This window comes from Ursus americanus, chromosome 20, assembly GCF_024610735.1.
Source record: "Ursus americanus isolate L20-20 chromosome 20, mUrsAme1.1.p, whole genome shotgun sequence".
Classification (NCBI taxonomy): domain Eukaryota; kingdom Metazoa; phylum Chordata; class Mammalia; order Carnivora; family Ursidae; genus Ursus; species Ursus americanus.
The window spans coordinates 50,813,592-50,885,680 of record NC_142146.1 but is presented as its reverse complement, the minus strand read 5'-3'; the positions used below and the strand labels follow the sequence as shown (position 1 = coordinate 50,885,680).

The window sequence follows — 72,089 nt, the reverse complement described above, 5'->3', positions numbered from 1 at the left end:
TGATTGGTTCCATAGTATCATTTGTTGTCATTTTGTGTATTTTCCGGGGCCTAGCGTCTAGTAAGTGAGTTACCAGGTTAAAGTATTCATTGTCCTTAAGGTGTGGATTGGAGCGCTTAGGGTCTGGGTTTCTTCCTACTCTGGAGATTACTTTTTGTGATAGTACTTTTCTGTCTATTGGCTTGTTACTTCGGGCTTCTAAGTGCATTGAAAATTTTTTATTCTTTTTACTGTTCTTTTTATTCTTTTTAATATAGGCTGTAACTCACTGGATTGGGTAATGGGCCAACATCTAGAGTTTATTTAGAAGTTTTGTCTAGACTAAGTCTCAATAGGTCTCCAGGGATCCTCAGAAGATAATTTATAATCCATTGTACCCCTAAACCGTCTCTTGGGCAATTTTGGTAGGGTTAGTGAGTGAGACACATTTGCAGCTGACGTCCTACCTTTCACAGTATTTTTCAAAATGTTTCTTATGGAGGCCTGATGATGGGGTCCATACAGTCCATGTGTGGGCCGGAGTGGTCAGAGTAGCCAGGGACCTGTTATAGGGAAAGTGTCAAGAGAAGCCTGGTCGCAGGAGTGGGTTTTGGGGGTACAAGGCATCTGCCTAATTCCAAGCTTTAACCTATTTCAATGTTCATATTCCGCCTAAAGGCAGGGCAGGAGGGATGTGGTCTGCCTTACCTGGACTAAATCGACTGAACTGGCTGAGATGCCCATCAGTAAGACACACATGGGAGCCTCGACAGGTACAGAAACCTAGGAACCCTACAAACAGTAAATACGATGGAGTACACATTTCAGCGGCTGCTTCAGTGATTTTGGGGCAGTGGGCTCCCTTTACCTTAAGAAATGTAGGTGGTTGGGGGGAGGCCCAAGCTGCCAAGTGTGGCTGACAGGGTGCACACTGCTCGTGCAGGGGAGCAAGGTCAGGGTAGCAAGGAATCCAGAACTCGGCAATGTCAGGCCAGCCTAGGTCACAGGAGCAGGCTATTGGTGGTACCTGGCCTTTGCCCAGTTCCAAGCCCTAACCTACCCCCATGCACATACTCCCCCTGAAGACAAACTGGAGGAAACTGGACCAGATTGCTAGAGTTGAGCCAGTCTGACTGGCATAGGATCCTCCAGTGAGATACAGCTGGGATCCCGGATGACTGGTGATGCCGGGGAGCTCATCAGGCGACCAGTCCAAATGTGGACTCAATAGCACTGGTTTAAAGCTGACACTTCAGGAATATTCTAAGTGGTGGCCTCCCCCTGAGCGGAAGGTGCTGCAGTGGGCAGGGGACAAGCCAGAGCTTCACGGGCCTGAGGGCCCTGGCTGCCCCCAGCCAGTTGACAGGGTGCATACTGGACATGCACAGGTCCTGGAGATCAGGGTAGCCAGAGATCTGGAACAGGGCGGCAGGAGAGTCTGGGTGTTTGGATTCATAGCATCTGCCTACAGGAATCTGGACTGTCTTGTGGGGGGGGGGGGGCGGGCCTTAGGATAGGCCTAGGAGCCTTGATCATTGGTTTAGAAAAGAAAATTTTTACTCTTCAAGGTTTTTCTAGCCCACATCTGGGCTCTTCCCACAAGCAGATGGGTGCAAACTTTGCCTGCACTGTGCATCCCACCCTGTATTCTCCTGCAGACTATCCCATCCAACCTACCCCACTAGGCAAGAGCCATCCAAAGTGGCACCACAAGCCTGGCAGTGTGCAAGCAGCCCTGATAGTGGCCAGCACCACTCCAAAGTGACTCCTGCGCTGGAGAAAGTGAAAGATAACCACACATGCTAGTTTGACGGCAGTCCCAGCTGTGGGTTTGGGGCAGACATCTGGTCTGACTGTAGGTCCCACCCATCAACAAAAGCCTCTCAGCGGACAATGCTGGGAGAGCACACTGCAGTTCAGTGCAGCCACAGTTCTGGCAAGTAAGCTGAGGGCAGGCATCTGGTCTGTCCCAACTCAAGCCCATGGTGGCCCCAGACTGGCCCCCTTCATAGGACAGGCACAGAGCCATTGCAGACAACTGGACTGAAGTCAAAACCATCTCAACCACAATAGTAGGGTACACACAATACACATAGCAGATAACCCTGAAGCAACAGCTTCTGCTACCCAGGATACATCACATTGCAGGGCTCCACAGGACCTCTTCTTCATAAGGCCACAAGTTTCAAAAGCAGGAGACATAGCTGACTTTGCTAACACACACAAAGACACAAAGTTAGACAAAATGAGGAGACAGAGGAATACGTTCCAAAGGAAAGCACAAGCTCACAGCAAGAGAACTAACAAAATGGAGATAAGCAATATGCCACCTAGTGAATTCAAAGTAATGGCCATACGGATGCCCACCGGACTTAAGAGTGGAGGGTCTCAGAAAGTATTAAAAAGAACCTCTCAGATGAGCTCAATAACTGCAATTAAAAATACACTAGATGGAATAAATAGTGGACCAAAGGAAGCAAAAGGAATGGATCAGTGACCTAGAGGACAGAGTAATGGAAAACTAAATGGAATGGGAAGAAGAAAAAATATTAGAAAATGAGAATAGGTTAAGGGAATACAGTGACACCATCAAGTATAATAGCATTCACATTATAGGGACCACAGAAGAGAGAGAAAGGGGGCAGAAAATTTATTTTAAGAAATAGCTGAAAACTTCCCTTATCTGGGGAAGAAAACAGAAATCCCAATCCAGGAGGCACAGAAAGCCCCCAACAAAATCAACCTAAGGAGGTCCACACCAAGACACATGATAGTTAAAACTACTGATAAAGAATTTCAAAAGTAGCAAGAGGGGCACCTGGGTGGCTCAATTGGTTAGGCGTCTGCCTTTGGCTTGGGTCATGATCTCAGGGTCCTGGGATCAAGCCCTGCTTCAGGCTTTCTGCTCAGCGGGGAGTCTGCTCTCTTTCTCCCTCTTCCCCTGCTCGTGCTCATGCTCTCTCTCTCATAAATGAATAAAATCTTCACAAAGATGTTCTCTATTTTAAAAAAGTAGCAAGAGAAAACAGTTACATACAAGGGAAAACCCACAAGACTATCAGCTGATTTTTGGCACGATATATTCGAAATGATGAAAGGGAAAAATCTGCAGCTAATAATACTCTATCCAGCAAAGCTATCATTAAGAATTGAAAGAGAGAAAAGGAGTTTCCCAGCCCTCACCACCGACCCCCCGCCAAAAAAATATAAATTCATGAACACTAAACCAGCCCTACAAGAAATGTTAAAGGGGATTCTTTGAGTGGAAAGGAAAGAACATTAAGTAGTAAGGAAAGTAGGAAAGGGAAAATTTTCACAGGTACATATCAACATGAAAAAAATAGTATATTAATCCCTTATAAAACCAATACAGAGGTTAAAGCACAACAGCAGTATAATCAAATATATCTATGAAAATCGGTCAAGGCATTCACAAAATAAAAGGATGTAAAGTATGAAAACATACCTAAAATGTGGGGTGGCGGGGATAAAAATTTAGTTCTTTTAGAATGAGTTCAGGGGAGGAGGGGAAAGATGGTAGAGGAGCAGGGGACCCTATCTCAACTGGTCCCCTGAGTCGAGCTGGATATCTACCAGACCATCCTGAACACCCATGAAATCAGCCTGAGACGTAAGAACATACACCTGGATCTCTACAAACAGAACATCTTGGCGTTGGGTCTCAAGGTATGAAGCGGGGAGCTGAGAGTCTGCGCGCAGATATTGGAAGATACACGGAAGGGGGAGGGAGCCACCGGCTCAGGTGTCAGGAAGGCAGAAGCCTCCCGCACTGGGGAGCGGCCGCACTAGCAGACCAGTAGCCACCGGGGAACCAGACTGAGACCGGGAGCTTGGGTGCGCACGCGGGAACCAGGGGGAGCTGGCAGTGTTAGAAGCACAAAGGGCAGAGACGACCCAGCCCGGGGAGCGAGGACTGGGAGAACGGCTGTGGGGCGCACAACACAGGATGCTGCGGGGTTTTTAGCAGCACTGACAGAAACAGAGTTAGAGTGGCCAGGAGAGCTCAGTGAAGAGCAGACTGCGATCTCTCTGTTCTGAAACAGAGGTTTGGATACGGTCACCGCTTCTCTGACTCTCAGAAGAGACACAGAAAGCTGCCAGAGAACAAAAGCCCCAAAAAACCGGTTTGTACTGTGCCCCCCCCCCCAAGGGACAAGGCAACTCTCCCCAAACAGGGTTGCCTGAGTATCAGCGCGGCAGGCCCCTCCCCCAGAAGGCAGGCTGAAAGAACAAACAGCCCACATCCCTAAGGTCCTTATAAAACATGTGCATCTTGCTTGGGTCCTGGTCAATAATTTGGACTCTGGACATCCTTGTCATCAGAATGACAAGGAGGAGGAACCCCCAGCAAAGGAAAGAAACAGACACTGTAGCCTCTGCCACAGAACTAATGGATATGGATATAACCAAACTGTCAGAAATAGATTTCAGAGTAACAATTATCAAGATGATGTGTAGGCTTGAGAAAAATATTAACGAAAATACAGAATCTCTACAGGCTGAAATGAGAATGAATCTGGTGGAAATTAATTCTATGAATGAAATGCAGTCTAAACTGGATGCTCTGATGGCCAGGGTAAATGAGGCAGAAGAACAAATTAGTGAGTTAGAGGACGAAATGATAGAAAAGAAGGAAAGAGAGGTAACATGGGGGAAAAAAAAACACCTCCTTTTTCATGAAGAAAAGCTATGGGAGATTACTGACTCAATGAAACGTTCCAATGTCAGAATCATCGGCATCCCCAAGGGGGTGGAGAAAGAGAGAGGTCTAGAAGAGATATCTGAACAAATTGTAGCTGAGAACTTGCCTAATCTGGTAAAGGAAACAAGCATTCATGTCCAAGAGGCAGAGAGGACCCTTCCCAAGATCGAAGAGAACAGACTGACACCACGTCACACAATAATACAATTCGCAAATCTTAGATCCAAGGAAACAATCTTGAAAGTGGCAAGGGGGAAGAGATTCCTTATGTACAGAGGGAGGAACATCAGAATAATGTCAGACCTGTCTACAGAGACCTGGCAAGCCAGAAAGGGCTGACAAGACATATTCAGAGCACTAAGTGAAAAGAACATGCAGCCAAGGATACTTTATCCAGCAAGGCTTTCATTCAGAATGGATGGAGAGACAAGGAGCTTCCAAGACCAGCAGAAACTGAAAGAATATGTGACCACCAAGCCAGCCCTGCAGGAAATATTAAGGGCGGGTTCTATAAAACTACAAAGACCCCAAGATTGATAAAGAATAGAAATTTACAGAGACAATCTACAGAAACAAGGAATTCACAGGCAACATGATGACATTAAAATCATATCTCTCAATAATCACTCTCAATGTGAATGGCTTAAGTGTTCCCATAAAATGACACAGGGTTGCAGATTGGAAGAAAGACATGACCCACCCATATGCTGTCTACAAGAGACTCACTTTGAACCTAAAGATACAACCAGACTGAAAGTGAAGGGATGGAGAACCATTTTTCATGCCAATGGGCATCAAAAGAAAGCTGGGGTAGCAATTCTCATATCAGACAAATTAGATTATAAGCTAAAGACTGTAGTTAGAGAAGGACACTATATTATTCTTAAAGGATGTATCCAACAAGAGGATCTAACAATTATAAATATCTATGCCCCCAACAGGGGAGCAGCCAACTACATAAGCCAACTGTTAACCAGAATAAAGAGACATATAGATAATAATATGTTAATAGTAGGGGACCTCAACACTCCACTCTCAGCAATAGACAGATCATCTAAGCAGAAAATCAACAAAGAAACAAGAACTTTGAGGGGCGCCTGGGTGGCTCAGTCGTTGAGCGTCTGCCTTCAGCTCAGGGCGTGATCCCAGGGTCCTGGGATCTAGCCCCATGTTGGGCTCCTCCGCTGGGAGACTGCTTCTTCCTCTCCCACTGCCCCTGCTTGTGTTCCCTCTCTCACTGGCTGTCTCTCTCTCTGTCAATAAATAAATAAAATCTTAAAAAAAAAAAAAAAAAAGAAACAAGAACTTTGAATGACATACTGGACCAGATGGACCTCATAGATATATACAGAACACTCCACCCTAAAACAACAGAATACTCATTCTTTTCAAATGTACATGGAACTTTCTCCAGAATAGACCATATATTGGGTCATGAAACAGGTCTCAACCAATACCAAAAGACTGAGATTATTCCCTGCATATTCTCAGACCACAATGCTTTGAAACTGAAAATAACAAGAAAAAAATTGGAAGAAACTCAAACACTTGGAAACTAAGGACCTTAAGTTTGTTTGGGTAAACAAACACTTAAGAATGTTTGGGTAAACCAGGAAATTAAAGAACTTAAGCAATTTATGGAAACCAATGAAAATGAAAACATATCAGTCCAAAACCTATGGGACACTGCAAAGGCGGTCCTAAGGGGGAAATACATAGCCATCCAAGCCTCACTCAAAAGAATAGAAAAATCTAAAATGCAGTCTTTATACTCACACCTTAAACAGCTGGAGATGGAACAACAACAACAACAAAAGGCCTAAGTCATGCATGAAAAGACAACTGATTAAGATTAGAGTAGAGATCAATGAATTAGAAACCAGAAATACAGTAGAGCAGATCAACAAAACTAGAAGCTGGTTCTTTGAAAGAATAAGATCGATAAGCCACTAGCCAGACTTATTCAAAATAGAGAAAGGACCCAAATTAATAAAATTATGAATGAAAGGGGAGCAATCATGACTAACACCATGGAAAGAGAAACACCATGGAAAGAGAAACAATCATTAGAAACTACTATCAACAATTATACGCCAATAAATTAAGCAACCTGGAAGAAATGGATGCCTTCCTGGAATCCTATAAACTACCAAGACTGAAACAGGAAGAAATTGACAATCTAAATAGACCAATTAATAGTGAAGAGATTGAAGCAGTGGGATCAAAAACCTCCCAAAAAACAAGAGTCCAGGGCCTGATGGATTCCCTGTGGAATTCTACCAAACATTCAAAGAAAAAATAATACCTATTCTCCTGAACCTGTTTCAAAAAACAGAAACAGAAGGAAAACTAGCAAACTCATCCTATTAGTCCAGCATTACCTTGATCCCCCAACCAGGCAAAGACCCCATCAAAAAAGAGGATTACAGACCAATATCCCTGATGAATATGGATGCCAAAACAAGTTCCTACCTGGCCAATAAGATCCAACAGTACATTAAAAGGATTATCAACCATTACCAGATGGGATTTATTCCTGGGATGCAAGTGTGGGTCAACATTAGCAAATCAATCAATGTGATAGAACACATTAATAACAAAAGAGACAAGAACCATATGATCCTCTCAATTGATGCAGAAAAAGCATTTGACAAAATACAGCATCCTTTCCTGATTAAAACCCTTCAGAGTGTAGGGATAGAGGGTACATTCCTCAATTTCATAAAAACCATCTATGAAAAACCTACAGTGAATATCATTCTCAATGGGGAAAAGCTGAGAGCCTTTCCCTTCAGATCAGGAACACGACAAGGATGCCCACTCTTGCCATCATTGTTTAACATAGTACTAGAAGTGCTAGCAACAGCAAGCAGACAACAAAAAAGAATAAAAAGTATTCAAATTGGCAAAGAAGAAGCCAAACTCTCTCTCTTCACAGATGACAAGATACTTTATGCTGAAAACCCAAAAGACTCCACCCCCAAATTACTAGAACTCATACAAGAATTCAGTAATGTGGCAGGATATAAAATCAATGCACAGTAATCAGTTACATTGTATACACTAACAACGAGACTGAAGAAAGAGAAATTAGGGAATCCATTCCATTTACAATAGCACCAAAAACCATAAGATATCTCAGAATAAACTTAACCAGAGAGGTAAAGGATATATACTCTAGAAACTACTAGAAACTACAGAACACTGATGAAAGACACTGAAGACACATAAAGATGGAAAAACATTCCATGCTCATGGATTGGAAGAATGAACATAGTTAAAATGTCTATGCTACCCAGAGCAATCTACACTTTCAATGCCATCCCAATCAAAATTCCAATGACATTTTTCAAAGTGCTGGAACAAACCTTCCTAAAATTTGTGTGGAATCAGAACAGACCCAAATCACCAAGGAAATGTTGAAAAAGAAAAACAAAGCTGGGGGCATCACGTTGCCTGATTTCAAGCTATACTACAAAGCTGTGATCACCAAGACAGCATGGTACTGGCACAAAAACAGACACATAGACCAACAGAACAGAATACAGACTCTAGAAATGGACCCTCAACTCTATGGTCAACTAATCTTTAACAAAGCAGGAAAAAACATCCAGTGGAAAAAAGACAGTCTCTTCAATAAATGGTGCTGGGAAAATTGCACAGCTATATACAGAAGAATGAAACTTGACCGCTCTCTCACACCATACACAAAAATAAACTCCAAATGGATGAAAGACCTCGATATGAAACAGGAATCCATCAAAATCATAGAAAAGAACACAGGCAGCAACCTCTTTGACATCGGCCACAACAACTTTTTCATGATATGAGACGTATCATCCCAAAGGCAAGGGAAACAAAAGCAAAAATGAACTTTTGGGACTTCATCAAGATAAAAACTTCTGCACAGCAAAGGAAACAGTCAACAAAACAAAGAGGCAACCCACGGAATGGGAGAAGATATTTGCAAATGACACTACAGATAAAAGGCTGGTATCCAAGATCTATAAAGAACTCCTCAAACTCAATACCCAAGAAACAAATAATAAAAAAAATGGGCAGAAGATATGAACAGACACTTTTCCAATGAAGACATATGAATGGCTAACAGACACATGAAAAAATGTTCAACATCATTAGCCACCAGGGAAATTCACATCAAAACCACACTGAGATACCACCTTACACCAGTTAGAATGGCAAAAATAGACAAGGCAAGAAACAACAATTGTTGGAGAGGATGTGGAGAAAGGGGATCCCTCTTACACTGTTGGTGGGAATGCAAGTTGGTACAGCCACTCTGGAAAACAGTGTGGAGGTCCCTCAAAAAGTTAAAATAGAACTACCCTATGAGCCAGCAATTGCACTACCAGGTATTTATCCACAGGATACAAACATAGTGGTTCAAAGGGGCACCTGCAGTTAGAATGGCAAAAATAGACAAGGCAAGAAACAATAATTGTTGGAGAGGATGTGGAGAAAGGGGATCCCTCTTACACTGTTGGTGGGAATGCAAGTTGGTACAGCCACTTTGGGAAACAGTGTGGAAGTTCCTCAAAAAGTTAAAAATAGAGCTACTCTATGACCCAGCAATTGCACTACTGGGTATTTACCCCAAAGATACGGACATAGTGAAGAGAAGGGCCATATTAACCCCGATGTTCATAGCAGTATTGTCCGCAATAGCCAAACTGTGGAAGGAGCCAAGATGCCCTTCAACAGACAAATGGATAAAGAAGATGTGGTCCATATATATAATGGAATATTACCCAGCCATCAGAAAGAATGATTACCCAACATTTGCATCAACTGGATGGGACTGGAGAAGATTAAGCTAAGTGAAATAAGTCAAGCAGAGAAAGACAATTATATGGTTTCACTCATTTGTGGAACATAAGAAATAGCAGGGAGATCGTTAGGAGAAGGAAGGGAAAAATGAAGGGGGGTGGTAAGCAGAGGGGGAAATGAACCATGAGAGACTATGGACTCCAGGAAACAAACTGAGGGTTTTAGCGGGGGCGGGGGGGGGGGGGGTTAGCCTGGTGAAGGGTATTAAGGAGGGCACATACTGCATGGAGCACTGGATGTTATACGCAAATAATGAATCATGGAACACTACATCAAAAACTAATGATGTACGGTATGGTGACTAACATTAAATAAATACATAAATACGTAAATAAATAAATAAATAGAATGAGTTCAAACTTATTTCAAACCATCACCTTCAATTTCATATAGACCTCCATATGCATAGGATAAACCACAAATCAAACCACAGACCAATGGTAACCTGTCATAGATATGTAAAAACTAAAAAGAAAGGAATCCAAGCATATCACTAAAGAAAGCCATCAAACCACAAGAAAGCAAGAAAGGAACAGAGAAGAACAGAGAAGAACTACAAAACAATAAAACCATAAAACAAGTAACAAAATGGCCGTAAATACATACTTATTGATAATTACTTTGAATATAAATGGACTAAACTACCTAATCAAAAAACTGGGGTGACAAATGGATAAAATAGCAAGACACATCTACATGCTGCCTGTAAGAGGCTCATTTCAGACCTAAAGACACATGCAGATTGGAAGGGAAGGGATGGAAAAACATTTATCATGCAAATGGAAATGAAAAGAAAGCTGGGGTAACAATACTTATATTAAACAAAATAGCTTTATAACGAAGACTAGGAATAAGAGACAAAGAAGTACACTACATAATTATAAAAGGAACAATTCAACAAGAAGGTATAACAATTGTAGGGGTGCCTGGGTGGCTGTCATTGGGTGGCTGACTCGTGATCTCGGCTATGGTCATGATCTCAGGTTCCTGGGATGGAGCCCTGCATCAAGCTCTGCGCTCAACGGGGAGTCTGCTTGAGGATTCTCTTTCTCCCTCTGCCTCTCCCTCCCCCTCTCTAAAATAAATAAAATCTTAAAAAAAAAAAGTGTAACAATTGTAAATATTTATGCATCCAACATGGGAGCACCCAAGTACATAAAACAGCTAGTAAGAAACATAATGGAAGAAGTCAATAGCAACATAATAATAGTAGTGGGTTTTAACACCACACTTACATCAATGGACAGATCACCTATACAGAAAATTAACAAGGAAACAGTGGCTTTGAATGACACATTGGCCCGATGGATTTAACAGATATATTCAGAACATTCCACACCAGTGAGCAAAATACACATGCTTTTCAAGTGAACATGGAAAATTCTCCAGAACAGATCACATTAGGTGGCAAATCTAGTCTCAAATTCGAAAAGATTTAAATTACCACATTCATCTTTCCTGACCGCAATGCTATGAAACTAGGAATGAACCACGAGAAAAAAATCTAGAGAAAGCTCAAATACATGGAGATTAAATAACATGCTACTAAACAACAGATGGGTCAATGAAGAAATCAAAGAAGAATAAAAAAACATGGAGACAAATGAACATGAAAACACAATAGTCCAAAATCTTTGAGATGCAGCAAATGCTATTCTAAAAGGGAAGTCTATAGCAAAAGGCCTACCTCAAGAAACAAGAAAAAAACCTCAAACAACCTAACTTTAGACCTAAAGAAGTTAGAAAAAGGGGAACAAACAAAGCCCAAAACTAGCAGAAGGAAGGAAATAAGGATTAGAACAGAAACAAATGAAATCGAGATTTAAAAAACAATAGAACAGATCAATGAAACCAAAAGCTAGTTCTTTGAAAATATCAACAAAATTGATAAACCTTTAGCCAGACTCATTAAAAAAAAAAAAAAAAAAAAAAAAAAAAAGGAGAAGGGACGGACTACAAAAGATTATAAGAGAATGTCATGGAAAATGATGTGCTAACAAATTAGACATTCTAGAAGAAATGAGTAAATCCTAGAAACCTATAACCTCCCTAAACTGAATCAGAAAGAAATAGAACACTTGAACAGACTGATGACTAGCTATGAAATTGAATCAGTATCCAAAAACTCCCAATAAACAAAAATCCAGGATGAAATGGCTTCACATGTGAATTCTATCAAACATTTAAAAAAGAAAACTCTAACTCTTCCAGAAAATAGAAGAGGAAGGGACAGCTTCCAAATTCATTTTATGAGGTTAGTGATAACAAACCCTGATAACAAAACCAGATAAAGACACCAGAATAACAAAAAACAAATAACTACAGGCTAATATCTCTGATGAACATATATGGAAAATCCTCAACAAAATATTAGCAAACCAGATCTAATAATACTTTAAGAAAATCATTCCCCACGATCAAGTGGAATTTATTCCTGGGCTGCAAGGTAGTTCAATACTTACAAATCAATCTATGTGATACATCATGTTAACAAGAGGAAGGATAAAAAAAATGATATCATCATTTCAATAGATGAAGAGAATGCATTTGACAAAGCACAACATCCATTCATAATAAACTCTTAAAGTAGGTTTAAAGTGAACATACCTCGAAATAATAAAGGCCATCTATGAAAAAGTCACAGTGACACAGTGAACATCATACTCAATGGTGAAGCACTGAGAGCTTTTCCTCTAAGATCAGGACCGAGATAAGGATCTTTCACCATTTTTATTCAACATAGTCTTGCAAATCCCAACCACTAGTAATCAGACAAGAGAAAGGAATAAAAGGCATCCAAATCAGTAAGGAAGAAGTAAAACTTCCACTGTTTGCAGATGACATACTATTTTTGGAAACCCTAAAGACTCCACCAAAAAACTACAGAACTGATAAATTAATTCAGTAAGATTGCAGGATACAAAATCAATGTGCAGAAATCTGTTGCATTTCTATATACCAATCATGAAGTAGCAGAAAGAGAAATTAAGAAAATAATTCCATTTACAATTGCACCAATACACCACCCCCCAAGGAATACACTTAAAAGGGTGAAAGACCTGTACTGTGAAAACTATAAGACACTGACGAAAGAAATTGAAGATGACACAACAAATGGAGATTTTCCATGCTCATGTTCTGAAGGAATATTGTTAATATGTCCAGACTACCCAAAATAATCTATAGATTTGAGGCAATCCTTATCAAAATACCAACAGCATTTTTCACAGAGCTAGAACAAATAATCCTAAAATTTGTACGGAATCACAAAAGACCCCAAATATCCAAAACTACCTTGAAAAAGGAAAACAAAACTGGAAGTTCAGAATTCCAGACTTCAAGTTATATTACAAAACTATAGTAATTAAAACACTATGGTACTGGCACAAAAATAGACACATAGATCAATAGAACAGAATAGAAAATCCAGAAATAAACCCACAAGTATATGAACCCACAAGTATCTTTATCTTTGATAAAAGAGGCAAGGATATGCAATGGGAAAAAGCCTCTTCAACAAATGGTGTTGGGAAAACTGGACCACTTTCTTACACCATACACAAAAATAATCTCACAATGGATTAAGACCTACATGTGAGACCTGAAACCATAAAAATCCTAGAACAGAACACAGGAAGTAATGTCTCTGTCATCAGCCATAACAATATCTTTCTAGATATGTCTCCTGAGGCAAGAGAAACAAAAGCGAAAATAAACTACTGGGACTTCATCAAAATAAAAAGCTTCTGCACAGCAAAACAATCAACAAAACTAAAAGACACTCTACTAACGGGAGAAGATATTTGCAAATGACATATCTGATAAAGGGTTAGTATCCAAAATATATAAAGAATTTATACAACTCAATACCAAAAAAAAATGCAATAAAAAAATGGGCAGAAGCCATAAACAGACACTTCTCCAAAGAAAACCCATGAACGGCAAACAGACCCATAAAAAGGTGCTCAATATCATCACCAGGGAAATGCAAATCAAAGCTACAATGAGATATCCCTCACACCTGTCAGAATGGCTAAAATCAACAACAGAAGAAACAACAGGTGTTGGCAAGAATGTGGAGAGAAAGGAACCCTCCTGCACTGTTGGTGGGAATGCAAACTGGTGCAGCCACTCTGGAAAACAGTATGGAAGTTCCTCAAAAAGTTAAAAATAGAACTACCTCATGATTCATTAATCTCACTACTGCGTATTTACCCAAAGAATCCAAGAACACTAATTCAAATGGATACACGCACCCCTATCTTTATAGCTACATTATTTTCAATAGCCAAGACACAGAAGCATACCAAGTGTCCATCAATTGGTGAATGGATAAAGCAGAGGTGGTTATATATATATATAGAGAGAGAGAGAGAGAGAGAATATGGAATATTACTCAGCTGTAAAAAATAATGAAATCTTGCATTTTACAACAACATAGAGGGAGCTAGAGTATAATGCTAAGTGAAATAAGTCAAAGAAAGACAAATATCATGATTTCATTCATATGTGGAATTTAAAAAATAAACAAGCAAAGTGAAAAATAAGAGAAGGGAGAGACAAATCAAGAAACAGACAAACTATAGAGAACAAAGAGATGGTTACTGGAAGGGAGGTGGGGGCATGGATTAAACAGGTGATAGGGATTAAGGTGGGCACTTGTGATGAGCACTGAGTAATATATGGAAGTGTTGAATCACTATATTGTACACCTGAAACTCATACCGTATGTTAGCTGGAATTAAAAACTTAAAGAATTAAAAGAATTTTAAGAATTTAAAATTTTAAGAATTTAAAAGAAAATAAGAAAAAAATATAATTTTGTCTCAAGTTTTGGGGATTTGCTATTTAATTTTTTACTGTTTTTTTCTTTTCCCCAAAGTACAGGATAATTTTTATCCTATATCATGATCTTCTGTAATATCTAGAAACATTTGAAAGGATTAGGCACGGGACGCCTGGGTGCCTCAGTCAGCTAAGCATCTGCCTTTGGCTCAGGTCATGATCCCCGAGTCCTGGGATCGAGTCCCACATCGGGCTCCCTGCTCAGTGTGGGAGTCTGCTTCACCCTCTCCCTGCCCCTCCCCGTGCTTGTGCTCGCTCTCTCTCACACACAAATATATAAAATCTTAAAAAAAAAAAAAAAAAAGATAAGAAAAGAGAAGAAAGAATAGGCAAGCTTTGGAGATTGTTAAAGGTAGTGGGCTTTGGTTTCTAGAGTCGCATTTCTGATTTGTAAGGATTTGCAAGACAAAGGTCATTGTTTCTAATTTCCCCAAGGAACTGGATTACATTCTGAAGATCAAGGGACTGACCCATTTTCTAATTTAGTTAGCTACTTTATATCTGGAAATTTTTAACTAAAATTGGAATCAAAAGATTTATGTCTTGGCAAAGCCTGTATAAAGCGTTTTAACAAAAGCCTTCTGAGTATAAAATTCAACCACGCTTCTATCAGCCCCTGAATATTGGTCTTTACCTGATTAGTGTAGGAGGGCCTAGGAGAAATTTTGTTTCCTTTGTGAGGGAGGGGCTGTGAATACGGTTAGTAATCTAATTTCTCTCTAAATTTGGTAGGATCTTCTTAAAGTGGAGGTAAAATGGTCTTATAATTTTAAAGATCTGTTGCTGTCCAGGGCATAATTTTTGTTTTTCAGTGAGGGGTACAGGATACATCTACTAAACACATTGCATAAAAATGTCTGAAGCTGGGGCAGCTGGGTGATTTAGTAGGTTAAGTGTCTGCCTTGGGCTCAGGTCATGAGCCCGGGGCCCTGGGCTAGAGTCCCACATAGGGCTCCCTGCTGGGCAGGGATTTTGCTTCTTCTTCTCCCACTCCCTCTGCCCCTTTGCCCCACCCCTCATGCTCACTCTCTCAAATATAAATAAATAAATAAATAAATAAATAAATAAATAAATAAATAAAATCTTAAAAAAAAAAAAAAAGTCTGAATCTGACAGAACCTGACTACAGAGCCCTGAAAAGTAGGGGCAAAATGTGAGGACCAGGTTCTGCTCAATTTTCTTCCTGGCTTTTAAGCATTTACAGGAGTAACCTGTGTATTTAGGGCCTATAGATTAGGCCAGACCGCTCTCTGTGAGGAAACGCAAGTTAAAACAGGCAGTAGGGAGCCAGATTTTGAGGAGGAGAATTTAGTCTGGATGTGGACATTAATTTTTGTCTAAGTCCATCTAATTTCTGTTTTTGCATCTTGTCAAGAAAGTCCCTAAGGCTAGCCATTATAGTAATAATAAGACTGGTAACCAAGGAGTTAACCAGGCAGATAAGCAAAGATCTGCTTGTTCTTGGAATGCTGTCTGTCCTTAGTATTCTTACCGGATGCCATGACAACTGTGTTAATTTAGTTGTTTTGCAGGAACTCAAGCCAGAACCCGTCAGGACCACTGACCTCCTCTTTGAGCACAACAAAATGAAATTAACCCTCCTTGACTTGGTTACTTTATCTGATTTTGACTTGCATAGCTCCTCTCCTGTTTGCCCAGACTCTTTTTTGCTTTCCTTTAAAAAAAAAAAAAAAAAATCCCCGAGTCTTCGTCTCAGAGAGGTGGTTTTGAAGCTATTCTCCCATCTTCTCATTTGGCAGCCTTTCAAATAAACTGTTGCTGCATGCTCAAGGCCTCAGTGATCAACTTTGATGCACATCGGGCACATGAACTTGAGTTTGGTTACAATAAGACAATTAAGAACTCTCCATAAAGAGGGGCACCTGGGTGGCTCAATCAACTAAGCGTCTGCCTTCGGCCCAGGTCATGATCTCAGGGATCATGATCCTGGGGTCCCGGGATCAAGTCCTGTGTAGGTCTCCCTGCTCAGAGGGGAGTCTGCTTCTCCCTCTGCCCTTCCCCCCTGCTTATGCTCACACTCTCTCTTGCTCTCTCAAATAAATAAACAAAATCTTAAAAAAAAAAAAAAACAACTCTCCATAAAGAATTTTTTCCTTCAAATATAGCTAATTTAAAGGACCCATCATTTGGCCATTCATGAATAGAATCTTAAGTCTCAGTAGCAACTCAAATAAGCCTTTTATGGAAAGACCCAGTGGAAACTTTCCAGACTTAGACCATGGACACAAGGTGTTTCTGGAGAGGACACAGATGATCAGCCCTCAAGATCCAAAATTTTTCTCCCCAAAATAATCTAAGACAGCAAAAGCCCTCATTGCATGGGTTATAAGGATAGGGTAATGAAGCGTATCTCTGGTCTCCCGTAAATACGGGAGATGCCTCCAGTCTCCCATTCACTGATCTGTGACACCAGGCAGGCACCGCTGCAGCAATGAAGGCTGGGACCACAAAGTTCCCTTTTGTGCTGGGACCTCTTATGAGAAACTCCCCTGAGCACAGCTGGACAAAGATGGTGCTGCTTGTACCTTCAGGCCCAGAAAACGTCTCTTTGGCCACCACGGCACACCACAGCGAGGGCACCCTCCAGACGGCAGTGACTGGAGAGAGCACTCCACCAAATTTACCAGAGTCATGACACCTAAAGAAATAGCTAATACAAATTCAGAAGACAAAAAGGGCTCTCACTCCTATAGACTCCGCGGACAGAGACCCGGAACGCTCATCAACGAGCAGTGTGCCACCAGGCAAGCTGGTCACTACATAGACTGTTGGTAAAGAAAAAGATTCCCCCGCCTCCTGGTGCAGGAAAGGTACCTTTCACACAGCACAGTGATGTATTTATTTCTTGCTTTCTGGAGACAGAGGAGTGTAGGTGTGTTCTTACTGCACTGGCCATTTCTTAAGTAACTTTAATTCAAAATAATGAATACGCCATTGTGGAAACATGCGGAGCAGCCCTCCCCGGGCCCCTATACTGGTAAACCTGGAACTCTGTCAGGCAGCTAGACCAAATGGGGATTGACTGTCACCAGTTTCAAGCTGCTGCCGCACAAAGATTTTCAAGGGGTTGGCGTCGCACCCTGGAGGCTGTGCAGGCATATGCGGATGGCCGAAGCCCCCTAACCCTGGAGGGCATGTACTGCGCGTGCATTGGCCATGCAGTTCAAGGGGACCAAGGACCTACCAGAGAGCAAGTGTTGGGACAGCCCAGGTCACAGGACTGGGCTTTTGGGGGTATAACTCATCTGCCTAATCCCAAGCCTAACCTACACAAATGCACATAACCTTCCTGAAGGTAAAGCTGCAGGAGAATGGACTGCCTTGCTGTGACTGGGCTGGGCCGGGTGTGTTGGCCTAGATGTTCTCCACCAAGAGACACCTCAGAGGGCGCCTGGGTGGCTCAGTTGTTAAGTGTCTGCCTTCGGCTCAGGTCATGATCCCAGGGTCCTGGGATCGAGCCCCGCATCGGGCTCCCTGCTCTGCAGGAAGCCTGCTTCTCCTTCTCCCACTCCCCCTGCTTGTGTTCCCTCTCTAGCTGTGTCTCTAATAAATAAAATCTTAAATAAATAAATAAATAAATAAATAAATCTAAAAAAAAAAGAGAGAGAGAGACACCTCAGAGCCTCCAATACTGGTAATCCTGGGACCCCATCAGGCAGCCGGTTCAAACGTTGCCTCAGAAAGATTTTGGGGGATGAGTTCTCACTGCCCTGGAGTCTATGCAGTTCTTTTCAAACAACCCGAGCTTATAAGCCTGGAGGTCCTTGGCTGCCCAAGGGCATCTGAAAGGGTGCATATGCTGGGGGCAAAGCTCAGGGTAGCCAGAGACCTGTTAAAGCACAAGCGTCGAGAGAGGCTGGAGCACAGGAACAGGCCCTTAGGGGTATAAGGATTCTAGCTCAATCCAAAATTTAACACACATAAATGTATATGTCAGAGATAGGAAAAACTGGACTACCTACCAGGGTGGGGCCTGGCAGACTGATAAGGCATCGTCTAATTAGAAACACCTGGGCCCTTGATTACTGGCTCTGTTCTAGAAGGCAGTCCAGTTCTCTCCAGTGATGCCTTCAAGGTTATTATGCTCATTTGTTTAAGTAAGGGCTTGGAATTAGGCAGATGCTATGGACCCCTAAGAGCCCACTCCTGAGACCTGTATTCACCTGACATTGCCCAGTTCCAGGTCCCTGGTTTCCCGGACATGCATGGCTGGTACGTGCCCAGCACACACCTGCTCAGCCAGGCTGGGGGAGCCAAGGCCCTCCGGGGCTGTGGAGCTAGGCTAGTCCCCAACCACTTGCATAGCCTCTAGAAAAAAGGAAACCTACTCCTGAAAATCCTTCTGTGGCAGCAACTTTAAGCTGGTGGCAGTCCCATTTGGACTGGGTGCCGGTGGGGTCCTGGGCTTCCCAGCAATCAAGACCCCCACGTGTCTCTTAATGAAGGATACCCTGGCCAGCCAGACTAGACCCATCCTGGCAAGACAGTCCAGATCCCTCCAGGTTTGCCTGTGTTGTGTATTAGTTTGATCTAATTTTAAGTGTACTTGTTTATGAAAAAGAAAAAAAACATATTTTTCAAAGTAGAGTTACCTTCATATAAGAATGAAGTAAGTTGGTCAGGAATCATCTCATCCATTCTCACAACTAGTAGCTCAGCTGCTGAGGGGCCCCCTTCATTGCTGAAGAAGCAGCTGTGGCAAGGAGACACGTAGATTGTAAATACTGAGAGGGCGTGAGGACTAATCCAGAGTGTTTGGTCTGGACAAGGCTTCACTTTGCCGATCTAAAATAGCTCTCTGGAGACCCTGGGATAATTAGCTCTTGCAAAGGTAAAGGCCGCCGTTTCACCAGCCGTGTTGATAGCCATGCAGTAGCTTGCTCATCACTGTCAGCACCGGTGTTCCCTAGCGCTGGGCGCGAGCTACAAGGGACTTCTTTCCCCTGGCAGCTGGACGTCAGCTCTCAATTGGCTAAGTCACCTCTCCCAAGTACCATCTCCTACAAAGGTACAGCTCAACTAAATTTGGACTGTATTCCTTTCATCTCCCCTTGCCTGGAACAATAGTTTGATTCATCTATCGTTGGAGTCTGTAATTTCCTCATTGGTTTATTGAAAGACATTATCTTGTATGCGTTTAGCTTGTGAAATTCCACAGTGAACCTGTGTTAAATAAATTGTTGGCAAAGACAAACTCAGTCTCTGAGCATCAGTTAGCCTACCAAAACAAAATAACAGAATTGGCAACCCACTCCCCAAAATAACAATTAACACTGGTTGGTACTCTAGGCCAGATCCTACTCTGTGCCAAATTTGAAATACAGGTTGACAAATTACACTAAATGTATAATTGACCAAAATATGGTACAGCCCAAACCGGATTGACAAACTTTTAATACACTGTTCAATACCTATGGCAATCTACTGAAATTACAAATAGCCATTGAATAGACAAAATTTATGGAACTGTTGTAGTTTGGATCCTAATACTGGCCACAACAACTAATACTGCTTTACCACATTATAAACCACTTGGAATGCTCTATGATGTCTCTCTATAATAAAATGTTATTGACCACTAAACAGAAATACAGGAGGGCAGTAGCAAATGTGCCTCACTCACTAACCCTACCAAAATTACTCAAAAGGTGGTTTAGGGGTACAATGGATTTTAAATTATCTTCTGAGGATCCCTGGAGACCTATTGAAGACTTAGTCCAGACAAAACGTATAATTAAGGAAACTCCAGATGTTGGCCTGATCACCAGTGCAGTGAGTTATATCCTATCCTGTATTCTAAAAAAGCAATAATTTTTTTCAGTGTGCTTATTAGAAGCCCGAAGTAACAAGCCAATAGACAGAAAAGTACTATCACAAAAAGTAATCTCCAGAGTAGGAAGAAACCCAGACCCTAAGAGCTCCAATCCACACCTTAAGGACAATGAATACTTTAACCCTTCTCACCCTGGTAACTCACTTACTAGACGCTAGGCCCCGGAAAATACACAAAATGACAACAAATGATACTATGGAACCAATCAGAAGGGAGAGACTGTAACAGGTAAGAAATGACAAACACTAAAATGGAACTCCAGTAAACAGATCTGGACCCAGAAATCCAGTGGCTAGGCAAGTTAGGGTCCAAAGGAAGACAAAACCTAATCCTTACAGGAGCAGAGATTGTGCAACTTGGGCCCATTACTACTGATGGTAAATTTAATCAAAACCTTCAAGCATTTGGAGAAAATATTGCTAATTTACAAGGATTTTTGTTTGCCTGGGTAGCAGCCACCGAAAGATTAAGATGGCCTACAGGTAAGGTATTATTCCTTCAAACATCTCTTTGGAAAACAGCATGGGAAGCTAAGACAATAATGAAATAGGGTCATTAACTATGGTTTATAATAGAGGACAGACACCCTCACTGCTCCATGCAGAAGCAACAGAACGAATTTAGAAAGTCATCCTAAAAGCTGCACCCTCACAGGCCAGAAAGCGTTATTTACAGTATTTGCAGGTGCCAGAAACACTGGAGAACTGATTGACTTGCTAAGAACAGCTGAGGAACTAAGTCAAGATAAAAGCTGTATCTTTAACACTCATGTATAGAGACAAAACAGGCCTACACCAAATATAAACAGACCCCATCAAAATAGACCATAAAGACCTAAATCTCCAAGGCCCTTTTGGCCACATAAACCATTTAGACCACCCCACTGTAACAAAATTATAAAGACAGAAACCCAAATAGACACCCCAGAAACCACAACAGTGGCAGAGAAATGGAAACAACTAACATTTTAAATAGACCTACAGAAAAGAAACACATAGATCCATTAACCCATTTACTATCAATACCAACCCCTTTATAAAACCTAATCCCATTGCTAGACAAGTCATTGAGAGCTAAAGCATATCACACCCCTGAGCCCTCCTGGCCCATCCTGGAGACAGTGGTGCATAGGTTATGTTGGCCATATCACTAGAAACCCCTCTGTAAATCAAAATACTACATACACTGCCCTCTTGTTAGATGTAGGGTTCATAACAACGATACAAGGCTAGCCCACTAATCTACAAAAAACGTAACCACCAGAAGGGACTAATGGAAGGATTAGGAGGAAAATTAACCCCAGGGACATGGATACGGAGATTCTAACAAGAGATGACAGACCACCCATTGAGGTTAAATGCCTTATAGTTTCCCGCTACAGAGAACACGCCTGGCAAGGATGTAATAGAACATCCTCAGTCAGGAAAACCTTCAGGAATTCCTAAAGGAACAAATGAACGTGCCTACTATTTTGTCACATAGTGACCCAATCTGGTCTGTTACACAGCCAGACACACCACACCGTTTTACAGTGGATTACAGGAACTTAAGCACGCTCCCCCAACTGAGGGAGCACTCCGGGTTATAGGCACCGTCATAACCAATATCACCACTGGATCCAGACTTCATGACATGGTGAGACTTCTGTGACATGTTCTTTGCTATTCCAGTTGATGAGGAGAGCCAACCCCGGACTGCATTTCCATGGGAAGGCAGAGGAGAGCAGTTTGCTGGGCTACACAAGGACACCTTTGCACCTCAGTAACAGCCCACAACCTTCCCACATAAGACATCTAGGCCTTTGATGAAAACACACAGAAAATCCAGTATTCCCTATATATTGAGGACATCCTAATTTATGGTGATAACTAGGGAAAACTGAGTAGGGTCAAAATAGAGTTAACTGAATTCCTTACACTCAGAAAATGGAAAATTGACCAGGTGAGGTCCAAAGACCCCAGGCTACAGTAAAAGTTCTAGGCGAATTTGGTTCTCTGAAGGCATAAAAACACCACGCCCAGTCATGAACAATACAGATCGTGTATCAACTCCTACCACAGAAGCAGCAGCTCAAACTGCTAGGACTATTTGGATATTGGCTACACCCCCTACCACCTAATGGGGATAATATTAAAACACGTTTATGAAATAAAGAGGAAGAGCAGGGAATTCAGATGGATAGAAAGACCAAGATGCAGCCTTTATTTATCTGAAAAATGCTGTCAGAATGTTTAAACGTGGGCCCCAGCTAAGGAGGACTCTAAATATAAACCGGAGCGCCTATACTCAAGAGAGTTTGCAGCAGCAGTGTGGACTGAAACACCACAGAACCCCAAGTTTTACCGGAGTGGGCTCTACACTATGGAGTTCCCATTGTCTGAGAACATGCACCAACCAATGGAAAGGCTCGCCTAAACATTTTATGAGGCCCTAGAAAATATACCTCTCCAAATCAGCTCCTGCCAGACCACACCTGGCAGGTAGCTGTGGCTGGGCCCAGGGCCCCTCCACAGGGACTTCTACTCTGAGGCAGAAGAGATAACCCCACACACCAGCGCACTCGCAGTTCCAGGAGCTGGGCCTCTTTGTTGACTGTGCTGGGATGAAGCCCTGCCCATTGCTATACCTGCAGCTGTTGTAGAGGCTAATTACAGACAGGCTGAGTACGAGCCCCACCAGACAGTTCCCACAGTGGCTTCAGCTGGGTCTCTCTCAGCACAGGGAGCAAACCCTACCCACGGTACCTGAAGTAAGTAAATTGAGTCATTATAGCTAGCCGGGCTGAAGGCAAGCCCCACCCACTAGCATGCCCACAGCACTCACAGCACAGCCACAGAGAAGGGTGCATGCAGTCCAAGCAGGGAATACCCCTGGGGCACCTGATTCTGGTGAGCAGGGGAACTGCACTACAGGGCACCACAGAAACTTCTCTACACATGGTCATCACTGTCAAGACCAGGAGACACAGCTATTCTGCCTAATCAATAAAAACAAACACAGACAAAATGAGGAAACAAAGATCTCTCAAATGAAAGAACAAAACAATACTATAGAAAAAGAGCGAAACAAAATGAGATAACAATACATCTGATAAAGAGACTGAAGTCATGGTCATAAAGATACTCCCTGGACTGAGAAAAGAGTGGATGAACTCTGAGAACTTCAACAAAGAGATAAAAAATATTTTAAAAGGACCAGTTAGAGCTAAAGAATAAATGAAATAAAATTTAACTAGAGGGAATCAAATACAGATTAGAAGATGCAGAAGAATGGATCATTAATCTGGAAATCAGGGTAATGGAAACAACCAAGCTGAACAGCAAAAAGAGAAATTATAATAAATGAAACTAGGTTGAGGGACCTCTTTAACATTATTAAGCATAATAACACTTATGTTATAGGGATCCCAAAAGGAGAAGAAAAAAGTGGGCAGAAAACCTATGAAGAAGTCATAACTGAAAACATTCCTAATCTGGGAAAGGAAACACACATCCAGATCCAGAAAGCAGAGAAAGCCCTGAACAAGATGAACCCAAAGAAGTCCACAGCAAGATGCATAATTAAAGTGGCAAAAACTAATGACAAAGAGAGAATCTTAAAAGCAGCAAGAGAGAAGCAAACATTAACATACAAGTGATACGAGTGAAACCTCATAGGGCTATTTTTCAGCATAAACTTTGTAGGCCAGAAAGGAGTGGCATGATATATTCAAAATGCTGAAAGGAAAATAAAAACAAACTACAACTAAGAATACTCTATCCCCAAAGTTATCACTCAGAATTGAAGGAAAGATAAGGTGTTTCTCAAACAAAAGTTAAAGGCATTCATCACCACTAAACAAGGCTTATAAGAAATGTTAAAAGGAATTCTTGAAGTGGAAAGAAAAGGCCATAGTAGAAGAATGAGAATTATGAAAGGAAAAAAAAAATCACTGGTAAAAACAAACATATAGTAAAGGTGGTAGGTTACTTATAAAGCCAGAATGGAGGTTAAAACACAAAAGTAGTAAAATCAATTACATGTACTAAAATTAGATAAGGGATACACAAAATAAAAGGATGTAAAATATGATCTCATTTACATGAAATGTTGAGGGGATAGTCAAAATTTAGTGCTTTTTGTTTGTGTTTGAACTTAAGCAACATCAACTTAATATAGACTGCTATATACCTGCAATGTTATTTATGGTAACCACAAATCAAAAGGCTATAACAGATACACAGGAAAATAAAAAGAAAGGAATCAAAGCATAACACTAAAGCCATCAAACCACAAAAAGGAGAGCAAGAAAAGGAACAGAAAAGAACTACAAAAACAATTTAGAAAATAATTCCCGAAATGGCAATAAATACATACATATCCATAATTACATTAAAAATAAATGGACTAAATGTTCCAATCAAAAGAAATAGGGTAACTGAATGGATAAAAAAAAAAAAAAAACAAAAACAAGACCCATCTATATGCTGTCTACACGGGACTCATTTCCAACCTAAAACACATACAGTATGAAAGTGAAGGCATGGAAAACAATATTTCATGCAAACAGAAGAAAAAAATCTAGGGTAACAATACTTTATTGGACAAAATAGACATTAAAACAAAGACAATAACAAAAGACAAAGAAAGGTATTGCATAACGATAAAATGATCAATAAAACAAGGGAACATAAAAATTGTAAATATATATGTACCCAACATACTTTCATCAAGCTATTAAAACAACAGCAGCAACAACAACAACAAAACCAGAAGAGGAAGCAAAATTTTAAATTCATTCTGCAAGGTGAACATTGCCCTAATACCTGAACAAGACAAACACACTGTAGAAAAAGAGAACCTCCGGCTAATACCCCTAATGACCACAGATGTAAATATATTACCAAGCAAATATTATTACCAAACTGAATTCAAAACCGTATTAAAGAAATGATTCACCATGATCAAATGATATAAATTACCAGGACACAAAAGAGATTCAATATTCCAAATCAACCAATCTAATACAACACCTTAACACAAAAGCAGGGATAAAAACTGTATGGTCATCTCACAAAATGCACAAAAATATTTGACAAAATTCAACATTTGTTCAAGATAAAAATTTTCAAAAAAATGGGTATAAAGAAACATAACTCAATAAAGACCATGTAAGAAAAACACAAAACTAACATAATACTGAATGAAGAAAAGCTGAAAAGTTTTTCTCTGTAATCAGAAACAAGACAAGTATATCCACACTCACCATTTTAATTCAGTAGAGTACTGGAATGCTTACCCACAACAATCATACAATAAATTAAAAAAAAAAAAAAACCTAGACTTGTAAGAAAGAAGTAAAGCTGTCATATTTGCAATAGACACAATAATTTATATATATTATATATTATATATAATATATATATAAAACACTAAAGACTCCACCAAAAAACTGAGAATGAACAAATGCATAAGTAAAGTTGCAGGATACAAAATTCATATACATAAATCAATTGTATTTCAAAATACACTAAGAACAAAGCAGGGAAAACAGAAATTGCATACACACAAAGATTACAATTGCACCAAAAAGACAAAAATACCTAGAAAAGAACTTAATCACAGAAGTTTCTACTCTGAAAACTATAAAACACTGATGAAAGAAATTCAAGAGAGCACAACAAATGGAGATATCTATAACATGCCCATAGTTGACAAGTACAAACAATTTTAAAATTCCACACTACAAAAAGCAAACTACAGATTCAATGCAATCTCTATCAAAATTACAATAGTATTTTTCGAAGAACTAGAATAAATGAATTACAAATGTGTGTGGAAATTGCAAAACACTCTGAAGAGCCAAAGCAATTTTAAGCAAACAGAGCTGGAAGTGACACAATCACTGACTTCAAAATGTATGACAAATGTAGAGCCATCAAAAGTGTGTGGTACTGGAACAAGACACATAGAACAATGGAACAGGGGAGGAAGCACAGAAGTAAACCCACAACTATAAGATCAGTTAACCTACGACAAAGGAGGTATGAATAGCCAATGGGAAAAAGATAGTCTCTTCAATAAATTGTGCAAGGAAGACTAGAAAGCTATAGGCAAAAAAAAAAAAAAAAAAAAAAAAAAAAAAAATCAAATGGAACCATTTTTTATATCATAAACAAATATAAGCACAAAATGGATTAAAGACCTAGATATGAGACCTGGAGTCATTAAACTCCTAAAAGAAAACATAGATAGTAATTCTGTGGACACTGGCCTTAGCAACATTTTCTACATGTCTCTTTAGGCAGAAGAAACAAAAGAAAAAGAAAAAAAAAAAAAAAACAACAAAAACGATTGGGAGTCTGCTCAAAAAAAGAAAGACCAAACCACCTTTTACACAGCAAATGATACCATCAACAATACAAAAGGCAACTTACTGAATGACAAAACATATTTGCAAATGATATATCAGAGAATCTTAGTATTCTTAATCTGTAAAGAAATTATACAACTCAACACAAAACACTAAACACTAAAATTAAAAAATGGCCAAAGACCTGAATAGGCATTATTCCAAGGAACTTATCCAACTGGCCAACAGAAACATGCAAAGATACTCAACATCATTAATCATCAAGGGAATGCAAAATGAAACCAAAATCAGGTGTAATCACACACCAGTCACACTAGCTAGGATCAAAAAGAAATAACAAATGCCAACCAGGATGTGTAAAAAGGGAAGCCTCATACACAGTTAATAGGAATGTACATTATGAAACTCTGTGAAAAATGTATGGTGGTTCTCCCAAAATCTTAAAAAGAGAAATACCATGTTTTAGCAACTCCACTCCTAGGTATTCACACAAAGAAAACAAAAACATACATTCAAAAAGATATAGGCATGGGACTATGTTTATCACCACCTTGCTTACAATAGCTAACATATGGAAGCTATATAAGTGTCCATCCATAGACAAATGGATGAGGAAGATATTTTATGTATATGTATACACACACACACACACACACACACACACACACACACACAGAGGAATGTAACTTAGCCATAAAAGAGAATGAGAATGTCCCATTTGTTACAATATGGATGGAACTAGAGGGTATTAGGCTTAGGCTAAGTGAAATAAATCAAAGACTAATACCATACGATTTTACCTATATGTGGAATCTCAACATCAAAACAAATGGACAAGAAGGCAAACAAAAAGAAGGAAACCCATAAACACAAAGAACTGGTGGTGGACGGAGATGAGGAGAGTGAGAAGGCAACAATGGGTGAAGAAAATGTGAGGTAAAAACTTCCATTATGATATAAAAAGTCATGAAAATTAAAACATAGGCAATATAGTCAATGGTACTGAAATAGCTTTCTGTGATGACAGATGCATTTGTTGTGAGCCCTGTATAAGGTCAAGAGTTACATCACTGTGTTGTTCACTTGAAGCTAATTTAACATTAATGTTAACCAAATGCTAATTTAAAAAATTAAATTAAAAAAGATCAATACCTAACTCTTAAATCAGTATATAACATAGAAGCCAAAGGACACCTCCCAAATTTACTCCAGAGATCAAAATCACCTTGACCAAAATTAGACCAAAATTTTGTTTACAAAGACCAAAAAAACACACACAGTTTTTCTTTCTTTTTTTTTTTTTTTTAAAGATTTTATTTATTCGACAGAGATAGAGACAGCCAGCGAGAGAGGGAACACAAGCAGGGGGAGTGGGAGAGGAAGAGGCAGGCTCATAGCGGAAGAGCCTGATGTGGGGCTCGATCCCACAACACCAGGATCACGTCCTGAGCCAAAGGCAGACGCTCAACTGCTGTGCCACCCAGGCGCCCCCACACAAAGTTTTTCTATTTCTATACTACAGAAACAGAAAACTTCAGACCAATATCCCTGATGAACAGAGATGGAAAAATCCCCACCAAAACAAACTCGACAATACATTCGAAGAATCATTAGAAAGAACAAGGGGGATTTATTAAAGGGATGCAAAGAGAGTACAATATTGCAAATCATTCAATGTGATGCAAAACATAAAGGTGGAAGGATAAAATGCACAGGATCACTACAACTGATACAAAAAAAACCCATTTAACAACATTCAACACCTGGCTCATGATAAAAACTCTAAACAAAGTGAGTTTAGAAGAAACACACCTTACCATACTGAAGGAAACATGCAAAACCACACATGATATTGCTTTCAGTAGAACAGAACTGAAATAATCAGAAATAGACAAAGATGTTCACACTCATCAATTTTTTTCTCAACAGATGGCTGGAAGTTCTGGCAATGGCAATCAGACAAGAAATAAAAGACATAGAAAGTAAAAATGAGAAGAGTTATATTTAAAAAGACATGATATTATATACAGAAAATCTGAAGACTTCACCAAAACACTCTTTAAACTGATATGTGAATTCAATAAAAATGCAGAATACAAAATTAACACACACAAATTCATTGCATTTCTACACAAGAATAAGGAGGTAGGAAAAAGAGAAAGAAAACCATCCCATTTACATTAGAACCAAAAAAACCCAAAACACCAAAAAAGGCAGAAGTGTAACCAAGAAAGTGAAAGAACTCTACTCTGAAAACCATAAAACACAGATGAAAGAAATTGAAGATAGCACAAATCGATGGAGAGAGACAGAACACCCACGGTGGAAGAACCAACAGTGTCAAAATGTCTGCTCTACCCAAAGCAATTGACAGATTTAATGTGATCCCTATTAAAAGAACAATCGTGTTTTCTGCAGAACTAGAATAAATAATCCTAAAATGAGCATGAAATCACCAAAGTCCCCAGAAAGCCAAAGCAATCTTGAGGAGGAAGAACACAGAGGGAGCTATCACAGTCCCTGATTTCCTGATATGCTAAAAATCTGTACATAACCAGAAGAGTGGTTCTGGCACTAACAAGTGGACATGTAGATACATGTAACCAACCACCTAGAAAGCCCAGAAATAAACCCACCGTTATATTGTCCATTAGTCTAGGACAAAATTGACAAGAACAGACAAGGGGGAAAGACAGCATGTTCAATATATGGTGCTGGGGCAACTGGACAGCTGCATGCACAAGGACAGTGGACAATGTCCTTACACCACGTGCAAGAACAAACCCAAAGTGGAAAGGAGACCTGAAGGTGACCCCTGAAACCATCAAACTCGCTCAAGTAGATGTAGGCAGTAATCTCTTGCACACAGTCAGAGCTATGGTTTTCTAGACAGGTCTCCCCAGACAAGAGAAACCAAAGCAAACATAAACTATCAAGAGCACACTGGCATGAAAAGCTTTTGACCAACAAAGGAAAACATCAATGAAATGAAAGGCACCCTGTTGAACGGCAGAAGTGGTTTACAACTGATATATGCCATAGGGAGTTAATATCCAAACTGTATAACATGCTAGTACAACTCAACACCAAAAAAAACCCCAAATACTTTGTGAATAATTGGGCATAGTACTCTTCCCTGCCCCCCCCCCAAAGGAGAGATTCGGCTAGCCAACAGACCTAGGAAGAGATGTTCAACATCAGATATCATTAAGACGACCCACTAGGAAACCCCAGGAAATACTACCTCACACCAGGCACACTGGATAGGATCAAACATACAACAAATAGAAAGTGTTTGCAATGATATCCACAAGGGAACCCTTGTTCTCTCCTGGCAGGTATGTAAACTGGTACAAGTGCAGTGGAAAAGACTATGGTGACTCTGCACAAAGTGAAAAGGTACATACCCCAGGATCCAGTGATTCCACTCCTGGGTATTAAGTCATAGGCATGGAAAACATGACATCAAGAAGATATATGCATTCCTAGGATTATTGCCACTTCATTTTCTTTAGCAATATCCAAGATATGGAAGCAATATAAGTATCCATCAATAAAGGAATAGATAGGAAAATGTGGTATATATTTACAATGGAATATTACTCTGCCACAAAAGAGAATAAGAGCTTGCCATTAAGGACGACATGATTGGTCAAGAGGCTGTTGGGCTAAGTAAGACTCACATGCGGCTCCACATAAGAAAAAAAAAAAAAAGAAAGAAAAAAGAAAAGAAAATTACAGAGCCCTTGAAAGTAGGAGCAAATCAAGCCTTACTGCCAGTCTTGGGTGCTTTCGTTAAATTTATTCCTTGCTTTTCAGCATTTACATGAGTACCCTATATACTTTGAACTTAGAGATTAGGTCAGAGTACTCTCTGTACAGTCTGTTGGGAAAGGGAAATTAAAATACACAAATGGGGCCAGATTTTGAGAAGGGGAATTTATATTGGATATAAACACTAATTTTTGTCTTCAGTCTTTTTTGGTTTTTTTATATCTCCAACAGAGTCCCAAAAGCTAGCAATTATATAAGACAATTGAAAACTTTCTATAAAGAATTTTTTTCCTTTCAAATATAGCCAATGTAAAGGACCCATCATCTGGCAATGATGAATAGGATTTTATTAATCTCAATAGTAACTCAAACCAATAAGCACTTTTATGGGAAGACACAGAGGCAACTTTGCAGGCTCAGACCATTGACACGAGAGGCATCCCTGTAGAGGGAACAAATGATGCGTCCCCCATGACCCAAAATTTTACTCCCCCAAATAATCTAAGACAGCAAAGGCCTTCTTTGCACAGGCAGTAAAGAAGGTGTAGAGAAAACAGTATGTTCAGTCTCCTGCAAAACTGTGAGACCTCTCTAGTCATAGTCCCACTAATCTGTGACATGGGGAAGACACTACTGTAATGAGATTTTTCCAGCACTAACGGAGGTTATGATGACAAACATCCCTTATGGGCTGGGACCTCTTAGAACACACTCCCTTGAGAGTTGGCATGGGCAGACAATGAGAGTACTGCTTGTGAGTCTCCAAACCCCACTCGACTTGACAGGACACCAAGATGCACCCCGATAACCCTTGGGGTATGGAGACCAGAGAGAATATTCTCACTAGCCACAAACCAAAGCTCTTAGGTTTAAAACAAGACAAAAGGAAAACTCTCCTCTGGCTTTTACACAAAGGCCCCACAGCAAAGGTTGTCTAACCAGATGCAGGTATGTTGATAATTTTGAACTCACCAGTCTGTGAGGCCAACTCAAACAGCAGGCTGATTGGACCCATGTCTGTGTTCTTATCTACGGTTATTCTTTTTATGACAAATGACACAAAAGACAAGGACAAAGAAAAACTGTGGCCATCTCTGGATGGAAATGGATCTCTCAAGCCAAGAGAATTCTACCAACGTCACCAGAGGCCTTAAAGCCGAGGAACTAGTTCCACAAATATTTTCTCCGCTAACCTGAATTTAGCCCGTGCAGGCTGAGTCCCAGTACGTGATGTGGTGGTGAGGATTCTTACCTTCTGCCAGCTTCTGTCAGATGTCCCATCATCTCTCAGCTGCAGCACCGTCCAGCCAGTGAGTGTTTATCCTGCCGATTCTGCCAGCTATTGAGGAAAAATTATGCTCTCCCTTTCAAGAGTCTTCCCCATGATCTAAGAATTAAATTGACAAGACACAGATTAACAGGAGAAAAAGTCTAACTCCATGCACAGAGAGGCCCGATATTAACATTGAGATCCAAGGAAACCACCAAGACGGGCAGCTTCAGGGCTTCCTTCAGACATAGAAATAATACATCTGTGATGAGTTGACAGTACAAAGAAAACTTATATTTGCAAGCTTCAATTTTAAAGAAATTCTAACAGAATTTCAGGTGGGTAGTAAAATTAGTAAAAGTAACAAGATGTTTACACAGACTTCTTAGCTCTGAACTCCATTATCTCTGGCGATACCAATGTCTCTCTACCAGCTGGTAAAGGGAAGGCACATTTTACGTGGGAGATTTATTTTTTGCTTTGTGGAGACAAAGCGAGTTCAGGGTATTATTCTTGCCCTGGCTGTTTTACAAGGACCTTTAATTCAAAATAATCAATATGCTGAGGTGGCATGTTTTGGGGTGGCCTGCCCTCGACCCCACATGGGCATTTGTGGAGGTTAGGGCTTGGATTTAGGCAGGTGCCTTGAACCTCCAGTAGCCCACACCCATGACTCAGCCTCTCCTGACTCTTGCCAAGCCCAGATTCCCAGCTACCCTGAACTGTGCTTTCAAGGCACCTGGAGTTGGAAGCCCTTCAGCCAGCCTCAAGAAGTCAGGGCCCAGCAGGCCAATGTAGCTGGGTCTTGATCCCAAATACCTGTGTAAGTTCAGAGTGGAAGGCACCGCCCCCAAACATCACCCTGGGACAGTAGCTGCAAATTGAAGACAGTCCCTTACCATTTGGACTTGCTGCCTATGGGATTCTAGTGTTTGCCAGAAGACAGGGCTCCCAGGAGTCTCTTACTAGAGGATACCCTGGCCAGCCCTCTCAGCCCTGCCCTGCCAAGGCGTCCAGTCACCTGGAGCTCTGCCTTCAAGGGGATAGTGCCCATGGGGTAGGCTTATTCCCTGTGAAACTGAGTAAAGGAAACCTGATTGAAAATGGAGTCAGGAAGCCCTGACAGGGGGAGCTCTCATGCACATACACTCCTTGCAGCCTGCATAACCAGAAGAAGAAGGAAGAGAATTCTTACCTTGACAAGGTAAGACATCTTCACAGGAATTTTATCTCCTGCTTTTAAGAAAAAGAAGGACGATCCCATTCAGCCCCAGCAATAAGAACTAACCATTGCTTGCAGCCAGTGAGAAAATGCCACAACCTCAAGGTCTTATTCTTCTTCAATGAACTTTTGTTCAAAATAGCCCTCCCTACTTTTCTCCTAAAACCTAATAAAAGCTGACCTTCCTTTTGTCTCTTTGGACTCGCCATTGGTTTGCCATAGTCTGCTTGTCCCAAATTGCCATTCTTCTGCCATTCCTGAATAAAGTCATTTTGGTAGTAAAATAACTGGCTGTTTTAAGGTTGACATTAAATGTGTCAAAGAAGGGGTCTGGTTGGTGACAAACCCACGAAACCTATTGAGCTTATTGCTTTCTTGCTGATCCCGGAGACTGAGGATGTATCTTTCCTGTATATTAAAATCCCCTGTTTGTATTGTGAGCTCTCTGGGTTTATTTGGGATCTCTTTTTGTTTTTATGAGGGCATCTCCCTGCCCAGTGAGTACTCTTTTTGTTTCTGACTTTTGAAGCTTCCTAGTAAGTCACCCATCCTGTTCAAAAGGTGGAAAAACACATGATTCCTGGTATTTTAGAACAGCTGTTGGAAAACAGGGCCCCTTAAAGAATCCAAAGGAAAGACAGGCTCTACCTGGTCCCTCTGGACGAGCATCTTGTGTGTTTCTTGAAAAATAGGTGAGGGGCACTTGGGTGGCTCAGTTGGTTAAGCATGTGACTCTTGATTTTGACTGAGTTCATGATCTCAGGATCCTGAGATTAGCCTCACCAGGGTTCAGAGCTCAGAGTCTGCTTTCTCTCTCTCCCTCTGCCCCTTCCCCAGGCATAGACACACTCTCAAATAAATCTTTAAAAAAAAGAAAAGAGAAGAAAAACAAAAGAGAAGAAAAAGAGATAAAAAAGAGAAAAGGAGAAAAAGAAAAAGAAACGTAGGTGAGCTTTTGGAGAATTTGAATTGTAATGTCCATTCTGGCAAAACTTTATTTTAGATAAGTCCACCTTAAGGGGCACCCTTAAAAAATAGGATTACAGATCTCTGGGAGATGAAGACATGCATTTGTTGATTGAGATGCAGAATCTTCTAAAGACAAAATGACTAGAAAAACAGTTCTGAAAGGATCCTTAGAGCAGGCAAATAAAACACATCTTTAGTAAAGGCTTTGGCCATCTGAGCAGGTAATATTAACTTAGCCCGTCTGCACAGTTTGGATCCCATCACAGTTGAGCCTTGAACAATGCAAGGATTAGGGATGCCACCCCCCCCCAGTCAAAAATCCACACATAAACTTCTGACTCCCCCAAAACGTAACTAATAGCCTACTGTTGACCTTACAGATAACATTAGTTAACACATATTTTGTATGTTATATGTACTAAATACTGTACTCTTACAAAAGAGCTTAAAAAATGTCAATGAATTCATAAGAGAATATATTCACAGTACTGTACTATATTTATCCATTTAAAAAATGTGCATATAAGTGAACTTGTAGGTCCAACCTGCATTGTTCACGGGTCAACTATATTTTCTCTTGAGTTTTGTCCCTGAAACATGGCTAAAATTTCTAAACAAGTGCTATAAAATCTCAGTATATCTAAATGGTATGTATGTCTATGTTACATGTTATAGTTATGTGATATCTTCCTACCTCCGGATGGTATTGTCAAAATTAATTTGAAAAGAGCTTGATTTAATTGGCTTAAGGGAAATTAAGCATTTATATAAGTCGAATAAGCTCTCAGAAATATGGAAATGTAAATGTTTTTCAAGTTATATGATTTGAGATAATCTCTGATAAATTAAATGCTAGTTTAAGTTTGTTGGTTTAATAATAAGACAGGTCTTCAGAGTTATAGCATTAAATATAACACAGATATACAATTTCTCTACATGGGTTTACTAATCAAATAGCTCATATCATCTTTATGTTACAAAATTATCAAGAGAAATACGTTAAGATGATTGGCTGTTTAATGTCTAATGCAAGAATAAGTATTTAAAGCAAACAGTGAAACAAATATAAACATAAGTAAAAGATTATACTAAGTTAAATTGAATAATGGATATTAGTTGAATACCTAAATCATTTTCAAATAAGATAAACATTAAATGGTAAACAAAAGTTTATCTACTTTGGCTTTTAAGTTTTTATAGAAATAGAAAATATTTGGCTCTATTAATAAATATTTTATGCCACACTGAAAAATAATTTGAAATGTATTTTTAAGTTCGTTAAACTACTTACTACAGGATGCTAATGTATAGTTTACAATTTTTTTTTAACAAAATTCCTAAAATCAAATTCTAAATATCAAAGTTACATTTAGGTCAAAAAGACGAATTTCTAGAGGGCCCTGGAAGTTTTCAAAAGACTTATTTCCTCTCCTTGTAAAAAGGGACCCATTAATTAGGATTAGTTGATATGTGTAAAAGTGTTGACAATACTGACTCCATCTTTAGCCCTCCATCTTGTTCAAGTCTGCTTGATGACCTCTCTTGGGGCTATATGTTCCAGGACCCTTAGAGATTAATATACAAAACTTAGAAATGCCCACCTCAGCTGGGACGGCAGAGGTTTGCATTGGTCTCCCATGAATCTGTTAGATCTAATAGTCTTTCCCCTTCCCGATGTATAGTCGGCACCACAAGATCTAATTAAATGTTAGCTGTCAGATGCATGTGAATCCTTTGATCTTGTTCATTGCCCTTCTGCCCATCCAGTCTATAAAATCTGTAGACTAAAGTCTGCACTTGGAGAATAGCTGCACAGCTTCAGTTCATTCTCTGTCCCATCCTTTCTATCAGTAACTTCCCCTGAATAAAACTCTATGTAAACTACATGGAGTCACATGCTTCATTTTTTCTGTATCAAAGTGCCTTATTAGTTTGGAGAATATTTTACAGCCCTTCCTCCACCTTCTAATAATGTTAAATTACATGGGAAGTACTGTCAAATGAGAAGTAATACAAAGCCTTGTTTATGTTTTACTTATATAAGTGTTCTAGAAATTGTAAAAAAAAAAAAAATCCCTAAAGTTCTGATATGTCTCGGTATAATGTAATCAGTCATAATTCTAATTATCTTGAAACGTTGCATGTCACAGAAATAACCAAATTTCTTTCTCAATTTCTTCATAATGAACTCTCATCAGTTCTCTAACCATTGCTATTTTTAAGTCTTTTGTCACTTATGCACAGTTATCATCTTAAGTGCTTCATTTTCAAAGACATTCATGAGAAAGACCTTGACAAATACTCTAGGACACAGGTTTTGATAAATTTAAGATCATGACACTGAACAGAATGAGTTCCTAAAACTTTAATGAAAACTGATTGCTTTAATGTTTCATTTTCCAGACTCCCAAAAACCCTTTTTTCTCCTCTCCTTCAAGCTATCTATAATTTACAGCAATTTGGTAAACTAGGTCTTTACCACAAAGGTTGAAGCATTTATCTTCTTCTCCTTATCCCTTCAGAATTCTGAAACTTTCATTTTTATTTTTCATGACAATGTATATACTTGCATAAAATCAGTAAGAATCTGATTCCTAACAAAACTCTCCTAACAAAACTCTCAATGCACCTAGCCCCTGCCTCTTTGACCCACAGCTGATAGAAGGAGATATACTTCAATACTAAAAAGGCCTAATTGCTTCTATTAAAATACCCATGCTTGTGGTAGAGCATTCTCTCCAGAGTACTCCCTGGAAATGAACACCATAAACATCACACCTTGCAACCTGGGGACTTCATCTATTCAAAAAGACATGTCCAGAAAGACTCTCTTCCACCCATTTGAAAGATCCCATCAGGTATTGTTAACTAACTCTTGTGCAGCCAAACACCAATAGGCATTTGGATTCACGTGTTATAACTAAAGAAAGTACCGAACCCATTCTGGACCTGCACACCAACTGGTGACCTGAAAGTAAAGATTTCCAAGATTTGAAACACATGACAGCTGAAAGAGATAGCTTTCCTAGGATGACAAGACCAGGCATACCCTTTTCGTGCTGCTGCTCCTTTGTTTTTCCTCCCCTTTTTCTCTTGGAGAGGTAATGGTCGTGTCCACATCTCTTAGTGTATTGCAAAAGTGGGTGTTGGATCTGTCACCAGAGACTCTAATCTGTTCACAATGTCAGAGACCACTTCTCTTATTTGTAACTAATTTCTCTTTAGTCCCAAATACCACTGCTGATTTTATGCACAAGCCTATGGATAGTACCCATGTGGTTAGGCTGTTACAACTAGGTGTTTCTATTCCTTGTTTCAACCTTTCCCCCCATCATAACCATACTAGCTCAACCGAACATTTCCATCTTTGTCAGTTGTACGACACTTGCTCCCCCACATGCTTTGCCTTACCTCAATACAATCTGTTCCCCAGCAACCTAAGGGAATACAAAGAGGTCTACACCTCTTTGAGAGGTGTTTAGAAAAGACCCCTTTAGGAGGGGATAACCTCTCACAGAATGCCATCCCAACTATTCTGACCCATGGCTTCAAAAGGTCAGTCAGGAAATTCCAGCTAATAAATCAATAACCAGACCTTAGCTGGCATCCTCTATGCTCCACTTGGGTTTATTTTTGTTTGTAGTGGACAGCATTTCCCAGGGAAACATGAATGCTTGGATAGCTGGTAAATTGGAAGTCAATGTGTATTGGGGCATTTAACTCTCCCTGGTAACATCTATAACAAATCAGAGGCCTCCCATTTGTCCACCCCATTGAGCGTCCCTGTCTGCCATAAATGGGAATGTCAAGGAGGCACACATGGATTCTGGGTTTGTCTCCCTAAGGAGAGCCTTTCTTCCATGGATCACAGTAAGTGCCAATGGATGCATAATCAGAAATCTTCCTAGGGGTGCCTGGGTGGCTCAGCCATTAAGCGTCTGCTTCAGCCCAGGTCATGATCCCAGGGTCCTGGGATCCAGCCCTGCATCAGGCTCCCTGCTTGGCAGGAAGCCTGCTTCTCCCTCTCACACTCCCCTTGCTTGTGTTCCCTCTCTCGCTGTCTCTGTCAAATAAATAAAATAAAATCTTTAAAAAAAAAATAGAAAAGAAAGAAAGAAAAAAAGAAATCTCTTCCTAAATTTAGGAGACCTAGCTGACTCCACAACCAAAGCAATAATAGCCCAACGAGGATCACTTGACTCACTGGCTAAAGTAATTTTGTATAATCACATAGTCTTTGATTATCTACTTGCTCAACAAGGTGGTGTTTGTGCAATAGTGAGTACCTTTTGCACACAGATAAATTCTCCTGAGAAGTAGAAACCCAACTGCACAAAATTAGGTAATGAGTACACTGGCTGCAACAAATTCCACCTAATGATCTATGGTCCTTTAATCTATTTAGCGGGTTGCCTTCAGGCTTGGGTTCCCGATTTTGGACTATTACACAAACTGGAGTCATTATTCTCTTCTCCTCTTACTCTGTATAATTTTAAACTTTGTCCCTATTGCCTGTCACATCTCTGCAGAAGCAATGCGCCAAACAGGGTGATGCTCAGTGCTTTGAGAGGACCTCCAGTGTTTATACCCTTGAGAAGATACAGAATTTAGATGAAATATGCCAAAAAGTTCTCCCTCTTCTCCTTCCAAATGTGGCCTTGATGGTTTCTAATCAGTGCACTTTTCCTCCAACAGCGGAGGTTACAACCAGGGAAGGTTGTTCTTGGCACCAGGGGGCAAAACCACTAAATGCAGAGAACTTGACTCGATCAGCAACGCTTTTAAGGAACGGTCTGAATCACAAAGGGAAAATGTGAAAATGAGTAAAGGAAAGCTCATTTAAAATAGAGTCAGGAAGCCCTGAAAGAGGAACTCTCATGCACATATCACTTATTGCAGCCTCTATCACCAGCAGGAAGTAAAAAGATAATTCTCATCTTGACAAGGGAGGACACTTTTCACAGAAGAATTTATCTTCTGCTTTTAAGAAGAAGGAAGATCTCTCCCTGCCCCAGCAACAATACACTAACTGCTGCCTTGCGGCCAAGGAGAAGCCACCACAACCTCAAACTCTTGTTCTCCCATGAACATTCTTTCAAGACAACCCTCCCCCATTTTCTCCTACAACCCCATAAAGGCTGACCTTCATTCTATCTCTTCGGTCTTTCATGTGGTTTGCCATATTGCTTTTCCTGAATAGCAATTCCTCTGCTGTTCCCAAATAAATTCATTTTGCTAGTAAAATAATTGGCTATGTTGTTTTAAGTTTAACATCCATAAGAGCCATTCCTCTGACCCTGCCTCTCATTACCAATGCCCTTGTCCAGGTGCTTTGTTACCATGAACTGTGCTAAGCACACATGAACAAGTTTGTCTCTTCAGCCAGCCTGAAATAGCCCAGGCAGTCCAAAGGGATGGAGCCAGAGCCAGGCACCAACACCTGCATAGGCTCCAGCATGGAGAGGGCCCAGCCCTGAAAATCACCCTGAAACAGAAGCTGCAAACTGGCCATCAGTTCAGATTTGGACATTTTTCCTGAAGGGGTCCTGGGCTTCTCCAGCAACCAAGACTTCTAGGTGTCTCTTATTAGATGATACATGTCCCAGACAGCTTGCCTGGCCCCACCATGAGGTCAGGGGACTAGTATCCAACAACTCTGTCTTCAGAAGGAATGTGTACATTTGCGTTTGTTAGGTTTAGAACAAGGCAGATGCCCAGTGTCCCCAAGATCTTCCTCCCATAACCTAGCCTCTCCTTACACTTGCTCTGTTCCAGGTCCCTGGACTCCCTGATCTATGGGACTTGTACAAGTGCAGTATGTACCCCATCAGCTGGCCTTGGGCAGCCTGGCCCGCCAGGCCTGTGGAGCTCCTGCTGGTCCCCACTGCCTGCATATCACCTCCTGCATAGTGGGAAGCTACCCCCTGAAAAACTTTGAGGTGTCGGCTTTTGGACTGGTCACCTTATGAGTTCTCTGGCTTCTCCAAAATCCAGGCTCAAAGGTGCCTCTCATTGGAGGATATCCAGACCAACTGACCTGGCCCCACCTTCAAAGGACAGTAGAGCTCTGCCTTAAGGGCAATATGTGCCTTTGTGTAGGTTAGGGCTTGGAATTAGGTAGATGCTTTAGACTCCCAAAAGCTAATTCCATGGCCAGGCTTCTCCTGACACTTTCCCCGTAATAGATCCCTTACTACTCTGACCAGGACAGCTTACACATGCACTGTATGCACCCCATCATCAAGCCTCTATAATAAACCGTGACAAACTTGTAAAAGTCAGGAGAACAACAGCAAATGTGCCTGACTCACTAACCCTCCCAAAATTACCTAAGAGGTAGTTTTGGGGTAAAGCGGATTATATATAAACTTCCTGAGGATCCCGAGAGACATATGGAAGACTTAGCCTGGACAAAACTTAACATTAAGGAAACTCCAGATGTTGGCCTGATCACCAAATCCAGTGAGTTATATCCTGTATTAAAAAGAGCAACTAGGGAGATTAGGAAGAGGGCAGAGTAGGATAACTAACCCTGAGCTTGCCTCATCCCATGGATTCAACAAGACAACATTCACATCAGTGTAAATAACCCAGAAAACAACCCAAAGACTAGTAGAGCAAACTCCACAACTAAAGGTAGAGAAGAGGCCACATCTAAGAAGGTAGGAAGGACAAAGACACAGTTTGGGAGTGAAATGGACCATGACCATCTGCCGTCCAGAGGGAGCTCAGAGAAGGGCAAGAAATAGACTGTCACAACAGGGAGCCCACATGGGGGAAGACAAATCACCACAACACTTGGCTCTGAAAGCGAAAGGGGCTGAATTTCATGAGTTCTTACAACCAGCAAGTCTTAAAGCCTGGAATTTTGAAAATCCAAGCACTTGGCTCTGGGAGAGCCCAGAGGGCTTTAGGAAGCTGAGTCCCAACCCTTAAAGAGATAGCATGATAAACAGCTGAGATACAGAGTAGAAGCAGTAGTTTGAAAAACATCTTGGGCATACAGGAGAGGGAGTTATTTATTCATCTCAGAGTGTGTCCTAGAGAGGCAAGAATAGTAGGGAGACTCCTTCAGGAGCAAAGGAGCTGGTAAGCACCATTTCCCTCGCCTACCCCCCAACATAAACACATGGCCACCTGTTGGGAATCAGTACAGTACCCTTCACTCACCTCCTAACTTGTTTGTAAGCAAGCAAGCCCTGCTCCCTGCACTTCCTCAGATCTGCTTTTCCCAGTCACACTTGCCTCAATCTCCATGCTAGGAGTCCCTCCCCTAGAAGACTCGTGCAAACCCCACCAACACCTCCTCTCTTACCCACAGGTTGTGTAGGGCCTTCTGGCAGCAGCAGGTCTCATTTCGCAAGCAGACCAGCACACAACTTGTTAAAATGTACTCCACCCACCCCCGCTGGGGCCAAACACTGCCCACAACAAAGAGCCTCTGCAGATGATTGAAAGAAAAAGTGGCCAGGACGCAACAGCAAGGCATAGAAAACACACATAGGAGATATTCCCTGAAGCATCAGATCCTGGGAACAGGGGACACTACACTGCAGGGCATTATAAGATCTCTTATTCATAAGGTGATTACCTTCATGAGTGGGAGACATAGCTGACTTTGCTAACACACTAAATCAAAGACACAAAGACACAAAATGAAGAGACAGAGGAATATGTCCCAAATGAAAGAACAGGACAAAACCATAGCAAGAGACCTAAGTGAAATGGATAAAAAAGAAAAAAAGAACCAATCAAAGATAAAGATTAAAAATACACTTAATGGAAAAGCAGGCTAAAAGATGCAGAGAAATGAATTAATGACTTGGAAGACAGAGTAATGGAAATCAATCAAGTTGAGCAAATGGGAGGGGAAAAAATATGCAAGTTGAAAATAGACTTAGGGAATTCAGTGACTCCATCAAGCATAACAACATAGGCATGATAGGGATCCCAGGAGAAGAAGAGAAAGGAAGGGGTGCCGAAAATTTGAAGAAATAACAGCTGAAAACTTCCCAAATCTGGAGAAGGAAACAGATATCCATATCCAGGAGGTATAGAAATCCTCCAACAAAATCAACCAAAGGAAGTCCATATCAAGACACACAGTAATTAAAATGGCAAAAAGTACTGATAAACAAAAAAATTTAATAGCAGCAAGAGAAAACCAGACCGTTATATACAAGGGAAAGCCCATAAGGCTATCAAGGGATTTTTCAGCAGAAACTTTGCAGGCCAGAAGGAAGCAGGATATATTCAAAGTGCTAAAAGAGAAAAATCTGCACCCAAAGAATACTCTATCTAGCAAGGCTATCATTTAGAATAGGAGAGAGAAAGAGTTTCTTAGACAAACAAAAACCTAAAGGAATTAATAACCACTAAGCTAGCCCTACAAGAAATACTAAAGGAGATTCTTCGAGTGGAAAGGAAAGGCCATAAGTGAGAGTATGAAAACTAGGAATAACAAAAGCAGTATTAGTTTTTACCTGTAAAAAAAAATCCATCAAGAGATTTACTGTATAAAAGGATGTAAAATATGTCACCATATACCTAAAACATGGGGGACAGAGGAGTAAAGAATGGGTTCAAACATAAACAACCATCAACTTAATATACACCGCTATATGCAGAAGATGTGTATGCAGACCTAACTGTAACCACAAATCAAAAACCAGCAATAACTATGCAAAGAATCAAAAGGGAACCCAAGCATATGACTAAAGAAAACCAGCAAACCATGAAAGAAAGCAAGAGAAAGAACAGAGAAAAACTACAAAAACAACCACAAAACAAGAAACAAAATGGCAATAAATACATATCTGTCAACAATTACTTTGAATGTAAATGGACTACATTCCAATCAAAAGACATAGATTGACAGAATGGATTAAAAAAAAAAAAAAACAAGACCCATTTATATTCTGCCTACAAGAGACTCATTTCAGACCTAAGATACATGCAGACTGAAATTGATGAGATGGGAAAATATTTATTATGCAAAAGGATGCCAAAAGAAAGCTGGAGTAGTAATATTATATCAGACAAAAAAGACTATATCTTAAAATTTTATTTATTTGTCAGAGAGAGAGTGAGAGAGCACACAAGCAGGGAGAACAGCAGGCAGAGGGAGAAGCAGGCTCCCCACTGAGTGAGGAGCCCAATGTGGGACCCAATCCCAGGACCCTGGGATCATGACCTGAGCAGAAGGCTGACACTTAACCAACTGAACCACACAGGCATCCCCAAAAAAGACTTAAGCAAAAAGGCTGTAACAAAGGGACAGAGAAGGATACTATATAATCATAAATGGTACAATTCAACAAGATATAACATTTGTAAACATTTATACACCCAATATGGGAGCACCCAAATACATAAAGCAGCTAATAACATAAAGGAAGTCAACAATAGTAATACAATAATAGTAGGGGACTTTAGCACCCCACTTATATCAATGGAGACATCATCCTAACAGAGAAACAAGGAAACAGTGGTTTTGAATGATGCACTGACCAGATGGATTTAACAGATATATTCAGAACATTCCATCCTAAAACAGAATACACATTCTTTTCAAGTGCATATGGAACAATCTCCAGAATACATCACATATTAGGCCATTCAATTCAAATTAGGCCAACAAATTCAAAAAGATCAAAGTCAAACCATGCAACTTTTTTTTTACCACAACGCTATGAAACTAGAAATAACTACAAGAAAAAATCCGGAAAAAAACCCACAAATACATGGAGGTTAAATACTACTAAACAACAAATGGGTCAATAAATAAGTAAATAGAGACAAATAGAATATGAAAACACAATGGTCCAAAATCTTTGGGATGTAGCAAAAGCTATTCTATGAGGGAAGTTTGTAGCAAAAAGGCCTATCTCAAGAAACAGGAAAAATGTCAAACAACCTAACTTTACACCTAAAGAAGCTAGAAAAAGAGGAACAAAGTCCAAAACTAGCAGAAGGAAGGAAAAAATAAGGATTAGAACAGAAATAAATGAAAGAGAAATTAAAAAAAAAATAGAACAGATCAAAGAAACCAAAAGCTAGTTCTTTGAAAATATCAACAAAATTTGATACACTTTTGACCAGACTCAGTAAAAAGAAAGAGAGAACTAGAGAGAGAGGGAGAGGGGACCCAAATAAATAAAATCAGAAATGAAGGAAGAAAAATAACACCTCAGAAATACAAAAGATTGTAAGAGAATGTTATGGAAAATGATATGTTAACAAATTGGACATCCTAGAAGAAACAAATTCCTAGAAACAGAACCTCCCTAAACTGAATCAGGAAGAAACAGAACACTTGAGCAGACTGATGACTAGCAATGAAATCAAATCAGTATCCAAAAACTCCCAATAAACAAAATTTCAGGATGAGATGCCTTCACAGGTCAATTCTACCAAACATTTAAAGAAGAGTTAATACCTATTCTTCTCAAACTACTCCGAAAATAGAAAAGGAAGGGAAAGCTTCCAAATTCATTCTAACAGCCAGCATTACCCTAATAACAAAACCAGATAAAGACACTACAAAGTAAACTATACAAATGTTTGTTGGATTTGGTTTGCTAATATTTTGAGCATTTTCCATATATGTTTATCATAGAATTATGGAAGCAACCAAGCATCCATCAAGAGATGAACCAATAAAAAAGTGGTATGTATACAGAATGGATTATCCAGTCATAAAAAAATGAAATCTTGCCATTTGCAACAGGGATGGAACTACAGAGTATATTGCTAAACAGATTAAGTCAGTCAGAGAAAGACAAGTACTGTATGATTTCCACACTCATGTGTGGAATTTAAGAAACAAAACAGAGGCACAAAAGAAAAAGAGACAAACCAAGAAACAGACCCTTAACTACAGAGAACAAACTGATGGTTACCAGAGGGGAGGAGGTGGGGGATGGGTGAAGTGGGGGATGGAGCACTGAGTAATGTATGGAACTGCTGAACCACTTTATTGTACACCTGCAACTAATATAACACTGTCTGTTAACTGTACTGGAATTAAAATAAAAAACTTTAAAAATCCACCAGGAGAGCTTGAGAAATCTGGATTAGCTGTGATGGTATCACAAACATAAAATCAGATCAGGGGACACATTTCACAGGAAAACCAATACAGGAATGGGCTAAGAAACAAGGCATCATGTGGAATTTCTAATGACCATACAACCCACCTGTCTCTGGATCAGTTCAAATGTGTATGAAAGTTTGGACTAAAATGATGCAGAAGGCAGCAAGATCTCTAAACCATAAATACAGAAAGGTGGGAAAACTTCCTATTGAATTAATATTGCAGACATCCACGGAGATAGGAATTAGCACTAACAACACCCAGAATCAAAACTAATCTAATTAAAAAACATAATCATATGGAGTACTGCAGAAATTATAGCATCTGCCCCCACACACACACGCACAAAGTCTACTGGTTGACCAAAGAAGAAAGAATATTACACCAAACTAAGGAAAATAACAAAGCCTCTATAAAAATTTCAGGCATGGAGAACACCATGTTTTACTGTATCAACACTAGATGCCTAATATTTAGCCTACCATGATGCAGGATGATTAAGCTCAGGGCAACACTGGCAATAATTATGGCCCAATATTGGCATAAACTATAAATCTCCTTGAGTGGCAAGAAAAATAGCTACAAAGAATTATAAATTTATAGGACACGATCTTAATTTTGCAGGCATGAATTATCTATGATTAACCCCATAAATTTTACTATGTGGGTCAGTGCAGCACGCTACCTACTGGCCATGCTATTTTGCTTACTGCTGACTATTGGATACCATACGCACTGTAGCTTTGGATACTTTCCTGACATCTCCAGCAATGGTGGCCATGCCCTCAGTACAAAATAGAATGCCACATTCTGCTCCGGAGACTATCCCAGGGTCTGTGACATCGCTTTCTCCTCCACAGATTACCACCCCACTCACACCTTATGGTAAATGAGGACTCAATGTCACCAGCATGACCAAATCAACCTTTCCACACTTCCCCTTTGCTACAAAGCACCATGTACTCACTGTGAAACCTTCAATCAATGGAGAAACTAAATACCTAGGGAAATTGATTTAAAAAAAAAAAAAAAACCAGTGGAAACTTCCACTTTAATCTCCACTAGAATCAATGAGGATCCCAAACAACATCCCCTATTAGAAGCTGACTTGAAGGAGAAAGATTGGCCTGAACCACTATCTCTTGGTATCATAAACCACTGTATGTAGGGGCCCCCTGGGTGGCTCAGTTGGTTAAAAATCTATCTTTGGCTCAGGACACCATCCCAGGACCCTGGGATCAAGCCCCACATCTTCTCTTAGGCTTCCTGCTCAGTGGGGAGTCTGCTTCTCTCTCTCCTTCTGCCCCTCCCTGTGTTTGTGCTTTCTCTCTGCTCTCTCTTAAATAAATAGATAAAATCTTGAAAAAAAAAAAAAGAAAGAAAGAAAGAAAAGAAAACCCAGCTCACAATGTATATACCAAGGCAACCAGGTACTGACTTTTGTAGTTTTTATCTTACTAAATTGAGTGTAGCACTGGACCCATGCCAGAGATTCTGAAAATACATCAATTTAATTCCTTGCTTACTTTGTGTAGTAACACTTTATTTTATAAAAGCAACTGCTGAATACCTAGAATAGGCAATTATACTTGTAAATATAAATTAGCCAAAAAATTGATCATTTACTATACTTTCAACTTATACTGTTTAAACCATAGTCACCTAATAGAAAACAAAGAATGCATTCATGCACGCTATGTCCAGACTTTAGAAGAACAGAGACCACCTTGTAAGGTCTACAGAGGACACATAGGGAACAGCATACAACATATCATTATCCTTGGTGGTACACATCAGGCTTCGCTCTCACCCCACAATTTCTACTCTAAGAATATGGGAACTTACGTTAAGAAAACCTCTCATGATCATAATGGAAGCTGTACTAGTGCCTACATTTTGCAATGTACAGAACTTTCAACTGAGATATGGATCCCCAAGTTGTGCTCAGTTTTATTGATCGTTGTTTATGCCCAATTTACAAACTATGCCATAAACAGATTTGCTAAGGAAGGAACCCCCCCTCCCCCAGTTCTTTGCTGGACCAGTAAGAGGCTTAGGTGAAAGAACAATGGCAGCTACTTTTCTCAGTTCCAAATTGATCAAATCACATTAAGCTTTAACGTTTTTGAAATCAAGCAATCCCAATTTAACACACATTAACGGCAGCTTTGTCATCCGTGGGTATATAGATGGATAAAATTAGCAATAGATTACAAAACACAAATGAATTTCACACAGAAGGAAATAGAGCAATAAGAATGTGACAGAAAGCAGTTTGAGAAAATGCTAAAAATAACAATACTAAAAATGACATAAAAGACGTTTATATGTACCTTGTCAATTTCTGGAGTTAAGATGGATTGTTATTTAGAAGACTCTTGGAACAGCTACAATCTTGAGGCAACACTAGTCATCTCACATAACAGAGAACCCAACCAGAAGTAGATACCAGATATCCCAATGTCTGATTTCTTGGGCAACTGTGAAATTCGAATACTGGCACATAAGGGGGGAGAAGGACACTGGATTACCTCACTTTCATGGTTTTCCATTGTCAAAAAGGAGAGTGGTGCCTCCAAGCCACAGAAGGCCTTTCCATGATTTAAAAAAAAAAAAAAAAAAAAAAAGAACAACAACAACAACAAAAGAACATGTTTTAGGACTTATTTATTTTAGAGAGAAAACATGAGCAGGGTTTGGGGCAGAGGGAGAGAGAGAGAATCCTCAGGTCGACTCCCTGCTAAGCATGGAGCTTGACACGGGGGTTGATCCCAGGCCCCTGAGATCATGATTTGAGCCAAAAATCAAGAGTCAGCTGCTTAAGTGACTGAGCCACCCTGGTGCCCTGAAGGAAAGCATGTTCTTAAGGAAGCATTGGTGGAATGGAACACAAATACCTTTATGACTGCTAGACCTTGGATAAACCAATAATGCAAGGACCTATGACTATGGCCTTGATGCCTTCTCAACCAGTTACAAATGAAAAATTGGACCAGGATACTATGTTCTAAGCCAATCCTCACCCTCACCTGTTGGAGTCAAGGGGAAAATAAGGAACACAACACGATGGGATGTGTAAAAATAGAACAGGCAATAAATATGACAAAAGCAAAAAGATATTATTTGAGGTCAACAGAAGATAAAGAACCTACTAAAATAACTAGAAATATTTCACATCGAACCTCCTAAAATTAATCCAACAAATTATATTGTATGTTATTGGCTTGTGAAGTTCACAACAGTGAACCAACGTTCAATGCATTGTTGGCAAAGACAAGTCAGTCTTTGAGCATTATGTGTTTTCCACAGCAAACCCGCTATCAGGTGGAATATGCACTTTGTGTAGGTTAGGTTTGGCATGAGGCAGATGGCAGGTACCCCAACAGCTTGCCCCTGTGACAAGGCCTCACTCGGCATTGGCCTGTTTCAGCTTCCCGGCTCCCCCGACAGCTCTGCCCAGCACTAGCAGTCTGCACTCTGTCCGCCACCCTGGGCAGCAGGCCACATCCACAGCCACCTGCATTACCTCAAGAGGAATGGGAGCCCACCCTTTCACGATCACCCTGAAGTTGTGGCTGAGATAGCCAAGGGAGTCCTCATGTGTCCTTACTGTTGGCTGGGGTCCCAGGCCTCTGTGACAGCCACGACTCCCAGGTGTCTCTTACAGGGGGGTACCTCAGCAGCCACCCCATCTGGCCCCGGGAAGGCAGGCCAGACTCCCCCAGCTCTGCCTTCAGGGGAAGCACACACACTTGTGCAGACCAGGGTTTGGTATCAGGCGGGCACCAGGAACTTCCAATAGCCCCCTCCTATGACCCGGCCTTGCCCGACACCACCCTGTTCCAGGTCCTGGCCACCCTGGCAGCTTGCACGTTCTGCGCCTTGTCAGCCAGTCCTGGGCGGCTGGGGCACTCCCGTCCTGTGGAACTCCTGCTACACCAACACCTTCTGAACGGCCTCAGGGTAGAGAGAACCCTCCCTCCAAAAATATTTCAGATGCCGCAGCAGTAATTCCCCATTTGGCCTGGATTCCCGATGAGGTCCAGAACAGCTTCAGCAATCGAGGCTCCCCAGGGTCTGTTCCTGAAGGACACCCTAGCTAGTCCTCCCAGCCCTGCCCCAGCAGCACAGTCCAGATCCCTCCAGTTTGACATTCTGGAGGAATATGTGCATTTGCGTATGTTGGCGTTTGGAATGGGGCACCTTCTTTGTACCTCCAATAGCCCCCTCGCATCACCCAGCTGCTCCAAAGACTTGCCCCGTTCCGGGTGCCTGCCTACCCTGACCCAGCCAGCTAGCCTTGCACCGCCGGGGCCTCCAGCGGTGAGGAGCGGGGGCCACCCGCAACCACTTGCTCCGATGTCAGGCTCGAAGCATCATCAAATACAGAGAGGGAAGGTAGTAGCAGTCAGAAAGATTTTCCTGGTTTGTAGTTTGAAGGTCTCTGCTGATCTTTTTGAATGGCCCATAGAGCAAAAGGCATGAAAATTACCTTGATGTGATCTACTGTGCCGGTTTTCCTGAAGGTGACATCGAGTCATTCATATCCAGTTTGCAGGGCTTCAAGGAAAAAAAAAAAACAGAATAAATGAGAATTAAAACAGACTAAGTCAAAAGGATGGGAGAAAATTGGAAACGTTGGTTAGAGAGTTGTAGTCAGTCATCAGAAGAATTCAGAATCTAGTCTAGTTTACAGGTAGAAAACAATACCTCAAAGACAATCAACAGAAGTAGAATCTGATATCCACAAAAGTGTTATTGAAACATTTTTCTCTCTCAAGTCCCCCTCATTTTCAAACTTAGCCAAACTAAGACTAACTTGTCTGTAAGTTTACTTTTAATAAATCTGACCCGGTGCTTTACGTAAAGGCAGCAAGTACAGTGACTGATTGTATAGGGTCTTCTAAATCTGCCTTGTTGGAACTTTTCTTTTCTCTTTAGACAGTCAGAGGGGGAGGGCAGAAGGCGAGGGAGAGAATCTTAAGCATGTCCCATGCCCAGCGCAGAGCCCAACAAAGGGCTTGATCTCATGACCCTGAGATGGTGACCTGAGCCAAAATCAAGAGTGGGATCCTTACGGGACAGAGCCACCCAGGTGCCCCTGCTGCAACTTTTCATAAGGAATCTTCGAATTGAACTTTCAATAGCTTCTCGAGGCTAAGAAGCCTGGAGAAACACTTACCATCAGACTTTGCCTGCAATACCAAGAAGTTTGGGTTACCTCCTCTTTTCTTGAGGTCCCCAAGATATCCTGGGGTTCTAGTACTGGCAATGAAGTTGACCTTCCTTACTTACCTGATAAGCAAAGTGTCAGGCTGATATTTCCAAGGGGCTTTACTGGCTCCATAAAGTCAACCTCAGTTCCTTAAAGCTGTCTCGTCCTATCTGAGTCTATGCATGTTTCCCTCACATATGACATTCCAGTCAAAGCCTTCGTAATATAACCAGTGTTTCCAACTGCATCCTGTTACAAGAACAGATTCTTATTGAATTGATGCAAATAAATATACTGCCATGAAAATATAAGAAGACCCACTGAGAGTTTCCACATTCTGAGGGGATCCGGTAGGGAAAAAGAACACAAAGGTTTCAATTCTGCTTACAGAAGCAGAATTTACCGAAATGCTATAAATCAATTAGCTTAAGAGAAAAAAAGTTTCTTTAAGTCTGGATATAAAACTTTTAAAAGTCAATGTTTCTAACCAAAAGTCATAATTATATTATTTCTCCTCCTCAGTTTACTCACTCACGTGTAATTCTTGTTTTGCTTGAATCCAGTTTTTCCATTAATTCTGGAGTTTTTACTTAAAGATCTTAAAGTTCTCAGAAATCTATATTCTAGAGTCCTTTTCATGAATTTCCTTGAAGATGAAGCATATTTGTAGTAACACTTTTATAAAAGCATCTGAATAAAAGTATAAAGCTGTCTGTAAATGATAAAAGAGTTAAAAATGGCAATGGTTAAAAATTTGATTAGAGTTCACACAATGCAATCAAGAAGGAAATTTGGTTATTTCTGTGACACACAGCCATTCAAGATATTAAGCAGAATTATAAGAGATAACACAATTACATATAAAATCTAAGCAACTTCATACAATTTCTGGATTATTTTAACACTTTAGAGAGTTGCAAGACAAAGATAGCTGTTTTTAATTTCCACAAAGTAGTGGATTACAACCTGAATAGCAAGGGACTCACCTGCCTTTGTAAATCAAACTTGCTTCTTTATATCAGGGAGATTTATAACTAAAATGGGAATCAATACTTATGCCTTTGAAAAGTCTGTACGAACCCTTTTTTTTTTTTTTTTTAAACACAAAGCCTCTTTCTGAGTACACAATTTAACCTTGGCTTCTATTAGCCCCTGAACATTGACCTCCTGCTGACCACTTGTAGGAGGGCCTAGGAAACATTGTGGTCATCAGTTTTATCTGTGTGGGTGCGGGGGGTGCGGGGGTGTTGTGGATGGCCGCTAATCTTCCTAATTCCTCTCTAAATTTGGTAGGAACTTCTGAAAGTGGAAGTAAAAGGACTTTTACAGTGTAAAGGATCTGCTGCTGTCCAGAGGACATAAAATTTGTTGTGTGGGTGGTGGGGGTGGGAGTGTCCAGGATACATCTGCAAAGGACACTGCATAGAAATGCCTGATGCTGGCAGGGCCCAATTACGAAGCCCTGGAAAGTCAAGCAAGCCCTACTGTCAGTCTTAGGTGCTTTTGTTCCATGTATTTCCTGGCTTTTGGCATTTACATGAGTAACCTGTGTTCTTTGAACCTAGAGATTAGGCTGCAGGGCTCTGTGTAAATCTTGTAGGGAAAAGGGAAATTAAAACAGGCAGACGGGGCTGGATTTCAAGGAGGAGGATTTACATTGGATGTGGGCAATAATTGTTATCTTAAGTCAAATTACTGTCCTTTCACCTTGACAAGAGAACTTCAAAGGCTAGCCATTATCCTAACAGAATTGAGAATGCTCTGTAAATATTTTTCTTTCAAATATAGCCAATGTAAAGGATTCATCGTCTGGCCACGATGACTAGAACCTTAATCGTCTCGATCGTGACTCAAACCCATAAGCCTTTTTATGGGAAGACCCAAAGGCCTAAGACAGCAAAAGCCTTCACTGCACAAGAAGTAAAGATGGTATAGAGACCCACAATTCCGTGACATGGGGCAGACACTACTCTAAGGAGACTTCTCCAGCAATAACAAAGGTTAAGATGACAAAGGTCCCTTATGGGCTGGGACCTCTTATAACAAATTCCCTTCAGAGTTGGCATGGGCAGACAATGAGAGTACTGCTTATAATAGTCTCAGAACCCCACTAGACTTGATGGGACACCAAGAGGCACTCTTGTAATTGCATCTTTTGGACGGTGGAGACCAGAGAGAATATTCTCACTAGCCACAAACCAAAGCTCTTAGGTTTAAAACAAGACAAAAGGAAAAACCTCCTCTAGCTTTTACACAGAGGCCCCACAGTAAAGGTTGTCTAAACAGACGCAGCTATGATGGTAATTGTGAACCCACCAGTCTGTGAGGTAAACTCAAACAGCAGGCTGATAGGTCCTATGCCTGTGTTCTTTTCTACAGTAATTCTTTTTTTTATGACAAATGACACAAAAGACAAGGACAAAGAAAAACCGGCCATTTCTGGATGGAAATGGATCTCTCAAGCCAAGAGAACTCTACCAACGTCACCAGAGTCCTTAAGGCCAAGGAACTAGTTCCACAGATATTTTCTCCTGCTAACTTAAATTTAGCCCGTGCAGGCTGAGCCCCAGTACGTGATGTGGAGATGACGATTCTTACCTTCTGCCAGCTTCTGTCAGATGTCCCATCGTCTCTCAGCTGCAGCACCGTCCAGCCAGTGAGTGTTTATCCTGCCGACTCTGCCAGCTGTTGCTGAGGAAAAATTATGCTCTCCCCTTCAAGAGTCTTCCAGGTGATCTAAGAATTAAATTGACAAGACACATGGGGCACCTGGGTGGCTCAGTCGGTTAAGCGTCTTCCTTCAGCTCAGGTCACGATCCTGGGGTCCTGGGATTGAATGCTGGATCGGGCTCTCTGCTCAGCAGAGAGTCTGCTTCTCTCTCTCCCTCTGCTGCTCTCCCTGCTTGTACTCTCTCTCTCTCTCTGTCAAATAAATAAATAAAATATAAAAAAATTAAACCGACAAGACACAGATTAACAGGAGAAAAACAAAGTCTAATTCCATGCACAGAGAGGCCTGATATTAACACTGAGATCCAAGGAAACCACCGAGGCGGCAGCCTCGAGGCTTTTTTAGACCTAGAAACAGTGTATCTGTGATGAATTGACAGTACAAAGAAAACTCATATTTGCAAGCTTCAATTTTAAAGAAATTCTATCAGAATTTGAGCTGGGGTAGTAAAATTAGTAAAAGTAACAAAGTGTTTACACAGCCTTCTTAGCTCTGAACTCCTTATCTGCCGATTAAAATTTATCTTACATCCTGGAACAGGGAGGGTACCTTTCACCTGAGAGATTTATTTCCTACTTTCTAGAGACAAAAGGGTCAGAGTGTTATTCTTGCACTGGCTGTGACTTTAATCCAAAATACTATGCTGAAGTGGCACATTTGCGGGCAGCCTGCCTTTTGCCCCCACGTGCATATTTGTGTTAGATTAGGGCTTGGAATTAAACAGATGACTTGGACCTACAATGGCGCACACCACTGACCTGGCCTCTCCAAACACTTGCCCCATTCCAGGTCCCTGGCTACTCTGACCTGCCTATCCCCACCCAGTCCCCACCTTGTCAGCTGGCCTTGGGCGGCAGGTGGCAGTCCAGGCTCCAGTGGTCCAGGAGGACGCCAACCACTGGAAAGGGTGGGAGAAGAATGCTCTGGGAAAATTTTTCTGAGGCCGCAGATTTAAATTGGCAACAGTCAGTCCCCATTTGGACTAGCTGCCAGCAATCAAGGCTCCCAGGTATCCGTAATTGAAGGGTTCCTAGACCATCCTGCCTCACCTGCCCTGGCAAGGCAGTCTGGATACCTCCACTCTGCCCCCAGGGCGAATATGCACATGTGTGTAATTAGCGCTTAGAGTTAGATGCCTTGGACACCCAACAATGCACTCCCATGATCCAGCCTCTGCACAGATTCCTGTTGCAGGTTCCTGCCTACCCTGACCTGAGCAGCTTGAGAATGTGCGGTACACTCACTCCCCGCCAGCCCGCTGAGGGCAGCCAGGGCCCTCCAGGCCAGCGGAGCTAGGGGGAGTCAGAACGACCTGCATCACCACCAGGGCAGAGGATGCCCCCCTCCCCAAAATCTGAGATGGCAGCTTTAAACTTGTGACAGTCCCCATTTGGACTGCTACTTGATGGGGGTCCTGAGCTTACCAGGCATCCAGGTATCCAAGGGTCTCATATTGGAGGAGACCCTGCCCAGGGGGTCCAGCCCCACCTTGGCAAGGAAGTCCACTCTCCTTCAGCTGGCCATAGGCTACAGAGCTGCAGTCCAGGTCTCTCAAGCTCTAGAAAAATCCCAGGCACCCACATGGCCTCATGGTGGAGGGAGTTCACACCAGGAAAGTCTTTCTGAGGTAGATTTAAACAGGTGACAGTCAGTCCCCATTTGGTCTGCCTCCCTGATGGGGTCCCAGGGTTCTCCAGCCATCAAGGCTCCTAGATAGCTCTTCCTGAGGGTACCCTAATCATCCTATGTAGACCCACCCTGGCAAGGTAGGCCAGATTTCTCCAGCCCCACCCTCAGGGGAAATATGCACATTTGTGAAAATTAGCACTTGGAATTAGACACAAGTACTGCCAGTAGCCTGCTCCTGTGACCTGGCCTCTCCCTATGGCTCCTCCGACCTGTGCCACCCACATATGCACGGTCTGCACTCTGTCAGCTAGTCTTAGGCTGCTGAAACTTCTAGGTCTGTTGGGTTGAGGCTGTTCTCCAAAACCTGCATAGCCTCCAGGGTGGCAAGTGCCCACTCCTTATAAATCTTTTCAAGGCTGCAGCTTCAATCTGATGACAGTCTCATTGGGCTGAATACCTTATTGGTCCCTCGCTTCTCCATCCCTTTAAGGGTTCCAGGCATCTGTTATTAGAAGGTACCCTGACCATCCCTCTGTACCCAGCCCTGGCAAGGCAGCTCAGGTCCTTCAGTTCTGTATTCAGGGGGAATATGCACCTTTGTGTAGGTTAAGGCTTGGAATTTGGCAGATGCCCAGTACTCCCGATAGCCCCCTCCTATGAACCGGCCTTGCCCTCCATTGTCAGCCTGCTCAGGCTGTGCATGCTCAAATCACACCCTTCAGGCTGCAAGGGGCACTCCAAGCTATGGAACTCTGCAGAACCCCGACCCCAGAATGAATGGCCTCTGGATGTTGAAAGACGACAATCTGATCATATTTCTAGCGCTCCATTTTAAACTGGGGACTGTTAGTCCCCATTTGGATGGCTGCCTGATAGTGGCTTCCCCAGTAATCAGGGCTTTCCGGTGCTTCTTATTGGAGGGTACCCAGACCATCCCGGCCCAGGCCCACCCTGGCAAGGCAGTCCAGATTTCTCCAGCTCTGTCCTCAGGCAGAATATGTGCATTTGTGTAAGCTGAGCTTAGAATGAGGTAGATGACTTGGAATCCCACCAGACCACTCCTGTGTCTCTCCAGAAACTTGCCTGTTCCAGGTGCCTGGCTCCCCAAATCTGCTGTTTGCACATGGGCAGTACACACCCTGTCAGAGTGCTGCAGGCATCCTGGGTCCTCCAGGCTGGCAGAGCTTGGGACAGTCCCCAAACCTGTATAGTGCCCAAGGTGGAGGAGCCCACCTCCCAGAAATCTTTGTGAGACAGCAGCTTTAAACTATCAACAGTCAGGACCCTTTTGGCCTGGCTGCCTGAGGGGGGTCTTAGGCTTACCAGTACTCAAGGCTTAAAGCGTCTCTTACCAGAGGATACCACGGCAGCACTCCAGGCCCGGTCTTGGCGAGGCAGTCCCAACTCCTCCAGTTCTACCTTCGGGTGGAATCTGCGTGCACATTTGTGTAGGTTAGGCTTGGGATTAGGCTCATCCTTGCACCCCCAGCCGCTCAATCTTGGCCTCTCCAGGCACTTGCCTTATTGTTGGCTCCTGGCTACCCTGACCGGCAAAGCTTGCACATGCGTAGTGGGCACCTCATCAGCCTACCAAGGGCAGCTGGTGCCCTCCAGGCGAGGGGAAGCTGGTTGGTCCGAACCGCCTGCACAGCATCCTGGGCGAAGAAATCCCGCCCCTGTAATTCTCTCTGAGGCAGAGGCTTTAAACCGTCCTCATTTGGACCAGCTGTCAGTGGGGACCCTGGCCACTCCAGCAATCAAGGCTCTCAGGTGCCTCTTACTAGAGCAGCTCCTGCCCAGGCAGCCTGACCCCACCCTGGCACGGCAGCCCAGATGCCTCCAGCCCAGCCCTCAGGGGAAATACGCACACTTACCCCCAGTAGCCTGCTCCTGTGACCCGGCCTCTCCCTCCAGCTGCCCTGTTTTATGTCCTTGGCTCCCCCGACCTAAGCCATGGGTACATGCGCAGTCTGCACTGTATCAGCTGGCCTTAGGCTGCCCAGGCTCTCCAGGTCTGTTGGGCTCAAGTGGTTCTCCAAAACCTTCATAGTCTCCAGGGTGGAGAGTGCCCAGTCCTCGTAAATCTTCTGAGGCTGCAGCTTTAACCTGTTTGGAATGGATTGCCTAATGCGATCCTAGGCTTCTCCAGTCATCGAGACTCCCAGGTGTCTCTTGTCGGAGGGTACTCCAACCATCCTGCGCTGACCCACCTTAGCAGGTCGGTCTAGATCCCTCCAGCTCTGCCCTCAGGTGGAATACGAGCATTTGTGTAGGTGAATACTTTGAATTAGGCAGATGGCAGCTACTCCCAGGGCTCTGCCCTGCGAAAGGGCCTTGTGGGACATTGGCCTGTTCCAGGACCTGGCTACCCTGACCACGCTGACCACGTGTGTGCACTTTGCACACTGTTAGTGTTTCTTGGATTGCAGGGGTACTCCAGGTGCATGGAGTTCTGGTAGGACACCAACCACCTACATGGTCTCAGGGTGTAGAAAGCCCACCAGCTGGAAGTATTTCTGAGTTTCATTTTAAATTGAGGACTCTCAGTCCCCATTTGGGTGGGACATCTTGGGGGTCCTGACCATCTTGTGGGTCCCCACTCTGGTAAGGCGGTCCAGATTCCTTCAGTTCTACCCTCAGCTGAACAGGCAGATTTGTGTATGTTAGAGCTTGGAATTAGGCGGAAGCATTGTACTCCAATAGGCTGACTCTGTGATTTGGCTTCCTCATACATGTGTCCCTGGCTACCTTTAACTGTGTGGCCCGTGCATGCGCAATGTGCACCTATCTGCCTGCCCAGGCATCCAGTGCTCTCCAGGCCTAGGATTTCACACCAGTCCCCAACTACCTGCTTAACATTTTGGGTGTATATAGCTTGCCCAAAAGTCTTCCTGAGGAAGCAGCTTTAAACCATCTGCAGCCAGCCCACATGGCCTGGCCGCCTGATGGCGACTGAGGCCTCTGCAGCAATCAGGACTCCCAGGTGTCTCTTACTGAAGAATACGTTGGGAGGTCAGAGTAGCCAGGAACCTGGAACAAGTCAATGTCAAGTGAGGCCCAGACACAGGAGGGGACTATTGGAGGTGACTGATCTCCCTAATTCTAAGCCTTCTGAGACACAAATGCACATATTCATCCGAAGGGAGAGCTGACTGAATCTGGACTGCTCTGCAAAGTCTTTATGGGTTTGGCTGACCAAGGTATCCTCTAAAAGGAGACACGTGGGAGCCTGACTGCAGCAGAAGTCTAGGACCTCACCTGGCAAGCAGTCCACAGGGAGACTGATAGTCTCCCACTTCAGTGGACACCTTAGAGCAATTTTGGGGGGTGGAGAGTGGGCTCCCTCCACTTTTTGCAGTGCAGGTGGTTAGGGGTGGGCTCTAGCTCCACAGGCCAGGAGGGGTACACGTGCTATGCATGTACCACACTCATAGATCCTGGTGGCCAGGGTCCTGGAAAAGGGTAAGTGTTGGGAGAGGCTGAGTCACAGGAGTGGGTTCTTGGGGGTACAAAACATTAGCCTAATTGCAAGGCTTTACCTACCATCATGTAATATTCTCCCTGTCCAAGGCAGAGCTGGAAGTTTTTCAACTTCCTTGCCAGGAAGTGGCCAGGCTGCCAGGATAGGTTACTCCATTAGGAAGCATCTGGGAGTACTTGTCTCTAGTGGGATAGGGAAGCAAGTCCACGTAAACACTGTTAGTCATTTTCAGTTGCCAACTCAGAGAAATTTTCAGGAGGTGGGCTCCTACCATGCCAGAGGGTATGCAGGTGGTTGGGGCCTGGCCAGAGTTCCATGGGCTTCGGTGCCAGGTCTCCCCAAGGCCTGCTTATGAGTGCAAAAAAAGTGAACATGCACAGGATGACATAGGCCAGGGTAGCCAAGGACCCAAACAGGGCAAGCATCTGGAGAGGCCAGGTCACTGGAGCAGGCTCTGGGGCTTCCAAGCTATATTCTACACAAATGTGCATATTGCCACTGCTGGAAGAGCCTGAATAATCTGGGTTGTCTTAGCAGGGATGGAATGTGTGGTCTGGCCAGGGTCTCCTCCAAGAAGAGACACCTGGAAGCCTTGATTGCTGCAGAAACCCGGGACTCCAGCAGACAGTAAGTCCACATGGGGTCCCAGTCACCCACTTCAGTGGCTGTCTCAGAGTGGTTTTCAGGGGGAGGCCTCCCACCATTCGCAAGGATGTGTAGATGGTTAAGGATGGGCCCTAGCTTCACAGGCTGGGAGGGTTCTGGCTGCCCAGGGTTGATGATGGGGTATGCACTGCTCATGTGCATGTCACCTAAGTCGGGGTGGCCAGGATCGTGGGATAGGGTTAAGCCCAGATCACAGCAGCAATCTTTTTCTGGTACCCAGCATCTGCCTAATTCCAAGCCCTATTTTACACAAATGAGCATATTCCCTCTGCAGGCAGAGCTGAACGGTGGTGCACTAACTTGTCAGAGTGGGGCAGCCAGCATGGCTGGGCACTCTCCAATACAGACACCTGGGAGCGCCGATGATTGGATAAGCCCAGGACCACCTCAGGCAGCCAGTCCAAACAGGGACTGTTTGTCACTGGTTTAAAGCTACCACCTCAGAAAGGTTTTGGAGGAGTGGGCACCTTGCACACTGGAGGCTATGCAGGTTTTGGAGACCGGCCTGAGCCCAACAGGCCTAGAGGATGCCAACAGCCAAAGGCCAGCTGACAGACTACAGTCTGCACATGTGTGGGCAGTGAAGGTTAGGGTAGCTAGGGGCCTGAAACAGGTCTCTGGAGAGGCCAGGTCACAGAAGTAGGGTTTTGGGGGTACAGGCAACTGCTAAATTCCAAGTGCCAACCTACACAAATACACATATAGACTTACCCCAGAGATGTCATGGGTTTGGTTCTAGACCACTGCAATAAAGCAAATACTGCAATGAAGTGAGTCAAATGAATGTTTTGGTCTCACAGTGTGTACAAAAGTTAACTTTACACTATAGTCTATTAAGTGTGTAATACATTATGTATTTTTTAAAAAAACCAATGTACATACCTTAATTAAAAAATACTTCACTGGGGCCCCTGGGTGGCTCAGTCAGTTAAGCATCTGCCTTCAGCTCAGGTCATGATCCTGGACTCCTGGGATCGAGCCCCACGTCAGGCTCAGGGAGCCTGCTTCTCCCTCTCTCTCTGCTGCTCCCCCTGCTTGTGTGCATGCTCTCTCTTTCTCTCTCTAATAAATAAATAAAATATTTTAAAAAATACATTATTGATAAAAAATGTTAACCCTCATCAGAGCTTTCAACAATTGGTAACTGCTGATTTCAGATCACCATGACAAATATAATAATAAGGAAAAAGTTGGAAATATTGCAAGAATTACCAAAATACGACACGGTGACATGAAATGAGCAAACACTGTTGGAAAAATGGCACCAATAGACTTGTTCAAGGCAGGGTTGCCACAAAACTTACAATTTGTAAAAAACCTAATATCTGTGAACATCATAAAGTGAAGCACACAAAATGAGATATGCCTGTTTTCACTTTGAAAGATATCTAAAGGAATTCCTTTACAGATGAATATGAGAGAGTTGGATATAGAGTAAATGGCAGTCTTAGAATATGCCCCATCTTTTGACACTCCTTCCATGGCAGGGGGGAGGGGGACGTCCCTGAGCACACTTCCTGAATTTGGGTAGGTTTATGACTCTTTTGACCAATAGACTACAGTGGACACATACTGAGGCTGTGGCATAAAAGGCAATGCAGCATCGGCCTTGTGCACTAGAACACTTGAGGTTGCAGCCCTGAGCTACCACATAAAAGTCTAATTGCCCAGAGGACACTAGCTGTGAGGAAGCCAACCCACACAAAGTAGCCAAAGGGTAGTTGCCCCCATCAGCAGTCCTAGTCTTTGAACCAGAGCAATCTAAGGGACTTCGAGGAAAAGAATCAACAGTCTGTTTTTGGTCTGAATTTCTTTTCTTTTCTTTTTTTTTCTTTTTAAGATTTTATTTACTTATTTGGCAGAGAGAGAGACAGCCAGCGAGAAAGGGAACATAAGCAGGGGGAGTGGGAGAGGAAGAAGCAGGATCCCAGCAGAGAAGCCCCATGTGGGGCTCAATCCCAGGACTCTGGGATCATACCCTGAGCCAAAGGCAGATGCTTAACAACTGAGCCACCCAGGCGCCCCTTGGTCTGAATTTCTGACCCACAAAAACTATGAACATAATAAAATGGTTGTTTCAAGATGGCAAATTTAGGTCAGTTTGTTATGCAGCAAAAGTAACTGTAACAGAATGTAAGGGTCAAAGACATACCAATATGAATGGATAGATTCATTCATTGTAGGTCTGTAATGTTAGTCAAGTGACTCTGTGTTTTAGGTTCCTCGAGTGTAGAACAAGGATAGCAGCGTCCACTGGCAGAACTGGAAACAGGTGCCACTACTTTGAGAAGCCTATAGGGTGGCCATGTAGTCTGGAAACATTGATATATTACTTCATTATTTATGAAATAAATAGATAAACAGAATCCCTGTGACTACTTCTCCTGGGGCACTAAAGCTACAGGTTTATTCTGTGAATGACACAAATCATCGAAAGAAATGCATTACTGGGGCATGTGCAGGGATTGATTGGAAATGATGTATTTCTTGTTTCATAGAACCTACAGCTATGTTGTTTTGAATTGAGTAGAGCACCTCTCTAATAATATGAGTAGAGCACCTCTCTAATAATATATTTTTTTCTCCTGTTTCTGATTCCAAACAGCTCACTACACACTCCCTCCTCTCTCTCCTACCTCTCCTTCTCTTTTCTTCACTGCACACACGCTCTCTCCTTTCGCTGTACTGCTATGGAAGAAAGCAGAAAGCAGCTTTTACCAGAGGAAATTTTATATCTATCTATACACGAACTTACCCACCCCCCAAAAACCTCCCTTAAAACAAGAAAATAAACGTTAAAAATTCTTCTATTTCCTTTTCCAGGTATTTTAAAAAGAGACATTTAAAGAAGAGGAAAGGAAAGGCTGGCTCAAGTATCAAGAAAACATCGGAAGTTAAAGAAACAGAGAATGCAAAACGGGGTGGGGGAACAAGAAGAGAACTCAGGAAGGGAAACGGGATCATGGAAAAGGGGAAAAGACAAGTGAGGGAGGAAGACAAGAAAAGTAGGGATAGATGCCCAGGTCCAGCGGGGGGTTCTGAAGACAGCCTTAGTCAAACTGGCAAGAGTATTGGCATTGTGAAAGCAGTGGCCTGAATTTCATCCCTCTTGAGCAAGTCACAGAAATCTTTGCGTCTATTTCACTATCCGTAAACAAAATTTTCACCCTTTATAAGTTTAAATTCTTTTTATTTCTAATACACCTTGATTTTCATCTCAGCGTTAAATAGCTTACAAAACGATTAAACACTCCTGGAAGATTTTTAACCGTTTTCATACCCAGCCTTTCTTGATGCCACTCCCAGATAATTCAAACGGAAACTAAATTTAAACTGAATTAAAATTACATTAATCTTATCAAGCCAAACTATGTACTGCTTATCCCTGCCTCCATATACAAAGTTACGATTTTATGGATGTCACTTTCTCCCAACTTACACACTAAGAGAACACATAAAAAATAAGTAAAAGCTTCCAAATAAATCCAAATAACGACACATTTTGCAGTTTACGTCTAACAGAACTCTCGGCTTGGAAGAAGCTGGAACTAAGGTTAGGGGCCGTTTTCTCCCTTACTAGGAAAAGGGAACAGTTTAAAGACTTAATTTGAAGTCTTAGGAAATTACAAGAGGTTTCCTTCACAAAACAAGTTCAGGTCAGGGGGAGGAGCAGGCGACCTGCCCATCCTGACCGCCCGGTTCTCCGCACTAGAGCCACAGAGGCTTCTGCTGCTGACGTCACAAGAGACCGGCGCCGCGGAGGGCGAAGGGAGGAGACTGGCTACGTCATGGCCGCTCAGGCACGGAAGTCATGCGCGCGGTGAGGACCCACAAGTTAGATCCGGCAACTGGCGGAGGGAGCCGGTCAACCGCAGCCAAGAGACGGGAAGAGCGCGCTGCGCGTGCGCGGATTGGCTCTAGGTTTGCAGTTCTGGCAGGCGTGCTGTCCTTCCTGTCCGCCCCCGCACTCTGGCAGGCGTGGAGCTTCCTAGAAATGACGGAGTGCTCCGGCGCGTGTACTCGCTCTTCCCTCTTGACAGTTGTGAAATCATTTCTCCTTTGGCGCCTACGGCAGCCCAGGCTGGCCTTGCATGAATTAGTTCAGCGACAGAGCTGAGCACGATTGTCCCTGCGTCGACCGCGAGACTCGGCGGGACCTGGGGGCCAGGGATGGTGGGGATACATTCAGGTCAGTTGTCTCACAGGGTGTGGACACTAAGCTTTCGCCGAGTTCGTAGCAAGGGGAAAAAAACTTTCCAACTGACCAGCCCACTTTAGTCACTTCCCCCACGGTAAAGCCCTTGGGGAACTCTGCCTCCTCTAGATTAGGGAGGGCTCTTTAGCCGCTGGCATAAGGAGTTCTCGCCAGAGTCCTAATGTAAAAATTGTAAATATTTACCTGTTTAAACAAATTCATTTACCCCAAGCACGCAGAATGTTATGAGGTTCCGTATTGAGAAGAGCGAACAAAGGGCAATTGATATCGTAGCCCGAAGGAGTAGAATTGAGCTTTTCCGGCTTGCAGCCTGTAGCCACCTATTTCTCCCTGAAAGACCACGTTGAGATTTCAGTGTCGATAGTGCCAAAACTGAGCTCAAAAGAAATCACATGCCTAAAACAACTCATCTTCAGAACCAGCTTTTAAGCTGGAAGCCGAGGTAGTCCTGAATGAATGTATGACATACATATATGAATAAATGAATGTGTGAGACTATTCCCCCTTATGTTTCTGTTCTGAAAGTAAAGGCAAAACAATTAGCAATCCAGCCTACAACTGATTCGTGCTTCCCACTTGAAGGAGTAACTGGGTTGTTTTTGAGATTCCAGTGATATTATGCAAACATTCTGTATTTCATAAAGCAATTACATGTCACTGTAAATAGTCCCAGGATGTAGGATTTAAATACCTCTGAATTGTTTCCTGACTTGTGAATAGAAAAATCTTGTTCGTCGTAGTTTTAAGGTGTGGCAGATGAGCAACAGTGTCTGTGTGTGTCTATCCCTGTCACTGTGAGGAAACCTTTCCCTGAGATAAAACTAGGTCACCAAGGAGGAGTTTAATGTCACAAGGTACATAATGTAAATCAATCTAAGTAACATTTATTCTAAAGCACCCTATGGTGGGCCTGGAGAAAGCTTGTTCTTTTAGTTACACAGGAAGGTGTCATGAACTTTTTCCACGGTGAGAACAAATGTTACGTCTGTCCCAGAGAACCAGCTTTATAATAGAATCTTCAGATGCTGTCATGGAATGAACACTGGACTGGGCATTAGAAAAACCAAAGTTTTAATCTCACTTCTCACTATCTAAAATCTTGGTCATCTCGTATCTCTGAACTTTTCCTTTCCTCGCTTTTAATGTGGTCTTTGTCCTTCTCCCAAATTCTCCTGTGGTATTTTGCTTTGTTTTACTCTGGTCAGTCTCAACTACTTCGTGGTCTTAGCACCTATCATGACATAGTTTAGTGGGTGCTCACTAGAAATTTGTTGAAATAATCCTTTCCAACTGTGTAAGGTTTCAACTGGGCCATTTTCTTCTTTGAAACAATGTACCTAAAATGTTATTGAGAATGCTATTTATTGCCAAAGAATCATCCCACAAGTTACTTATTATAAAGGTGTAAAGGTATGTTTCCAATGGATAAATCTGGTGGATATCACCTTTAACCAAATCATCAAAATTAACCAAAAACTGGACAATAATTTGACACTGTATGTCCCTTGTTGTGAAACTTGGAGGAAACCTCATCAATGGAGCATTCCTAGAAAAATGTTCAACCTGACTCTAATCACAATCTAATCACAATCAGACAAATCCAAATTGGGAAACATGCTGCAAAACCAGTGGCCTGGAATTCTGAAAAATATCATAAAAGAAATAAAAACCCTAAGTAATTATTTTAGATTAAAGAGGCATAATAATTATATATAGGGAACTTGATGTGAAGCTCATTAGTTTTGTTTTACTGTACAAAACAGCCGAAGTGTTCCTCAGATTCCCAGAGTTACTTCTTGTTCCTGCTGAGAAAACTAATTAAATGAGTAGGGTGCTTCAGAAAAGCTGATTCTTAATATTCCTAAAAGTTTCTTCAGTGAAAGTCTGCGTATGTTGAATGCTTACCGGAAATAGAAAACACTAGTAAATGGAGTCAGCTATTTCACTGCTCAAAATTATAATTTTGTAAATTATAGTAAAATTATAACTCTCAATCCTTAAAAGGAAAACAATATTTTTTAATATGTAACTTTCAAGGACTTGCTAGGTCCTTTCCATCTTTAATTGCCTAACCCCAACCAGAGGTAAAGAAACAGAATAAAAATAAAACTCCTAGAAAAACTTGAGGAAGTAAATGTTCTTAATATGACTTTCTGATTTATAGCTCTTCATTTTCTTGAGGTAATCACTGCTGTTAAATAAAAATTCAAGTGAGTAAAAAAACAACTTCAACTGAGTAAATCTTAAAGATCTAACTGGTTTTATTTAATGATTTATGAATTGGGAAGTACTCCATCTAGCAAATAGAAAAGAGCTCCAAAGAGCTACAGAAAAGGAAAGGTTTTAAGGCCAGAGAAGGAATGGGACAAGGAAGTCATGAGTGGGGGCCGGGGAGGGGAGGATTATTTCAGGCAAGGTCACCTTCCTTTGGGGGACAAAAGGGGCCTATTAGACAAATTACCTCACTACTGCCAACCAAGAAATTCTAGACTGATGGGTTAAGATTACTTCCTGGAAGAGGCTGAAACTGCAATTAAGTTAGATGTTAGTTTTGGTTTGGTGATGTGGGCTTAGCACTAGTGACTCCCTTTTAACATTGCTTTAGATCCTCCAGAGTTCCTGGGAGCCTCCATAAATGAAGACCTGTTCCTCAGCCCTTCTAGACCCTACCCACCCCTGCAGCATCTTAGTCCCTAGTGTACACACACACACACACACACACACACAATATTCTAGCACACTATAATATTCCTTGTGTAGGTCTTTCAGTTAAGAGAGTTTAAGATTAAATGAATAAAAAGGAAGTTATTTGTTCATGTAACTGAAAATCCCAGGGGTAGAAGATAGGGTATGGCTACATGCAGGTCTTAAAAGAAGTCTTTGGATTGGGCTTCTATCTCTGGTCTCTGCTCTTTTTCTCTGCTGGCTCCATTTTCAAACTGGTCCCCCTGTCCAGTTGTAAGATGGCACTCTGTAAGTCTGGGCTTACATCTGCCTTCTAGACAATCCCAGAAGGAACAAATACTTCTTTCAAATCCTTCCCTAGCCAGGGTTACAGCAAAAGTCCTGGGCTTAACTGATGTTCAGAACCAATCACTGGGAGGAAGTGAAGAGGGGTAAGAAATTCTGATTAGTTTGGGAGCTAGGGAAGAGGTCAGTCCTACCCAAACCACCTACACTGAGAATGGAGAAGTTGTGGGTCCCCAAGGGAAAAGGGAAGAAGGGAGACTAGATGCTGGGCAGGCTGAAAAAACAATGTCCATTATCTTTCTCAACACACCTCGCAATTTCATTATCTCCCTGCAATAGCTCCTGTTTTCCCTGTTTAAAATACTCTTCCACACTTACCTTTCTGACAAATGCCTATGTAGCCTTTAAAATCCCGATCACATATCACCTCCTTTTTGCCACATTCTTTGTTGCTTGTCCATAAAACTACCCCATCCTCAGAATCACTTCTCTACCTTGTACCTATGTGTCTATTATCAGACTGAATTGGAATTTTTCTCAAAACAATTACAATTATACAAGAAATGAAAGTTCGCTATTTTAAAAAATTCAAAGAATAATACCAAAGAATGGCCCATGGGCTGGCACCAAACTCTGAACTGTATGTCATGGGTAGCTAATAAGTACAGAAATCAAGTGTCTAGAAACTGTTATGGCAATTTGACAAAGTACCTTTACATCTGTTGAATCTAATAAACAAATCAGATATGCATTTTCAAACTCCTAAAAATTCATTTCACTAGTAATCCATATATATGTAGTTAATTTCATATAAAAAGGATCACACTATATGTATGGTGCTGGAACTTTCTTTTGTTCACTTACTATCTCAAAGATCCTTCCATTTAAAAAAAATTAGTCAAAAGTATCATACTTGTATATCTGTGTATCATCTACAAGCTCTTTGAAGGCAGAATCTATCATTCAACACCATAACTCCAATGCCTGGAATAGACCCTAATATTTAGTTGTCAACAAATAAATAAGAGTTTAAGGATGAGTGAATGAATAAATACAAACTGTTCACAGCTGCTAGACCAAAAGGGGCCAGAATTACAGGCATTAACCACTGTCCAACATTTGGTAAATAATTTGCATTTCCAAGGACTGGAAAATGAACTAATGTATAACCATTTCACCTAACAAATAGTATTTTGTGGTAGGTGTTATCAATATCATTTTACTGGTGAGAAAAACTGAACTTAAATAATTGCCTGAATAATTTAAGCAAATTAAGTAATTTGCCAAGAGTTGCTATCTATATAGCTATTAAGTGACAGGATTTCTCCCCCAATAAGTTAACTCCAGAGCCTCGAGTACTGTCAACAACTGGATTCTACTTCCTCCATACTGGGAGTTATAAAAGACATAAAATCATCTCATGTGTTTTAAAACCTGCCCTTGGACTAGCAGTTTCAGCATAACTCACAAGTTGTTTGTTTGTTTGTTTGTTTGTTTGTTTGTTTGTTTTAGAATTGGGGCTCACAGGTGGAGCATCTTAGAGTTTGAGGAGCATTTCTTTAAAGTATCAGGAAATAGCTAATCTTACTGCATGGGTTTTCTATACTGCTAAAAGAATTACAACAAATCTAGTGGCTTACATCAACAAAAATTATCTTACAGTTCTATAGGTCAGAAGTCCCAAATTAGTTTCACTGGGCCAAAATCCAGGTGCTGGTAGGGCCACACTCCCTTGACGTAGTCTGTCTGGAGGTCATACCAACAAGCTCTTACTACTCTTGAATAGGTGACTAAAACCAAGACTAGTTGGCCAATTTCTGACATTAAATACCATAAAGAATGAATCCATCCAAGCATAGCCTGCACTGATTTGCAATCAACAAATATTAATGAGTACCTACTATTTACAGCCTCCTCTTTGGACCTTAGTTTCCTGAGATCAGACCAGATATCAACATTAGTCTAGCTCCCAAAGCAAACCTATGGTTTTGTTGGCTTTACAGTTCAGTTTATCTAACTAGCACTGGCCTTAACTCTTAGCTGCACATGACCAATTTCTGGACACACCTCCAAAAACTGTCCCAGGGCCTCTGTCTACACTGAAACATCAAACTACTCCACTGTATTGCTTTCTGTGAGCTCCTGTCCCTTCACAACTCTGGTTATAAGAATGCCAACAGGCCTCCTGTTCTGCAGCTCATGCCAATATAGAACAGAGCTTGTGGGCTATATAAGTAGCCCATCATAAGGACACAGAATAGAGCAGAAGTGGAAACACAGCTTGAGTGCTGAGAAGTGAACAGGACAAATGGGGACCTCCATTAGGAAGTACAGTAGCTCTCGATTAGGGAGAGATGGCTGTGGTGGTAGGACAGACACTTGAGGATAGAACTGGCTGCTGGACCAAAAGGAAAAGGCAAAACCAGTCTTCCTATGCCAGGCACTAGGAACAAAATAGGCAAGTCTGTCAATTCTGTTCCGTAAGTTCTGATTAACTACCTCCCATAAGCACAGTGTCTACCAGGTTCTGTGGACGATAGAAAATAAATCCAAAAATGGTCCTATTTTTAAGGAGTCAAGACACCCATTCATGAAGTTATCAAGTAACAATGCATGACAGTATAAAATCATGTGTCAAAATGTATTCTAGAGGTCATAAATGCTAAGAGGAAACCCAAAGAAGGGGAAAAGTAATGCAAGCTAGATCAGGTGGGGAAGCCTTCTGGCACGAGGTAGAGCTTCATCTAGATCTCAAACAAATGGGAAGGATTTGATTAACAGAGAAGAAGAGTAAGAATGTTGTAGGCTTGAGAAATAGAATGAAAGTGTGAAATCAGGAAGGTAAACTACATGTCTGTTAGGAGACAAGTGCAGCAGGTCTTGGTTCAGGCAGAGATGTAGAAGGGAATAAGGCAAGGTGGTTGGTAATTTGATAAGGAAATGAGTGACAAGGCAAGTTTAAACTTTTTTTATTAATTTAAGTAATCTCTACACCCAACATGGGGCTTGAACTCGTGACCCCAAGAACAAGAGTCGCAAGCTCTTTCAACTGAGCCAGGCAAGTGCCCTGAAGTTTATATTGTACAAAGCCTCAACTGCCAAAAGGTGTTTGATCTCTATCCTTTATTTCCAAAGTTCTTGAGAAAGTGAGGCAAGGAAACAGATATTTCAAAGATTAAATGAGATTTACCTGGATGAATGAAGAATGGGTGAGAATGGAGCCAAGAAGACCATTTAGAAAACTACTATAATGATCCAGGCATGAGGAACAGTAGATTCAAGAACAAGTTCCTTCCTTGAAGGAAGGAACAACAGGACTAGGTGGCTAAAATAAAGAAGAATTAAGAACCAAAGAGGAGTCTGAGGTTCAAGATGTTTGGATAAGCAGAGTCACACAAGTTTAGACATGCAAGGGGTCCAGTTGGACTCCCTCACTTTAAGAAATGAGAAAACTATGGTTGCTTAAAATCTCAGACCTAGTGCTCAGCAGAGCCAGCAACAGAATGCCCAGGCCAGTGCTATTATGAGATTTACCAAGCAGTAAATTCAAGTATATGCCTAAGGGTTAATTACATATAAATCATTTTCAGAATAACTATTTAGTGATGACAGCAACCAGACCAGAATCTATTGTCCTATAACCACAAGACTAAATAAAAAAAACACATAGCCACATGAATAGTTCATATGTAAAGTCAAATATTCTATGATCTCTGCTATAAACAGAAACTTGATTAGCAACTTCCTGAGGTTATAAATTCTCCCTGATCACATCAACCATGATGACTTATTCCTTCTCTGCCTGCTTTTTATACTTACTGGTCACCTTAACATTCATCTTTGTGTGTGCCATTCCCTTTATCAAGTGTGTAGCTTCTTGGGGCGCCTGGGTGGCCCAGTTGGCTGAGCATCTGACTCTTGGTTTTGGCTCAGGTCATGATCTCATGGGTCCTGGGATTGAGGTCCCATGTCAGGCTCCGCACTGAGTGGAGAGTTTGCTTGAGATTCTCACTCTCTGCCCCTCCCTCAACCCCCTCTCTCTAATAAATAAAAATTAATCTTTCTTTAAAAAACTGTGGCTTCTTCTGGTGGAGACTTACACTTCATTTGCCTTTAGCCTAAATTACAGTGTTATTAAACTCTTGTGGTCTATTGATGAATACCAATTTCTGAAAAAAATTAATGAGATTGTATCAATTAGGATTTTGGGATTAAAGAACCTGAAAGTTTAAATAATAATGAAACAATGATCCCCAGAGAGGCTACACAGTTTAATGGAATGAAAACTGATTAAAGTATCAAGAACGTGAGTCTTCAGTAGTCGCAGGAAGGCCAATAATTCCGTTCGTCTCTCCAGTCATCATCTGAAGCCTGGAGGGCTTAAAACAGTAAAAACTGCAACTTTACTCTAGTTATCACTGATTTCCTTTTAGACATGGGCGCACTCAGAGTCTACTAACAGGACCTCTGTTTGTTGAGAAAGAATATACAAAATTTATTACAGACACACCATTCCATTTTTCTGAGTGACAACTCAAACATTTACCTTCCTAATGGAACTCTCTCAGCTGCCGGAATACATTTCTACTAATGCTTTTGTACATTAAAACATAAGCTTTACTCTTCCCAGTTCTACAACTCTGAATAGGTCTTAGTCTTTCTATATTTTAATGTTGATATTTTGGAAATAGGTATGTGGAAAAACAACTTTCTTCAAAATAACTTAGAAATAATGTAACAATTTTCTAAATCATGATTTTTCTGGAATTTGACCCTGAAAAGGATAATCATAAATTTTTTTAACCTCTGTCCTTAAGACCACCTTGTGGAGCAGAACCACTAGACCTATTGCATTATTGCATTCCATCCTCTGGATTAGTTGTGGCTTTTTATTTTTTAAGTTAAAATTAAAAGTAACATCAGTTTGATGAGTTAATGCTAAGCAAACAGAATGTTGGCCCACTTCCTCTACCATTTTTGGTGGAGCTGAAGGGATGAACAGTGAAAATACTCCCATCTATTGGATATAAGTTGGGGTACAGTCAGAAAGAGTGGGAAATAAGTCCAAAGCATAGAACAGTCGGGGTGTTTCTGCTCTTCTGAAAATGAACATCAGACATAGGAGGTGGAAAGCTGGGAAGTCTACTGGGAAAAGATATCAGGAACAGAACAAGGAACCCCTCCTCCTCCTCCAACTCCCTCCTATGCTTGTGAACTTAAAATATCATGGACCTAGAGAGTAAAATATATTATAAAATACATCAAGACATCACCAAGTCAGCTTATTGGAGGGGCAGGGTGGGAAGAGCCTCTAGAGAGGAAAAGAATTTCCATTAAAAAATATTTTTTTAAAGATTTTATTTATTTATTTGACAGAGAAAGACAGCCAGTGAGAGAAGGAACACAAGCAGGGGGAGTGGGAGAGGAAGAAGCAGGCTCCTAGCAGAAGATCCTGATGTGGGGCTCGATCCCATAACGCTGGGATCACGCCCTGAGCCGAAGGCAGACGCTTAACGACTGCGCCACCCAGGCGCCCCCCATTAAAAAATATCTTAAAAGTTAAGTTATATTACCCTCAGGTCATTAAAAAATACAGGCGGTGATTTCACTGAAACTCAGTGTTTCAATGAAGCATATTACCAATTAGACTTTTTTTTTTTTAGTTTGAAACAATGGCAGAGTTCCTATGTATCACTGATCCAAATTTCCCCAACGCTACTATTTTACATAACCACAGGTTATCAGAACCAGAAAAATAGCTTATCACTAATTAGTTTTTGAAGATTCCAAAGTTTTCAAGGTTAATAGTATTTTTAAATCCCTTGTGAATATTGGGAAGGGAAATTTCCTTAGAAACAGCCTGGCCAGAAAGGTCAAGGAGATGATGGGCAGAGAGATTAAGTGCTTTAGCCAGCACCAGAATTACACTCTGAGTACTATTTCTTAACTCCGCCTGAACATACAAATCACTGGAGGATAGGCAAAAATCCAAACACTGGCTGGGCCCACCCTACATTAATTACACCAACCTCTGCAGGTAAGGCTCAAGCATCAGTATGTTTTCAAAACTCCCCAGATTCCAATTCACAGCCAGGGTTCAGAACTTCGCACGTAGGGATTTACTAAATAAAACTGATTTAATGCTTTTTTTAAAATGAGGTTTCTGAGTATGTTTTGCTTTAGTGACATCATTGACAAATACCCAAATGCATTTAAACTTCCTTTGCTCTGAAGATCCAAGGTTCAGTGC

General features: G+C 41.6%; 1 long non-coding RNA gene across 4 annotated transcripts; it reads right to left on the bottom strand.

The window, feature by feature from the left end:
- Positions 1-16,480: 16,480 nt before the first annotated feature.
- On the bottom strand, positions 16,481-53,432 carry LOC123801728 (uncharacterized). Of its 4 annotated transcripts, none has more exons than XR_015727913.1 (3): positions 49,424-53,426; positions 31,628-31,762; positions 16,481-19,109 (listed from the first exon to the last, which is right to left on the bottom strand). It is a non-coding gene; the product is annotated as an uncharacterized LOC123801728 (long non-coding RNA). The 4 variants fall into 4 exon arrangements; XR_015727912.1 differs by lacking the exon at positions 16,481-19,109 and having other exon boundaries at positions 30,303-31,762; positions 49,424-50,858; positions 52,745-53,424; XR_006782327.2 differs by lacking the exon at positions 16,481-19,109 and having other exon boundaries at positions 30,303-31,762; positions 49,424-49,491; positions 50,227-53,341.
- Positions 53,433-72,089: the final 18,657 nt, after the last annotated feature.